Below are 72,089 nucleotides of genomic sequence, written 5' to 3' on the forward strand. Positions count from 1 at the left end.
GCATTAAATTTCATCTTACATATTGGTATGATAGGACAGCATAGGGTAATATCATTTGACTTCTTTCCTGTGGCTTGAAAACCGATTGATCATAAATTTCTTTCTGCAACTTGACTTGTATTGCATTATTTGTAGGAGTCATCTAATTTTACAAGACTGAAAAGAAATATAAAATCAAATATTTTTCGATGGTGAACTAATTGTGAAACTTAGAAGGTTTGAGAATATGATCGTGTTGTTATGGATTAATATGGTTAGACTGAAAAATGTTTTGGAAATTGAAGTTTCTTCTTCCGAAAGAGCAGAGTTCCAGAATAGACTTAGTACGTAGCAGGTTTCGGATGATTTTATGTACAATTATAAAACATGAAGTCGCCTCCCAGTTGACCTCGATGTATGTTGCTGGCCTAATAAGCCAGTCGTCGTATGTTCGAATCTCAGCTGTGAGAGGCTGTTAGAGTCAGTAAGGTCGTAGAAACTGGCCTTGCAATTGTCCTGTACTCTAACAGCTGGGTGCGAAGTCCGTCGTATAAAAACAGAAGGTCAAGTTTTGATAACGATAACTTTGCTTTGATTTTTATAAAACAAAAAATCACATATATATTTTTGTTGTAGAAGTCGAACATGATTTTAGCACAGGAAATAATTTTATTACCAGCATATTTTCAACGCTTTACGATGAGTAATTTAATAATGCAAATATCTAGTAATTCATAGTACAATTTTTAGGTTGATATCATTTCAAATCCTTCTGTGTTGTCTTAGTTCCCTTCTGCATCACGTAAACAAACTAGTGCCGTGAACTTACAGATAAAATCATTCTAAATTGAACTTTTTCCCTATCTTTTTAATAAACATCAAAGAAAAGATCACTTATGATCACTTTTAAATAACAGCTATATTTTAAACGTTGACATTGAACAGATAGAAATATAGCGATGAGCATCGATTCAATTTACGCGTATACAATCACAAAATAAAATTTATTCGTATGCTAACACTTTCTTCTTAAGTAAAAATGTTAGTCTTATTGCACTCTTATTGCGGTTTTCATGACCAATTTTAGCCACGAAAACTATCATTTTAGCCATGGATTTTATTAGAAAATTGCTTTGTTTGCTATGAGCGCACCAAAGGATCATTTTGAACCGCAGATTAAAACTATCTAGCATTAGGGTTTACGATTCGATCTGTCCGATCTGTCAAACTGCTTATATCGTTCAAAAATTTCGGGTTCAAGTTAGCACGAACACAGGTTAATTTATGAATTCGAAATAAGTTTATATCATCCAACGTAAACATTGAATTTTGTTTGATTGTTTTGCCAGCCTGTAGATTACAAAAACCTTCCAAACAAAAGGCTAAGTTTTGCAATTGGTTCACCATCGAAAAATATGTACCTAATTATATATTTTTTTCGAATTGAAAAAAAACAGGTCATAACCATGGAAGGATTTTGTTTTGCTACTGCAAAGTGTGCGATGTAGCAGTCAAAATTTCACAATTAATTTCTTCTTCCAGGAACAATAAAAATAATGCACAATTTGCCAATTGCTATCGTCTTCGGTAGGGAGAAGTTATACTACGATGCATTTATGTTCGTTTATGCCTGATGATGACCACCCCGTAACGGTGATGTTGTTCCACCCGATGGTCCCAAAGAAGACATCCATTGTTATGTAACAATAAATGGTACTTCTGCTAGTTGTAATCATTTGAAGAAATTGCAAAATTGATTATATAGGTACATCGTTTCGAAAATGAAAGATTGGTTTTCAGCTGCTTATGGTTCGGTTAATTCATGTTAATTTGAGCATCAGTTTAATTTAATTCATTATCGAGATAGCAATCGAAAGCAATTTCGTTCGCGTTTAATAGCGCTGAAATAGATGTTGCGATGAGTAGATTTGATAACAAATTGATGAGGAAAATGAAATCATCGCATGGGTACTTATTTATGGTATAAAAAGCGGGATGAATGAACCATGAAACTGGACACCCATAATTAGTTGCTTTGACTCGGGCAGTTTATAGCTTAATACTCTCTTCCTTCGTATCAATTCCACGTGTTAGGATTATTGTGCTCAGTAGAAACTAACCTTTGACGAGTTCACCATTCACCGACCAGCCATTGTTTGTAGATCAGTCTCTTAGAGAGCCAAATCTTACTTCGTTCCTGTACAACAATATAATTTACAATAGTTTATCGACTCTTTGGTAAATGTTTTTCATCCTCTCTCGTTTTGTAATTAGATGAATCGACACAGAAATGGTTCGCAATGAGATTTCTGATGATACTGGTTTTTATTTTCCCGCTTCTTATGGACTAACGGTGCACCCAGAGTACGGTTTTTCTCCCTCTATCTTCCTCCATTGCTTATATACAACTGTTCGGTCCAAAAAGTACGATCAATGTGAAGCGATTGAAATTGAACATGTTGGTAGTTTTTTAAAAATAATGCAAAATTTCATAGGACCCTCTAAGGATTCATTTAACTAACTTTACACAAAACTCTTAGACGCTCTCCATTGGCCGCGACTGGTCGACGACGTTGATCGCGTTCTCGGTTTTCACTGATCTAAGCTTTAATCATAAATATTTGCACAGTAATTCATCTAAATAACAGCTTCATCTAACATGCTTCTCATTCGAAACCCTTCCCCCGTGGGGATGATCCCGGCGGTAGACACCGTGCAAGAAATTCATAGTGCACTGAATAGCTTGCTGGAACTGATTGCCAACTGTCACATGTCCTGATCGAGCTTCAGGTTGCTGTCACTCGCCGGACAGTCCAGGAGTCGTCACTGATCGTGTCCCGCGAGTTGCTGCAATTTGCTATTCTCCATGTTACCGTTGATGTTGTGCTGCACTTCTAACCCGTTGACCATTTTTTCTATGCTCTTCAACTCGGACGGTGAATTTGAAGGCATAGTTGTGACCGTTGGTGCCGTATTAGCCGATGGTGGTGGTGGTGGTATAGCGGCGGACGTTGTTTCTGCCGAAACCGGGGACGTGGGATTCTGCGTAGGTGTTGGCGAAACCGAGATTGGCCTGGTGGGCGGCGAATTTGAGGCAGCTCGTGGATGGGGACTACTGCTAAGACTACGCGGACCTCCAGAATTGGACCCCGGTGTGACGGCATCAAATGCCGATCCTATACCTGATCCGGGTAAACTATACGGTGAAAAGCGATGGCCTTTGAGGCTGTGCAGTGGCGAGGATGGTGAGTGACCAGAGTAGTGACCGAAAAAGGCCGGATGTTGTGCCGCCAGGGCAAGTTGGGCATTGAACAGTAAGCTAGGATTCATCGCTGCCGCTGCTGCGTGGTTGTGCAGCAGTGACAGATGATGCGGGGGATACAGACCCGGCGGGTAGAGATACGGTAACAAGTGTGGAGGCGGGTGGATTGGTGGCCCGACGGAGATGTTCGGCGAAGGATATGATGTACCGGCGCTACTGGATGACTCCTTAGGACTGCCCGAAGTCGGACGAAAGGCACCTGTGCTTCCTGAAACACTGTCCGAGCAATTGGAATCACTTCCGTCGCGCTCGTTCTCGTCGGATTGAAGTCGCCTTCGCATAGCTTCCTCCGCTCGCTGCACGTCTTCAAAGTTGAACCAGCCTAGAGGGAGTTTGGTAGGAAAAAAGGCAAAAGGACAAATAATTTAGGGCAATTATTGGTTTCCGACGTTTGCTAGCGATCTTACCTGCATGATGCTGCATCTGCTGGCTGAGGGAGAGAAGTGGACTTTGCGGTGGTCCAACGACATCCAGTAGTTTGTCATCATCGTCTAGATTTGATATGCTATTCGTTCGGTGGTCCAATCCAGCTGGACCTCGCGAGGAGCTGACAGAACTCGGGCTTAGCTTGTCACCATCCCCACTCCGTTGACCTATCAGCGATTGTCGGAAAGCGGAACAGCTGGAAAGAGGGAAAGAGCCACTTGAGAGAAATTTTTTAGGAACTGTAACACCATTGAACGGGGAATGTGCATATTCTGATGGGGGACTAATTTAACCGAGAAAACCAAAATACCCGAAAATGTGTCAACAAGCTACAAATCACCGAAAATTAGCGCCCTTCGCTTCTAAGCACGAACGAATGTTTGCATGTTTTCGTTCTCGTTGGCCGTTCGTCGGCCACAGGCAAATTCACCCTTTGCCGAAGGGTGCTAATGATCGATTTCCCATGCAGATTGCCTGGGGTGAAGCAAAATAGAAACGAAATCTACACCGCGAGAGCTGAACCACCCCTCTCTGTCAGTGGCGCTATCCTGGTACACAAAAATTTCGGCAAGACACACGAGAAAAGGGTGGTGATTCATACCAAACAAATTGAAATAGTTGCCATAAATGATTATATGTATGTTACCGAAAGTACGGGTGCGAGATCTCCAGTCGCAGTAGTTAATTTATGTTGCATCTCATCATGACTCGGCGCAGTTTGACTGCGGAGAGGATTTTTCTTTAAAGTTTGTAAACAATCATGAATAAGCTATTTTAGTTCACATAATTCGTAATATATAGACCAACGACAAAGTGTCGGTAAATCGGTCGCCGATGATAAATTGTGCGGTCACGTGACCGGAAGTGGAATCACATCCTGCTCGTCAGTCGTAAGCTTTAAGTGTATCATCGCTCCTGAAAGGAATCTCGTTTCGGTCGGCCCCGGGAAAACAAGAAAGACAAGATAGAGTCATTTGCGAAGTGTCTTTGCAATTTATTTTTCATCTGAATAGAAAGAAACACATAGAATTTGTGTGGTTTTTACTTGTGGCTTGTGGCTATCATCTATAATTGAATTGAATTACATATTCTCAATGTATTTCAAAATATTGTGATAGATTTTTGTATGATTTATAGAAAAATGCTAACTCAGAGTTTTATAGTAACAAGGCACGTGATAAAGTATTCCTTATACAATACCGAAATGCGAAAGAAAAGAAGGACTTTATCGCAGTCGTCTGGATAGAAACGTTGGATGATTTGTTTCCGATTAGCAATAAATGGAAATCACATGGAAAGGGTAAATAACCAAACAACAATCCAAAAGGGTTGAACCGGCTAGAACAGCTGAATTTTGGCTTTATGGTTCCATCACTATCGGGGCCAGAAACACCGGCATAATTTATAGCAACAGTAGCACCATAAAATTTATGAAAATGTTACCGAGCTTGCAATAATGTTTTGTGTTAGAATTCGCGCGAACCGAGAACTCGGTATGAATATGCATGACGTTTTCATGCATATAAGATGAGTGGATCCGCAATAAGAACAGAACATTGATCGAATTCGATCAAACAAGTGAAGCTTGCGGTTAGTCACAACTGTTTCACTTGTACATCAAAATATGAAGGACATTTTGTGTGAAATATTCATGGTATTGATATGAACAATTTGTTGCTCAATAAAGAAATTCATGTTTTAAATGAGGTTTGTGAATAATGTTATCAAAATAAGACTAGAATAAATTTAAATTGTTCAAATGCATTTACGAAACGTACCTATTTCGCTTGTGTAAATTAATGTTGGTAGGCAATTCCGGATGTATTCCGTTATTGCCAAGAAACAATCTTGCAAAAAAGTCGTTGGTTTTGAGAAGTTGGAATTGTACTAGCTATCCATCCGGTAAACAGTGACGACAAAACCAAAAAGACCATCACGATGGAAAGTAAATTTTACTCATTTCTAACAATTTATTTGACTATCGTCTCAATTGACATTTATTTATGCAATATGATAACATTTAAAAGACAAATTTGTTTAAATATTTTTCGCATAACGAAATGCACAATAAATGTGAAGTGCAATAGGACCTGGAGTCCTATAAACTCATTTTGCCTGAAAAATTCGTACCTTAAACCCACTTTGTGCTGATGGCACTAGCCCTGCTACCGCAGTGTGCTTGCTATTTTGTCCGTCACTGTGTTTTTTTTTATTTGCGCAACATGTCACTGAGCCACCTAAACAGGTTCTTCCATTAAAGAACAATCAAGTGAATGTCCACTATCGCTCCCATTCGATGGGCAGTAAACTGTTCAACAATATTAGCTCTTTCACCTTTGCGCGGCCGTCACCGTCGTAGTTATCAAATTGCTTAATTAGAGGGTCATGCGAAAGCAACCGCCGGCGGTCCACATAAACCATCCGATCGTTAATACAAAATTAACCTGCTCTTAAAACTGTCATCAACGGCTGACTGCGCCGATCGGGCTAAATAGAGAAGCTCGAGGACAGGTGCTGACGAGCGACAATTACAAATTAATTATTTATGGAAATGTCCTGCGCGGAGGCTTTTTAGTTTAACACGGTTTGTGATAAATTTGGAACGGTTAACATCATGTATGTTACTTATCGAAAAATAAAACGTCTTAAAACGAAATTCGCATTATACATAATACATGCTGAAGCTTATCGGGAGGTCTGCGCTAAATAATTAATTTATTTCTGCCACCGACTGGCTTGTATATTTTTTGTGTCATTTTATAATGAAAGTGACATTTACATTGTACGAATACATATCAGGTGAAGCGCATTGTAAGTAAAATGCTGTCCAAAGTTTCTCGAGATAGTGCACGTTTTAGTAAGTATTCGAAGGTTATGCCGAAGACTGTTACAGTACCATCGTATATTGTATAATCCGCTGTCTTGCCCTTTGGAATCCCACAGAATTTTAATATTTTTTAGTAAGCCAATAGAAGGTTGTTAACAATGATTTGCATCAAAAGCAAAAAGCGTTTCAGTGACTCAGTCTGTTATTTTTCGGATGGTTTTGTTAAAATCTGCTCTATCTTGGGTAGCATACAGTTACCAAGCTGAATTCCCAATAAATTATTGTTCCATAATCATGATTATATAAAAATGAAATGTCCCACCAACGAGGGTGACCTGAGCAGTATTTTTTCTTCTCAAAAATTATATTAATGCTTATTGATAAGTCAAATTATTGTTACCGCGATCGTCCGCTATCGATAGGCCAGTCACTAGCATAAATCACTTTTAGCAGCACAAATAAAATAAATAGCCCAATTGGCACCAATATCCATTAGATGGGTATTCCCAGCCGATAGATACTTTTCACCGAGGCACAGAAATGTTACCCTCGACATGTGTCTACAGCAGGACCAATGTCGTAAACCCCCTTCGGCTTAACCCCGCTCCGTCGAACAGTGCTGCTCACTTTCAAGTACATGCCTGGTGTCATCCCAAGTCATTTTGGCCACGTGCCGCAATTTTATCCCACGTGCAGTTGAATCGGATCACAGCGCAAATATATCCTCGTTTGTCGCTAGCAACGACTCAATTGTCATTCGGTATCTAGTCTAGAAGAAATAAAAGCGCACGCACATACGGTCTCGATTTGTTATGGTAATCTTTTGTTATGATTATTAGTTCCACAATGCGACCACCGGCACAAGTCCGGTAGCCAAGTCCGAGGACAATCACATGACAAATTGGAATGGAATTGGTCCCTTCTGGTGTAATCATATTTTCGGTAGTGCGCACCATAGAAAAAGATAAATATTTGATTGGTATGGTTAACAATCTGTATACTCAAACAGTGGCACGCAGTCAATACTTACAAATTTGATTCTATGCGTAATGCATGGATACTTTACCGACCAAGATTTAACTAGTAAATGATAATTTTTATGATTTTTTATCCGTTACAATCGAATGCTTACATAATGCAAATAAGTAAACGAATGTAACATGTGTTGGTGCTTACGAAATTTGGGAGTGGCTCAAAAGTACAATTAGAAATAAATATAAAATGGTATACGAAACGCCTGGACAGATTTGTCTAGAATATATAACAGAACAGGATTACTCGAGAAAAGCTGTTCTAATTTTAATTTTAGAGGCTATTAGCTATAATATGAAATATTATAAAAACGGAAGTCTGTATGATTTTCCACGACGGACGGAAATTTAAGGTGGAACAACAGAAAAGCGATTAAAAAGCACTTTGGTTTTTTTCTCAATACCTTTTAATAAGGGAAAAGGTAAATAGAGAGACACGTAGGACGGACCTTTTAAATACAAATTAGTATTATAAGTACTTGTAAGTAATTTGTATTGTGATAAGATGAGAAAATTACTGTTATATTACTGTTCTACGCAACCAAATTTTGAATCAAAGTCCAAAAATTCTCAATCAAGTTGAGATCAGGACTCTGGGGTGGCCATTCCATGGGTTATATGCAGGTCAAGCGGAAGATTATTAAGTTAGTATAACGATCCTCTTTACACAAGCTAGAAGATCCGCGACTTGAACCAACCTATACCTGTTTTGCTTTTCTTCAGTATGCTCCTCCAGTACTGTCGGTCTTGGGCTACCGTTCTTCAATCCCCAACACCAACTGAACGTGCATCGTCCTCGATAGCGCACATCCATCGGGTGCGGAGTCCCTGCTCTCTCTGCTGAATATAGTTTTGGTTACTCTTTTGTCGGGCATTCTGGTCACGTGCCCTCCAGTTTCTATTTTGCCACCAAGTGAGATCACAGAATATTATGCTCAAAAACCCCAGGTACTCGTCGATCAACTTCCTTTAGCGTACATGATTTATATCCTTAAAGGGCCACCGGGAGGATTAGTGTTCTGCAGAGCGCCAGCTTTGTGCGGATTTGCAAACTACGGGACTTTAGTTCTCTACGTAATCCGAAGAAAGCCCTATTCGCAACTGCAATTCGCGTTTTAATTCGTGGCTTACATTGTTGTCAGAGCGTACCAAGGTAAATCAATTCCTCCTACTTCATATTGTTCCCCATCCAGCTCCACTTCGGCACGATTCCTGCCAGTAACCTTCATTTTGGCGGTGTTAATGGTAAGTCCCAATCACGCTGTTGCCCATTTAAAAAGCCTAAAGTCCTCTTCCACTGCTCTATGGTTGATTCAGATGTTATCAACGTCATCCGCAAAACCAAGAAGCATGTGAAATTTCAGGATGATAGTTCCATTCCATTTCTAGTTTGCTCTTCGTATTGCACCTTCCATGGCAATGTTGAATAGCAGGTTAGAGAGTGCATCCCCTTGCATCAGTCCATACAACATTATGAAAACGGCTTAGGTCTCACCCGCTATTCTGACGCATAATTTTGACCCATCTAGTGTCGCACGAATCAGCGTAATTAGTTTCGTCGAAAAACTATGTTCCAGCATTATCTGACACAGCTCATTTCATTTGATTGAATCGTACGCCGCCTTAAAGTCCATAAACTGTAACCAGTGGCCGTATGGCCACCCAACAATGTCAAGAGTAACGCGGATAGCTCATATTGAATTATAAAAAAATGCATGAAATGAGTATTCGTTGGCCAAAGGTGTCTCCTTTAGGCGACATCCATTTAGTACGTCACGCAAATTTTGACCAAAATCAACCCCCCCTCCCCCCCTTGTCACATTTCGTCACACATTCGTGACCCCCTCCTGAAAAAGTACGTCACGTCACGGCAACCCCCCCCCCCCTCCTTACTTCACTACAAAAAAAATTAAACATTCAACCTTTTTATTTAGAGCTATCAAATGAATTTCTGCAAATAAAAAAAGGAAAATTTTTGAGCTTATAAGTCATCGATTCACGGATTTTGAAGATGAGCTTCAGAAGTCGTTGATGTGTCGTCGATTAATGTTTCGCGCATATCCACGCTCTTCACATCCATCCACTCAAATTCGTCTGATCTAGTTGAAAGAATCAGGACTTCCTGCTGACGTCTTGCAGCAACACGCCTTGGAAGAACTTTTCTGACGGATTTTGTCATTTTGTGTATTCATTCAATCGTGCAACCATTCAACACTACCTTAGATGTGAGATTTAATCCGCAAGTGGCATAAAGTCTATCCTTCAGAGAGCTTTTGAGTGAGGTGCAATATAAATTATACCGAAAAACCTTAAAAGCAGTCATGGAACTTCGGTATGAGTTTTTGTTCATCGATTGAGTTCAGCACGAATATCAAGGAAAAACATTGCCATGGGTCTCTGGTAGCATCCCGTAGCCCTTCAAGAGTTTGTGCGACTGCTGTTTGCGGTTGCAAAAATCTTTTAGGCAGGACGGTACTAAAGCAGCTCTTCAGCGGTGTAGGGGAACTGTGGGTAAGACGAACAGGTTAAGAAGAACAGCTAATATAATACAGAGAACTTATGATTTATAAAACCTAAATACAGTTTACTTCAGTTCAACATATTGTTTTCAAAAGGAGCTAGTGAAATATTTAACAAAAAATGTTTTTCAATGTGTATTTTGAGTTTTAAAAATGGTCCGAAGAAGTGAACTTTTTTAGTGCTGCGGGTGAAACGGACAATGTGTGGGGGTAAGATGGACAGGTATTGTGAATCGCCCCAACTGAGCGCATATTATTATTTTTGACCCTTAACAAATTGAATACGTAAAATATGGTGGTGTAGCGTGCAAAAAATGAAGGGAGCAGTCCACCCCCTCCCACTAGAGGCAGCCAATAGAAAGTTGTTTGGCAGCGGCAATATGAACAAGCATTCCAAAAACTGTTTCATGCTTGGCCGCTGCTGATTTGTTTGAAGTTCACGTTTTTCGGTTAAATTTTCATTTATATGCTTGAGATATCACTAAGAAGCAAAATCAACAATTTTAATATAATATGTTCACTGACCATCTTACCCACACTAGCAGTTGTCCATTTCACCCCATCATTATACATTTTTTTAAAGCGTTCACAATTTTTTATACGCAAATGAAATTACGTATTATTTCAATGCAGACGTTACTTGAAAGGGTATTAAATCGAAATACTTCATGCTATGGGCAACATTTTGGAATTAAACCACTCAAAAAGCTTAATTCCGACGGAACAAAAGTTACATCCAAACGCAGAATCATGTCCAATTTTTAGTTTTTTTGTACTTTATCAAAATTGGAAAGTTTTAAATGATGATTGAAACGTTCAGACATCATGAGATAGCAAGCTGGCTGGATTCCCATCAAAACATTTACGAATTTTAATGCTTAACTGGTAGAATCAACCACCTGTCCGTCTTACCCACCCTGTTCGTCTTACCCACAGTTCCCCTACTGTATCTTCTGTAAAGCCTTAATGGAGAGTTCATACTACATAAAATAAATGAGTCCTGTTCACACATATATGTTTAAAAAAAAGCTTTCATTCAAAGAATTTAACTATTGGTTTTAAAATCCATCAGTATGTTAATTTTATAGAAGTTTTCAATAGTTGTATCCTAACATGAAGGCTAAATTATAATTTCATGAATAAATTTTCCATTCGATTTCTTTTCATGTGACGTCACATAACTTCATACCCCCCCTCCCCCCTACGTCACAAATCATCACGATTAGGTCAACCCCCTCTCCCCCCTATAAGTGTGACGTACTTTATGGATGCCGCCTTAACAAATCCCAAAAATGGTACGACGAGAAGCAACCGCAGTACTTCTACCCATCGCCAGAGGACATATGCGTGATAACGGACGGCCGAAGAAAAGTGGTGCAAATGAAGAGGAATTAATGGGTGCGCTGTTGGAGAGCGCGAAATGTTATCCGCCATCCTGAACGATCCTAGAATCCGGCTAGCCTGAAAACGAAAGGTCACAAAAGTGAAAGACTGCAAAGAAATGGATCAAAGCAATAGAGCCTCAAAGATCGATTAAATAAAAATTAAAGTGAGGAAACCATAACGCTGAAAAGTTAAAGTTGAAAGGTGAGAGTAGAGAAGAGGATCGTGCCGGATAAACTGCTCGTTCAGGACCTTCTATTATCCCGAATAATCGCTTGAGGATCACATCGATCCGGTGGCTCGGTCGCTACAATACCGGCATTTGGAGTGAGTACATGGGCTTGAGGAACGTCGTTCGACGCCCAAATACATACACCCAGCATCCAGACGGGAAAGCGACGGCGGTGTCCGGAAGAAGCTAAGCGGAAGTTTGCGGACGGAAAGGGGCCTCGAAGTATAAATAGAAAGCTAAGAGGTAAGAAAGTGGGAAGAATAGAGTGTCGACAGAGTAATAATAAAAAGGAGTTTGCTTGCGACTAATGGTAAGTATTTACTTGTCTGGTAGTCATGAACATAACCCGACCCTGAAGCACTGAGGAGAAGAGTCTTCGCATTCTGTGTGTGCTCTACCGGCTAGTTATAAAACAGATGATGGGTCTGCAAGTTGTACCTTGTCAAGTATCTGAAGCAGGATAAACCTGTGAACCGTTGTCTAGCGACCCGCGCGAAAACCAAACTATAATGGGAGCCAATTATAATCGGATTTGAACCCAACTTCTCCCCCATATAGGTGAATGGCTATATTATTGGTGAGCCTTTGAACCGCAGTGGACTGGATAAAAGGGAAACTCTACAACCCCCTTATTAAGCGTGCGGCGCATTTCAAATGTAGTTCAAAGAGGAGTCGAACGACTAAACATTTTGAAAAAATCACGATTTTTTTATCTCAGAAGTCGACTCTACAGGTTTACCGCTTATTTGGTATTAATTTTGTAATAATACGATCACGAGAAGTGGATGAAAAACAATCATACCCACAAATATTCCAGTGCCGCATGGAACAAATCGTCGTAATTAAACGCCGATTCTGCAAAAACCCGATTTTCAAACTTTAGGTACCTTTTTCTCGGAAACTAGTTAACGTAAAGGAACATTTTTTTTGTGTTGTTGGAAGAAGACTTTTATAACTTTTGAGCTTTGTATAAAAACACGGCTAGCGAAAATAGAATAAAAAGACAAAATTTAATTTAAAAATAAATGAGAAAAAAATGAACCCTTCCAGAAGTTATACGGAGAACATTATTTCGTATTTTTTTAGAAAAAATATTCGTTAAACTATATTCGTAGCCGATAATAAAATTTCATACAATTTAAAAACATTCGTAGGTTTGTTTTCAATCGCACATGTTGCTATTACGAATGTTTCGTACTTGGTACGAGAACACATTCTTAGCGGACTTTGCATCAGACCTTGATCAGAACGCATTCGATACACGGTTATCGTATGGCTTCGTTATCAACAATACGGGGCTGCGAAGGTAGTAGATAAGGAAAAAATATACTTGTGCAATTGTCAGTTGTCGTGATTCTGGGAGAGAGAGAGAGAGAGAGAGAGAGAGAGTGAGAGAGAGAGAGAGAGATGTCGCTATGTTTCGATAGGTGTCGGTATTGTACTCTTTTTATCGTGAGCTTTTTCGTACATTCGTATAATACACGAAGCATTTTGTTTGAAATACAATAATTTGTACGGATATAACTTTCTATGTATGAGACGTTCAGGACCAGGGATGGAAAAAAATCGCTTCTAGCGATCAAGATCATAGGAGCGATCAAATTCAGATTCATTGACATCACTACTTGTAAGCGACAAACACTTTGTCGCGATCCGTACAGATTATGACAAACCTCATGTCAGATCATGTTCATTGCATGATTGTGTTGAGAAATATAACAGATACAGACGATTGGTTGTGTGCATCGTATGAATCGCGATACAAACAACATGTGTGACCTTTTTTCTCACAGCTAGGTATAATGTAACACTATGATCGACTGCTGAGACTGTTTAGAGAACAAAATTTTGTGATCAACGCTAAAGATTCACTGTTTGTCATGATCTGTACGGATCGTGATCTGTGCGTGTGGCGATAACTCATAGATTTTATCAAAATCACTGATCTTCCATCCCTGTTCAGGACTGATTTTACGAATCCACTTCCGGGTAGAAAATAATTCGTAAAGCACACGTTTGTTTTCGTACTACAAAACATGCTTTATTTTTAGTGTAGTCTGGACCAATTTCGGAGAAGTCAGTTATGCCAAATTTCCTAATTAGAGGTTAGCCTTACAACCACCAAGCTTTATTCAATTCAAAGGGTTATGCCAATCTTTAATGAGTTGGCCCGGAATCCGACATTAGAATCAATAAAATCGAAGCACTAGCCCTGTAATTGTCTAACAGATCACTCTAACAGATAGCTGCTAACTCTGTTGAACAAAAACGGAATTATCTAATTAAGCATTAGCATAAGCATAAGCATAGGATACCCGTGAAAGCATAGGATACTCGTGGATACCCGTAGGAAGCCCGTGTGCTGCTACTCCGTTATTGAAAACGGAATTATCTAATTCCAGATAAAAGTTTTGAACCTATTCTTATTTCATCATTTTCCAGGGCTGATTGATTTACAGACTGGAATGTTCCTGTCGAACTAGAACCGCTAATTGTGATGATAGAAAACATTATTTTTGTGAAATTATAGAGTTTAAATATGCAGAAGATAAGACAACTCGCGTTGAAAAGGTAATAAGTGTAGAACAAATTATCCGATCACCATGTGATTTCAGTGGAATCATTCATTTGCAACCAGGAACGTCTTCTGTTAGAATACATCGAATGACTTCGTTTATCGAGTTGAAGCAATCAAACCCGTGGAAAACAGGTGAACCGTGTGCCACCAGCGAAGGCCTACGGGCGGCTATTGTGTTTTACAACGCTAAATAACATTGCAAAGCGATGCGCGTGAAAGGATTTCCAAGAATCGTTTTGCGTCTGCATGTCTTCCATAATCTTGCTGTGACTATCTTGCGTTTCTCACAGCTACACACCTACGTTTGATACGCCAAAAAGAAAACGGAACGAAGAATCGAACAAGACAATCAAATTTGACTCCCTCGGTTTGACGGAGCTCGCACACAGTATGTTCTCTTTTCAACTGATTAGTCCTGATAGTATAGTGCAAAAATGCTACAGACTATGTGTGTGCAAGCGAAATGTAGAAGGAGATACTAAAAGCGACGATCGTTAAAAGCAGGGGTGTTTATACTTTAAATGCTATGATAATACAGTAAATTATAAAAACATTCTGCAGGTCTCGACGCCTAACAGAATGATTCACGCAGCTTAGTTGCTTCACACATAGTAGACTGAAAGTCCTTAGTCTAGCTTACTTTACCCAGATCGTCACTGATACCAGCCTACTAGGACAACGTTATACGAACCCACAGCCACAGCGCAGTAGTAGGGATTCATCGTTATCAACGAATCGCTCTTGTTTCTCGCTTTAGGATCCTTTGTGCTCGTTTCAATGGTGGTGCGAGTGTAGCGAAAGTATTTACTGTTGTAGCAATAATGTAGGTGTACCTGTTTAAAATTCAAACAAGTCCTGCACACCAAAGTCCTAGTCATCCACAGTCCGACCACTCAGCCCACTCTATTGTCTTTACTGGCAACTACCGCTCGGGCGCCATGTTTGATGATAGTGGTTTTCCAATTTCGGAGGTGCTACAACCGTTTTTATGCTGCGGTTCTACCGCTTTCCAGTTCCTCTTAGATGCACATGTCGGATGGTCTCTAAATTACCACCTCACACCCGAGTAAATTCGTTGTCCTGTGGAACGGTTCTGAAGTGGTGCGCGCATACACAAACGCACGAATCCCGTGCGCTCGTATCGCTGCGGTACATAGCACCGGGTTATGATCCATGGACATTATTTATTAGAGTGACCCACGCTTTAAAGGGAAATGTTTGTTAACTGAAACTGCCTTGAGTTACGTTTTAAGATGTAATGTAATATTTTAACTTTAAAGCTTTTCAGTTGCGCTTTTGCTTGTCGCTCTCAATCCGTTATTTAAGATTTATTATTTTAAATACTATAAAATACTGGACGCCCTAACAAGAGCATGTGTGACTATCGCGTACCTTGGACGGCGGGTACATCTATCTTGTTTCAACTGAAACGTGAAAAGCGTCCGTGTGTGAGCTCTACACGGTGGAAAAGTGCCCTGAAGCTACCAAGCGGTACTGCACGGAACGATAACGTTTCGGTGCTGCCAGCAGTGGCGGCTGAAGCTGACACACGACGAACGGCCCTGATGGGGTGTCAAGAGTCACATCTCCCGATCCGGATCCGGATGGCTGTGTTTTCGGGAACCACCCGCAACCAACCGCTTCTTGGCGAGAGTACAAAATAAACCGTAGTCGTGTAGTATGCAAATTGGTGGCAAATTAAACCACACCCAATATATAAGCTTTTTACACATCATCATGATGATATCAGTTTCGAGTTTTCAACAGTGGCAGCGGCAGTCTCGTCCTCGTGTGGGTGTTAGCGTTACGTTGCATGATCTAGGCACGCTAGCGTGTTCCCTGTTCTGGAGTACTCCTGACTGAAAGTGGGTGTTTTCACGATTTTCTATGCTGATTTATGTTTTCAGCGCTCTGCATCGGGAGAATTTGTTTCCTTTTTTCACCACTTCTATTTTGCATAATGCCACGGAAAGAATTACCATCACGATAGCTGTGAACCGTTTGATGACGCCAATGCTTGGATTTTCCAGCAACGCCTAGTCGGAAAAGCATCCTTCCAACAGGCGGAAGCTTCATGCGATCTGTTGTGCGGCAACTGAAATGCTTCCTCCCATAAGCCAGCAGCGTGTATACTTCAGTGCTTGTTTATTCCAGTGATAATCGATTGTGAAAATTTCGCTTTTTTCTAAGAATAGCAAAAAACATCATTTGAGTACTTTCCTAAGTACTCCGCACTACAGCCATTCACCGAAGCATAGGTGAAAATAGTCTGTGAATATTTTAAAGTCACAAAGTTTGTTGCCTACTACAGTTAGTAAGTAACACCTAGTAATAGTCATTCTACGAGTGCTACCCTAACTTGATGACGCATTTCGTGTATTCTCGTGCCTCTACTGACTGCGTTCTACGTGTTGAAGGAGCTATTTCGCATTCTTTAGTTTCAATTCAGTTGCATTTTTTAAAAGAATGCTCATCCGAAATAGGCAACGAGACAAGGTGCAAAGGCAAAGACCTGATGTAGGCACGTTTTTATTCTAAAAAGTTTTGTTTGATCCACAACTTTTTATTTAAAAAATCTTGTACTGCACCTGAATTATGTTACTCAGATCTATTACTTTCAATATTTTGCATTTTGGTAATGTAAAGTAAAAGCAATAGATGTTAAAATGTACTTAAAAATTGAAAGAGATATATGATTGAGGAAGGCAAAAATCACGGTTCCGAAAGCTTTCAAACAAAGAAACTAGTGGTAAGGTACTAAGGTAGTACTAGTAACCAGAAATCAATTAGAAGTTTCTTTTGTTTATCAAGTAGGGATTTGTTAGTTATTTTATTATTCCTGTACAGTATGGTTTAGGCCTCAAAATGGCAACTAAACGCAATAAAATTAAAGAAGACATCAAGTTGCTGTTTTTCTTTCCAAAAATTAAATTAAACTGCACAGTTTATCTGCCACATGCGAGCATTTTGCTAGCGAGCACGCTGTAAATTACATACTACTGAAATTACAATCAATCGCCCTTGCAAAACGATTGCTGAAAACATTAAAATAATAGGAAAAAAGCAAGTGAAGATATGTTGTGATAAATTACCACCGACAGGCGTAACAGGAAACACGCCCTCGCGTACCGCTACTGCTGCTGCCGCTGTTGTTGCCAGACAAACCAGCAAGGGGCGAAACAAAAAAAAAAGAGTATTACACTTGCTGCCTTGTAATTTTCGCATTACTCCCGGTGTTTGACTTTCTATTTTCTCGTTTTCATCACCCACTAGCTGGCTGGTGATAATACGAGCTGTGCGCTCCTATAAATATTTATTTATTTATAGATTCCTTTACGATGCGTGGTTGGTTTTCCTTTTTACTTCCAATTTTCGCAGTACATACGAGTATATCCAGGAGCTAAATTGGCATTGTACCGCCTGGTAAATGGTGTTACGAAAAATAGGATAAATTAAAGTAAATTGTTTCTGATGATGATTACGATGGTTAGGTGAAAATCCTTTGCGAACAGAATATAACAGACTTTTTCGTCGAACGTGAGAGAAGAAGACAAAAAATAGTCGAGAAAAAGTGGAATCTATAATTTAGAATTGAAAAGGAGGAAGTCTAGTGAATGAGACGTGTAGCACGTGTCACAGTAAGAAGAGAGCAGGTGTAACAGTGATGTTATCAGCCAGGTGTTTGGAATCTGTAGTATGAAGGAAGTTTATTCAAGTATTTTGCAAAGACTATACGACTGACTTGAAAGCAGTTTTCGATCGAATTGACACCATGCGATACTACAACGGAAACTGTCGGTGCTTCCCATCAAATGGATAAATGGTGTTTACCAACAAGTCTGGAGTTCCTCAAAGAAATAACACTGGACCATTGCTTTTCTTGCTATCCTCAACGATATTGCGTTACTGCTGGGTGTTGGCTGCAAGTTAATGTTCATAAAATTGTTTTCTTCGATAAAAAATATAGACCACTGTAACCATCTGCAAGATTTGCTTGATTAATTTATTGACTGCTGCAGACGGAACTGGCACATTGTAAGCATAGCCAACTGTAAAGCTATGAGATTTCACCGCAATGAAAACCCGATCATCTTTGGTTACACCGTCTATGATATTGAGTCTCGCAGAGTGAATCGAGTTAGTGATCTTGGCGTCCGGCTGGACAACAAACTGACGTTTAATATCTTCAAAGCGTCTCTACAACTTGGTTCCATCTTTAAAAGTGGTTGAAACTTTAAAAATCCGCATTGCCTTAAATCATTGTATTGCACCCTAGTACGCTCACTTTCCTAAGCAGCTAACTTAGAACCTACGGAATAACCGTGTGCACCGGAGATTTGTTCGACTAGCACTGCAACTTTCCCCGATGGCATAGTTCTCTGCACGGACACAATTAAAAAGATGGTGCTGCTTCCACCTTTCGGTCACCTGACGATCGATCAACAAGATACTGCCATTCTTATCCTGAAAGGCTTCAACTCGCAGCTTTGACATTTGAGCATCTTATCTTATCTGATATGAGCATTCTGTAGACGTTGGGGCCTCAACAGTTTATGAGCAGTAGAGCGACTTCGGATGAAATACATTTTATGAGGATTTTCCAGAGCATAGGATCCAACAATTAAACTTTAGGTTGCAAATAATTGCGTTTTGATTTTTAATTAATTGGATGATTTTGCGAATCGCCGGGAAAAAGGTCAATATTATCAAGCAGTAGTATGAATAGAATGAAATAGCAAACTGCGATTTGTATTCATTGGGGACCCAAGTGCAATTGCTAAATGAGTTACTTTGGTTTTGAAAATCTCTCGTTATTTTTGTGGTGTGATGCCGTCATTTTTCATCGGAGGCCAACCGGTCATAGGCCCGGTTGTCCGGTGAACCAGTCTGGTCAAAAATAGATACTGAAGTTTTACACGACGATCCTGAGGAAGTTTGATTCCTTGGCGACAAAAACGACGCAACCTACGTTAAGGCTGACTTTAAACAGCTTTCTTGACAGAAGTTTTAAGCTGGTATGTCATTGACCGTCAGCATCCATCAGGGGGCAACGTAACGTAACGAAAGGTCAGTGATGGTCGCATGCATTTTCAATGTGTGCATTCACACGAGTGTCTTGACGTTCCGTGTTGTGATGTTCCGAATTCGAGTGAATGCACACATTGAAAATACCACTGACTGAAAATACCACCACTGACGTTCCGTTCCGTTACGTTGCCTGTTGACGATTGCTAACGACAAGCTGAGGAGGAAGGCGACAGATATTCTCAAGTATATGAAACTGTTGAAGGTTGCTAAGCATTTTCTGGTTTGGCAGGCCATGTGTAGCAGTAATTTGAAAAGTGAAATTTTCATTGCAACCGGGACCGTCAAATAGGGAATTAGCTTGGATGAGTGTTTTGAAAAATGCCCATTACCTTTCCTAATGCAGCACGATTTTTTTGCTGTTTTGGCCGTTACGAAACAAAGCCCTGAAATGGTATGAGGCCAATAAAATGAAGGGGGAGCCCAATGATAAAAATTTTACTAACACACCAGAGCTCCACTTGATCGAGAAATGTTGGAACCACCGTCAAAAGCAGTTTGGGGTCAGTCCCGGCGTAGTGGTTAGCATTCACGCCTCTCACGCCAAGGACCCGGGTTCAAATCCCAACCCTGCAAAGTCACGAATGACCCAAGCTGGTTAAAGTGACTATAGTCAAACAAACAAACAAGAAGCAGTTTAAGTCAAACTAGCGCTGTGAACAGGTTGGCTGTATAGAAATAGCCGGAAATTCCGGATTCGGCCAATCGGAAGCTTAGCTCAATTATTTTTTCTGTATTTTATACTAATTTAACTTTAAAAAGGAAAATAATTTGATTGTTTCAACAGAAAATTCTTGTCTAACCATATTTTTCCAGTGCTTAACGTTAACGCAATCAAGTCTGATTTTTAACCCTGGCCTGGAATGATTTCGTGCTTTTAAACAGTAACAAAAGAGTCTCCTGCTACAAATTACTTTTTACGGCGCAAAAAAACCTTAACCTAAACAACTTTTAAAACATTCAATCTAAGCCAAGTCTCGTTACCTGCTAGGGATAAAGTGCTGCAATTAGCGTTTTCGGCATCAGGAATTGCTGTCACAGTCGCAGCATGTGACTGATGCTCTGCGGGACTTTTTTTTTAAATAATTCCTTCACACAAATTGTCGCTTCGATCGGAAGGGTTGGAAATGTATCCCATTATTATGGAATGAAGGGTGAAGTGGTGCGTATCAAAATATTTATCGCCGAATGAGTTATGGATTTTGGTCCATCGAAGTGCGGATCAATTAGAGCGTCGACAGTGAATTAAGCGAGTTGGAATTTGATACATTTACATTCGCTGGAATTATCGATGTGAGAAACGGCCCGAGGGTAAATAGTGTCGGGGTTGTATTTATGTACTTCAATTCCGCGTAGATTTCCCGTCGCCTAAACGGGGGTTACGTGAATCACTACTGTTGATAATTGAAATCATGTTAAGTGCAGTTATACATCAGGATCAAATTTCTCGACAGTATGTGCACTTGGGCTTTAATTGATTTGACCTTCCGATCGGATAGTTGGCGGGGGGAAATCATGCTGTAGGCATAATTCTTTGTGCAAATAGAGTGCACCCACCCTAACCATTCGTTATGTACGTCTTGCATTTGGCCGCACAGTTTCCAGCTTCGAGCGATACCATGGAATACACACACATCAGTCAGTCTCGGCAATCAACACCGCTAGTACGATGGATACGACGACAGGCTGAACAAATAAATCCTCGCGCATAAACAACCTCCCCCTTCGACGACCGGGGAATCTGGCCTGTGGACAATGCCTTAGATGAATTTGCCAAATGGGGTGTTTTCTGATTTCTTAATGTCATTCACATTGACTTGTACAGTCTGTGTATCTTCATTGTAATCGTGATCCTATTTTCGATGTTTATTTGGTATCACTTTAACCAAGATTACAACCTTTAAGACCGAGATAATGCCTGTTTTAAACAGACAACGGCATGGCTAGAAACGGGGGTGCACAGGAATAACATTTGTTTAATCGAAGATTAAATAGACATTTGATCGGTCGGACGTTTCGGGATAAGATTCAATTTCAATCAGAAGTCAGGTCAGTGTAAAGCTTATGTCAGACACGCACTGTCTAGAAAATTTAAATCAAAGCTCGATTTGATCAATCAAATTGTCAAACATAAATCTGTGTACAACAAACGGTGACCAAATATCGAACATCGAAACATAATCATTCGAACATCATGCTACCCTAATGTAGGTGCAACACTCTATCCACTTGAAACAATGTTTCGTTCCGGTGGACTTCTAACAATGTTCTTCCTCCACAATTCAATCCCCTGTCCGGTACTGGTTAAATGGGGGTGAATATAAATACTTCGATATCAATTATCAGATCCTTCCTAATCCTATTTACCATCATGATACTGATGCTGACGGCAACCCATACTGCGCTGGAGAAATATACCTGCTTGGCTGGTTTCGCCTTTCTAGCTCAACTTTCGTCTTACGCAGTAGGATCCAAACGAAACGGACGGAACATGCCGGCCAACGGAGTGGAAGAAAAGCAATCAATTCCAGCATCATTGATCGCCTTTTCTTAATCCGCTCCGTCACCGTCCGTGGTCCGTCTTGGCGATGATAGCAGGCATCGGAAAACACCAAGACGCAAAACGTGCGGAGAGGGTCGAAAATTTTCCTTTGGCTGTGAAAAATCGAACTGAATTACGCAAAATTTCATCCACTGTTATGTGAAATTAAACTTGTGTACATTTTCAACGCAACACTGGTTATGCGGGAGACCCTTTGCGAGCAAACCTGAGGCCCCTTTTGTAATATTCGGACTGGATAGAGATATGGAACGATTGTATTATATTGACGTTTTCCTATTCTGGTTCTTGTTCTCTCTTTCAAGAGTGCAATTTTTTGGGTGATACAGGGATATTATCAAACTGATTGAGAGGTAAAATACATGAGGGAAGGCTACGGGAACGGGATGCGACATGCGGTGTTTGATTTCTCAAATTGGTCACATGTGGGTTCAGGTTTGAAGTGATTGTGTCTCTTTTTATTGCAAGGAGTTGACCAATGTAGTAATCATTAGGGATTGTGACAATTATATCGGTTCGTAAACATGCAATAACAGTTTGAAAAATGGTTGAAGTAAATGGACATAACTAGAGTTTTACGTTTTACTATAATTATAATTGACTCGAACTAATAAACAGCAAATGACAATGAGCGATGAAGGATCACCAACGACCAAGTCCCATGCATTGCATTCCTTCATCAGTCTTGGCAAACTTAATAATAGGTCGGAAGAAACCGAACGGAAGAAGGGAGAAAAACGCCTGCAATTACCTATACTTTCTTCGATATGCACTATTAACCGTTCTCGGTGTAGGGTTTCCGGTTCCATAGATTCTGTGATCACTCAGTTTACAAGCCAAACCGCAACCGGCAAGACAGCCAGGCGGGGTGCAGCAGACGAAGACAATTTTCCACATACCGTACCTACCATCAAAGTGGGTGCGCAGCGGTTGTCGTAACCCGTCGATAGGAACCAAATTGCTGGCTTCCTGCGACAATTTTAATTGAATTATACAAAACATCAATTGAATTAATTCCCTCATCAGTGTGCACTTCTTTGCATAGCGTATCGCCCACAGCCGCCACCGCGGTGTTGCGAAGATTCATCCGTTAGCTCAAATGCTGTAGGGCTGATGGGCGAGCTTGGAATCACGCGTTCGCGCTGACGTCTAGGGTGACAAATAGAATAGACAGCACTGACTAACTGCCTCCGCACCGGCTCAAATGGACGACCCCAGGGGCGAATCTGACGCCCAGGCAGACTCGACCGCTTATAAATAGACAATAGAGCGATAAATTATGCAACGCCTGAGTTGCAATGGAAATTTCGCCCGGTTGACAGTTTTTTTTCCTGTTCATTCCGTTGGCCAGCCGTCCCCCACGTTGACGAGGAATTGGCGAGTTGACTCGGGTTCCGGACAGAAGGGAACGACCAGATGCCAACTGTCGTCCGGAATCAGAGCTATCACAATCATGAACGCCTCGGGACTTTGGAGAGAGTCACCAGAGTTTCGTTTATTTTTTTGCGCTTCTCCTGTCTCCGGAACAATTTCTTCGACTTCCGCACGGGATGTGAACGAGCGTGACAGGGGCTCTTTCCACGAGCTGCCAAATTTGAAATGGTACGCGCCGAGCACCAGCAGCATGATTGTTTGGTTTGCCGCGTATTGGCAGAGAGGATGACCCACGGGGCCGGTAATGGTTCACCACAGATATGGTTTGTTTGTGCATTCGTAGCAGCGATGTTGCGTTGTATAGATTCCATGAACAATCTATGCACCATCGAAATAAAAAGATTGAATTTCAAATCGCAAGAAAATCGTTTTCCTATATATTTCGTTATAGTATTATTAGTGGTATTATTAGTATTATTAGTGGTGATTAGTTTGAAATAACGGTCAACGCTCAATCTTTAAAGATTCAAGAATCCTTGTTTCAAGATAAGGAAGAGTGCGCTGTTTTTTATTTCGGCAGCTCCACCACTAAAACCATAAATTCTATCAAACCTATGAACAACGTAGTTAGGGTCATATTTTGGTTTGATATCTGGTAATCAAATTAGTTTCTGTAATAAATGTAGTATGTATATTATTAACTGCTTAACTGTTAAATAATTGTAAAACTCATTTTCGTTAACGTACGAGCGTTTCAATTTAAAAAATTAATTGAATTATTTAAAGTCATTGCCGAAGTTTAATTTAGTATACTATTTTGTAAGCATAATTTGCTCCACTTCGAACTGCTTTGGTCATGGAATTTGCTTGCAATAATAAGGCGGTCATTAGGGTAGACATTGCTTGTTACAAAAATAACAAGATAAAGACTAGCAAGGCAGTAAAAGAAATTACTTTTATGGTTATTACCACAACTAGCGTATTTAAACTTTTTTGCCTCCCATTCTTTTTTGTGGCCAGGATTACTGCAAAGTGCAAATCCCGCACTTGGAGTCCAAGTGATAATTTTTAATGCCGTGCCCATTTCTTTGACACGAGCGGCTCTGACTAAAATGAGGAAAGTCTCCAAAGTTTTTCCAAAGTTCTAACACGAACGTTTAATAAAACACGTACCAATTCTAAATTTTACGGTGAAGCCACTTTTCAAAGATAGTTTCTTCCGGAAACTTTGTCAATCATAAATAAATATCGCAATAGGTGGAAAACATTTTTTTAAAGATATTTTTATCGTTATTAATATAAAAATCTTCTTGTTCGAATAAAAGGTCAATTGGTTTTCACTAGCAACACTAGAATTTACAAAAGATGATACTCTTTCTCGAACTTTCTTACTTTGCCCTACATTGCTATGCAATAAAACAATTATATTTACATTTTTCAAATATGCGTTGTGGTTTCCGTGCGTAAACCTACCAAAAAAGAAACAAAATCGAAGGCAATTTGCCTGTACTGTTTTTCGGTTATAGCATTGTTTGAACTTCCACTTTTGTTTCGTCCTAGAAGTGTTCACACGCCGTACATTAATTTTTTAACTTTTTTAGGCTTGAGGCCCCTTACCGATAAGTTTTTTTTTTTGAAAAAACCCACAATTTTTTCCTCCAAATTTCGATTCTACAGTCGATTCCGTTTATTTTTGTACAAATTTTGTAATGACCTGACCATGAGAAGAAGACGGAAAACAATCATACACGTATGTATTCCAAAGCATCGTGGAACAAATTCTGCGCAGTCCTGGAGTTCTGTTCCAGTACAATGCGGAGTGTGGTATGGTTTACACATGATCGGTCAGTACCGAATTCTGCTTGCTGACGCCGAAGAGTAGCACCGATGTTCTCTTAATTCCGGTTAAGGATTATATTGCAGAGTACGTTCAAAGTGATACAGAGCAAGGTGATGCCACACCAGTTACCGCATTCAGTTTGGTCACCCTTTTTACGGACTTTAACCAATATACCCTGTATCCAGTCCACCGGAAAAGTTGCGGTTTTCACATATTTTACTGAATAGCTGTTGCATCACCTGGCCTAATAAAGATGGGTCAGCTTAGAACGTCTCGGCTGAAATGCAGTCTCTCACAGGCGCTCTATTGGATTTCATACTTTTGATCGCTGTTTCAATCTCAACGTACAACAAACGGATTTCACGATTGGCGGCGTTGGTTTCTCCTTCTTCGGCTAGGGAATTAGTTCAGACTCTCTTATCCCCCTGTTTAACAGTCCTCAACAGTTCGGTGTATCGTTGACGGGTAGCTGTCTTAGCTACTCTGATTCACGTCCGCACAATGCCGGCTTTCACCTCTCTCCGCTCGTCAATCGTTCTCCAAGTTTTATCTGAAAGCCATTCCCACTGCTCGCTGCGCAATTTGCTGAGGGTAGGCGTTCTTCGGTCTATTGTTCTTCGACAGTTTCACTAGGTGGTAGCTCCAAGGCTTGGGATTCAAGTTGTTCGACAGCTCGGGATTCTTCAATCGGCGGATGTCGTACCGACGCTCAACTTTCTGCTCCCGTCGTTGAAGACGTGCGTTCACGTTGAACCCACGCGACCTTTTGTGCTGGTCTGTGGCGAAAGAGCGATCAACCAACGACCATGTTGTATTTATTTTCACAAAACTTTGAACAGATCTCCGTTTTCGCTCAACTCTCCGAGTAGGCCATGGCGTGCCCTGGCACGTTTAAGATCCGCGTTGCCCAAGTGGATTCGAATGTCCCTCTTCGAGATTTTCTCAACCATATTGCTCTGCTGGTTGTAGAAACTCTTTCACTCCTGCAGGCCAGCAGCATCTGTTGGCAGATGGCAGTAAGGGTTTTAACCCGTGTTCTAAGTCTGGCAATAATTATTGCCCCTGGGCTCAAAGGAATTCAATTCCTCTCTTTCGAGTAGCATTTTCAATGCGTATATTCGGTCATCGCACCACGTTCAGCCTCAGGAGTGCATGCTTCTAGCGGCTACTTACTTATTACTTATTCAGCCGAGGGCCGGGGTGGCTCTTGCCGTATCAAGAATTCCTCTCTATTGTACTCGGTCCTGGGCTACTCGTCGCCAATTCGCTGCGCGTCTCGACACACGCAAGTCGGCTTCAACCTGGTCGAGCCATCTAGCACGTTGAGCCCCGCTATTCCTGGTGCCGGTGGGGTTCTTGAAGAAAACGGATTTCACTACACAGTCGTCCGGCATCCTTGCGACGTGGCCGGCCCACCGTAGTCTCCCAACTTTCGCCAGGTGTACGATGGGAATCTCTCCAAGCAGTGCCTGTAGCTCGTGATTCATACGTCTCCGCCACTCTCCGCTTTCCGTCTGTACTCCGCCAAAAATAGTCCGCAACACCTTTCGTTCAAAAACGGCAAGTGCACGTATGTCTTCCGTAAGTAAAGATACTGTCTCAAGTCCGTAGAGGACTACCGGCCTGATTGGCGTTTTGTACATCGACAGCTTTGTGCGGCGGCGTATGCTCCTTGATTGAAACGTCTTGCGAAGGGAAAAGTAGGCTCGATTTCCAGCTTGAATGCGTCGTTGGATCTCCTTACACGTATTATTGTCGGCGGTGACCAGAGATCCCAAATATACGAACTCATCAACCACTTCCAGCTCATCGCCGTCAATAGTCACTGTCCGTGGGAGGCAAACGTTACTATCTCGGGAGCCTCTTCCTACCATTTATTTGGTTTTCGACGCATTAATTTGTAACCCTATCCTCCTAGCCTCCGTTTTTAGTCTGGCGTAGATTACCTCCGCCGTCCCACGGTTTCTAGTAATGATGTCGAGGTCGTCTGCAAAAGCTAGGAGTTGGCTACTCTTTCTGAAGATCGTTCCCCTCGTTTCAATGCCCGCTCGCCGGATCACACCTTCAATAGCGATATTGAACAACATACAGGACAGTCCATCCCCTTGCCGTAACCCTCTGCGCGATTCGAAAGGGCTTGAGAGTGTCCCCGAAACGCGCACGTAACACATCACTCGTCCCAGAGTAGCTTTGATCAGCCGCGTCAGTTTGTCCGGAAAACCGTACTCGTACATTATCTGCCATAGCTGTTCGCGTTCAACGGTATCATACGCTGCTCTGAAATCCACGAAAATATGATGCGTGGGCACGTTGTCCTCTCGACATTTCTGCAGGATTTGTCGGAGAGTAAAAATTTGATCTGTAGTAGCACGGGCCCCCATTAAGCCCGTCTGATACTGCCCTACGAATTCTCTTGCTATTGGGGATAGACGACGCAACAGAATCTGGGAGAGCACCTTGTGGGCGGCGTTGACCAGCGTAATGCCGCGATAGTTACAGCAGTCTAGCCGGTCGCCCTTTTTGTAGATGGCACAGACTACGCCTTCCATCCACTCCTCCGGTAGTTTCTTTTCTTCCCAAATCCTTGAAATCAACCAGTGAAGTGCCGTTACTAGCGGTTCTTGGCCACTTTTGAAGGGCTCTGCCGGGAGTCGGTCCTTCCCGGCAGCTCTATTATTCTTCAGCAGACCGATTTCTCGTCGGATCTCTTCTAGATCGGGAGCTGGTACGCTGTTGTCGTTTGTAGGTACTCCGAGGTTAACTTCCATTGCGTCTCCTGCTGCTATATCGCCGGTGAGGTGTTCATCGAAGAACTGCTTACACCTGTCGACCACCTCGCGCTCGTTTGTGATAAGATCCCCTTCCGCGTCCCTACACATGTCAGGATTTGGTGTGTGGGCCTTGCGAGTTTGGTTCACCTTCTCGTAAAACTTGCGGGTATCATTAGCCCGGAATAGTTGTTCAAGCTCCTCACGATCTCTGTCCTCCTTCTGGCGCTTTTTCCTTCTCAGGATCGTGGTCAACTCATTCCTCGCTCGTCGATACTTAGCCAAATTCTCTCTCGTGGATATGCTCAGATAGTTTTCCCAAGCTCTTTTTTACTCTCTATCGCTTCTTGGCATTCCCCGTTAAACCAATCATTTCGTGCACTCGAGGTTTCCACACCTAGCACCGCGGTTGCGGCCTCGTTGACGGCCGAGCGTGTCCTACTCCATCCGTTTTCGAGGGTCGAAGCATCTAGCTCCACAGAAGAAGGCAGAGCTTCATCCAGCACGCGCGCGTAGTTTTCGGCAGTTCGCGGGTTGTCTAGTTGCCGAATGTTTAGTCGAGGAGGGCGACTTTGTCGCGAGGTATAAACCGTCGATAGTTTTGAGCGCACATGTACTGCTACTAGGTAGTGGTCCGAGTCAATATCCGCACTCCGTAGGAAGCGTACGTAGGTGATGTTCGAGAAAAACCGTCCCTCGATGAGAATATGGTCGATTTGGCTCGAGGTTCGCTGGTCAGGTGATCTCCAGGTGGCCATGTGGATATCTTTGTGGGGAAAGAAGGTGCTTTTGATCACCAAGCCTCGAGAAGCCGCAAAGTTGATGCATCGCTGGCCGTTATCGTTCGAGTCGGTGTGCAGGCTATGGGGCCCGATCACCGGTCTACATTGCTTCCCTGCCGATTTGGGCGTTCATATCCCCGATAACGATCTTGATGTCCCGTGGTGAGCAGCTGTCGTACGTTGCCTCCAGCTGCGCATAGAACCCTTCCTTCTCGTCGTCGGCTCTACCTTCGTGTGGGCAATGCACGTTTATGATGGTGTAGTTGAAGAAACGGCCTTTTATCCTCAACACGCACATCCTCTCGTTGATCGCTTTCCTGCATTTTGCCCAACACTACGAATCCCGTTCCTAGCTCGTTGGTCGCTCCACCATTCTGGAAAGCGGCTACCCAAGTAACAAATTTATATTTGAGGTGCACTTGAAGAGGTTTTCATCACCTGCTTCTTAAAACCGATAATAGAATTTGTAATTCTACAAAACTGTGATAAAACGACCATAAAACTCTCATTAAACTTGAGAGCCTTACACTAAAAAAGGTTTTCAAGAATATTACCAATTACCTATTTATAGTTACTTTCAAGAGTGGCTTAAAGCTATAATGAAAACACTAAAAATGTTATTGACTTTATTGTTCTGCTTCAAAAGAGCACTTGCAGTTGCAAGATATTACAAATTGACTAATAGCGATAAATGAAAAAACCTTCCACTGGTATTTTTTTGCCATTCGAAAGTGGTTATAATTGAAAATTGAATACAAAAATTATTATAAAAGCATCCACTTTGCGGCCGCGTCAGTTTGTCAATGTTTCGTGACATAGAAGATAGAATATTTTAACGAGCCGGTTATTTTTGCTACTCTAATGTATAATTTAATTATTTAAAAAAGATCAATAAATTTTAGAAGAAGTTGATAGTTACCAAATATTAAACAAATTGTGCTAAAAAGCCATTTCTATACTCAAAATTTTATTTAGGAAGGTTGTAACTCTTATAAACAAGATTGGGGAGCACCTACCTGGATGGTGCTCCCCAATCTTGTCAAAAAGCATTAGTATAAGCAGTTAATTAACAGTTTATTACTATCTCTAGCATTTTATACCGCAGGTTGCTGTTTATCACCCTTTTGTCTGCATGGCTGTTGTAAATTGGCATCTTCAATTCTATTTAAATTCTTCTGGTCGGTAACTAGCTGCAAATAAGTATTGTCTGCACTATAAAAGGGCTAGCAGTAAAGTAGCCGCATATTTTGCCTAAATAATTTTTAAGTAGCATTTAAGGCTTATATGCTTATTGGCTTGCATTTAAATTGCATTGAAAATGCCTATTGGTTACCTGGGCATAATTATAAACGCCCATATTTTTTCATTGGTTTCACCTGAATCTTCCTTAAAATGCTAATACAATTAATATATCCTGCACAAGACATAGAAATGGTTTCTATGAGTGCATTAAGTTTATCTATACTTATTGTATTCTTGAAGAAGACAAGTCGTACTTGAATAAAACTAGTTTGAATTCCTTAAAGTAACCAAGTTGTTCGCAAGATAGCCGTAAACTATGTTTTTCTAGAATGTATCAATAAAGAAAACGTCTACGAAATGTCAAGTCCATAGGAATAATCGTTCCTGAGTTATTACAACGAAAACTTATAATTGTTTTGTGAATTCTCTAACTGTTTGGATGAAGGCATTGAAAAAAATTGCACAGATTTTTGCTTAAATGTTTCATTTAAAGTTTCTTGAGGCCACTATTCCTCCCTTCCCTGTATACGTACGACAATCAAAGTAAGTAAACCAAGGGAGTGAACATGTGCATCTTTGCCAGCCAAAACCAAAGGCAGAAGAAAATTGAAAAGTTATTGCATTGATTAATTAATTAATCATGAATAGCTAATTCGATAGGCATTATGTGTATCACGAATTAAACTACATCGTATACAAAAAAAATATATTGATAAGCCTTAAAAAATAAAAACAGTTGTCCTTAATTCTTTGTATTATTTGAAATATTCATCATTTTAAAAAATGGGCTCTATCAATTAAAAGTCTGCCAAAGAACATGTTTGTAAATATATAAATTTTGCCAGAGAACGCGGCTTCGTTGTTTTGTTTGTGACAAACAGTGTGATAGATGTTTTCCATTGATGTCTATCATTCGTTGATTATCTAATGAACAACATAGTACCTAACCGTAGGATATCGATCGAAAAATACTCATTTAAATGCGTAAATGCTCTTGCATAATGCACCGCAAAACTATTACTCGTACAGGGAATAAGCTGTTGTTATGCGTCCGGTACCGCATTTGCACGACGACGTCTGCGGTTGACGGCGTTGGTAAGTGCCTACATTGTAGGTAAACGATTTATCATCAATTCGAGTAAATTAGTCCCCCAGAGCAGAACTGCTAGTGTAGGCAGGGTAAGCCCATCGGTTAGCACAGCGAGGATACTTACTTTTTCTCCCGCTTTCCAGCGCCGGTATCACGAAATCCTTTCGCAAAAGGATTATTATCTATTTTCAATTGCGTTATCTGTAAATAGAACGAAAAGGACACAACTGTAGTGAAGAGAAATTTTTTTCACAAACTAAATTGATTCACGATCGGGAGAGTGAAACATTTCCCTGATCCGATCAAATTTAGAATTCAGACACATACTTTTTCATTTTGATATGCAGTAACGGCTATGAACTCGGTCTCCTTAAACACGTACGTCCGAAACGTAGAGTACGGTAGCTTCAGGATATCGTTTGCTCGGACTAAGTGAAATCGGGGCTGGTATTTGTGCATTGAATTAAGTATCGTCTGAAAATAAGAGAAGAGATAAACACATTAGGCATTGTTAGTGATTGGTCGTCTTACAGCTGGGGTTCTAATGAAAAGCTTTTAACATTTTTGATAATGAGCTTTCGAGAATCAATTTTGATAACGGCAAACGATACACAGAAGTCATTTATTCTTGCTTCCGACGCCCTCCCAGGTCGAAGATCGACCAATTGCCACACAAAGTGGGAGGCCAATGGCGTCATCTTTCCAGGAAACTTTCCTCTGCCTCTCTGCGACAGATGACACCGTAAAATGGGATATTTATAACCCTGCCGAGCCGTCCAAGCTCCACGAGTTTCCTGAGACACAACAACCCAGGAAAAGAGCAATTATAATCGATCGATCGTAAAACCTCAAGCGCGCAGGACCATTTAAGCGAAATAACCAAATTTTCCCAAGCAAACACCGGACCGGTATCGACCTCACACGATCGTGGATTGAGCTCTCCTCCCACTTTACATCGCACTACTTAGCTCCCACACACTCGAGGTTTCCCCAATCCGATCCGGTTCAATGCTACCCACAACGAGCATGAATGATGAAAGAAGGCGGAGGATGTCAGGTTTTACGTGATCTCAAAGCTGGCGGGCGGCGCGAAGCGCTGTTTCTGTGGACTTGGTACCAGCGGCGTACTTAGGGGTCGATCGAAATCGATACCAAAACGAAGGCCACCCGTGCAGATCTCCGATACGGTACTAGACGGACCGAATCTCGCCCTGAGTCCCTGAGGCGGTAATCTAGACGTACCTCACGACGAACATCATAATCATCGATAGTTTATGAGCGTGCCGTGAATTTTTCTCGATCTTATTTTTCCTGAAACCTCGCCGTGCTACCGCGCGAAGTCCAGACCGATTGGTTTATGTTCGCCAATTTAACGTTGTAGCTGATTAATGCACATAACAAGTGCAGTATTGATTTATCACGACTTATTTGAGCGGAGATTTTCAGTTGTGGCCCCAACAAGGCAGCTGGCAGTTTTATATTCTATGTGTTAACTAGGTAAATAGTTTTGCAGTTGCTTGCTTTTCCTAGAGAATCGCAGCGCTGATTATGTTCTATAGCAGGTATGCCTTTAAAGGCTTTCTATAGGTTTTATTGATATACATCAATGAATGTATGAAGTTTTTGCGTGATATTGAAGGTGTTATTGAAAAGGGTGCCACATTCACCAATGAACTGGGTTTAGTCAGATAGGATAGATCGATAAATAAAATCGATTGCGCTTCAAAAGGAATTTCTTTTCTATTCCAATTATCAAGCATAAGCTCTGATTTGTTCGGAGTGCGGAAACTATTTAGTTTGGTAGCTTTGTGATTTGTTTTTTTTCTATTCAACTTGTAGATTTATGTACCTAAAAGTAGATGTTCTGATTATAGATTAAATGTTTCTTACTGGTTAAACTTATTATCAGTGGTACCTACCAGAAAGCTAAATTTGTTAGGAGGCGTTCTATTAAACTTGTGTCATGAATTTCGTCCTAATTGTTGTTATTAATAAAATACGGGTGCAATGCAATTGAAAGACATATGTTGCCACAAACATTAATCTACCGGTAATCTTATACCAAATTATTTAAATATTTGACATAGATAAGATCAAATTTTACTGACAGTATTCTGACAGTATTTTGATAGATGGATAACATATAGATACAAATAGACTACTAACACTACTTCAGCCATTCGACGTCGAGTGACTTTAGCATGAATTTGTTCTCAGGTCCCTCATTTACCTTTCCTTCATGCTGAATTCTATATTTCCTCACTGAAGCCTCTTGACAGTGCAAAAGTCCCTTCTATAGTTAAGTGCACTGGTCAGAGGAACGAATGAGTCCTCGCCAGGGACGGCTTAATATGGGACAATACAGCAAGGAATAAGTGCGTAAAGTAGATCTAAGGCTTGTTCGCAACAAAATCTGAACACCTCAATTTAGCAATAAAAAAAATTTACTAGAAGTTCAATCCATGAAACAATTTTATATCATGTATGTGTGTATCGCTAATAATTATCAAACAAATTAACGTTACTTATTTGGTCTGCATGAAAAATTGGCGAACTTTGGAGTTTACCCTTGCCATGAGGGTCAGTGCAGACTTGTTGGCAACCAATTTAGCTGCGTTTGTCCAAGGTTTTCGAAATTTATTTATAGTTGTTGCTTGTTGTTTGTGCTGAGACAGCTCTCTCTTCACCAAAGCCCAATACCGCTCGATGGGGCGTAACTCTGGACAGTTAGGTAGATTCGTTTCCTTCGGTACAATATGGCCTCCATTAGCATCGTACCATTCTAATACATCTTTGGCGTAGTGACAGGATGCCAAATCAGGCCAAAACAGCAAGGATTTGTAGGAACGCTTGTGTAGGAACGGTAACAGTCGTTTCTGCAGGCATTCTTCAAGGTATATTTCCTTGTTAACCATTCCGTAATATAACTTTTGCTTGCTCGACCACAGCTGCAAATGGCCTGCCATACTAAATATTTTTTGGAGTACTTGACTTTGTTCGTTGTCCTAAAATGCTCTGCAACGCCATTCCGTTTCATGGCAGTGTAAAAAGACATACCAGGAAGCTGTTGAAAGTCTTCTAGGACATACGTTTCATCGTCCATTATAACGCATGGAAACTTCGTTAAATATTCGCGGTAAAACTTACAAGCGCGTGTTTTGGCCGTCGTATTTTGCTTATCATTACGGTTTGGCACAGTCCTCACCTTGAAAGACTTCATGCCTTGTTGTTGCTTAGAAGTGTGCACGAATATTGGCGATATTTTTATTTTACGAGCAATGGTACGTACAGAAAGATCTGGTCTCCTCCGTAATATTTGTTTTACCTTCGCATCCCTGTGGTTCCTCAGATCCGTTTTTGTTCTACTTCCCTTCTTCCTAGCTGTTGTCAAGCGACTATCGAACGATTTTAAAATACTATGAACAGTGCTTGGAGGAAATCCAAGCTTTTTGACAAGTTTTCTTGGCAAATTGCTTTTCACACTTGCTCTTCTTTCGACGCCATTTTACGCTGAGCGCTTGTAATATAAACAAGTGTTATATTTTCAGAAAGAACAGACATACGTCTACCACTTTGCAAAATATTTCACTCATTCTTAATGTATTTTCGAAGCTGTGTCCAAATTTTGTCGCGAACAAGCCTTAGCTTTGAAGGATGGGTAAACCCCAATACACACAAGCACGCATAAAATTTAATAAGCATATTGCTCATTCAATAGCGATTATAGCAAAAAGAAATGTAGTGCAGGTCATACAGTAAACACCCGGGCGATATCACAATTAGGGATGGGAGCTATCATTAAAACCGTTACTGATAGCTTTCAGTAGTTTCAGTACGTTACTGATAACTATCAGTAAATATCAGTAATTTTACCCATCACGGCATTGTAGCAAAAAAATAGGAAATTGTAATAACTGCATTATTCATTGTAACTTTACATTGTAATTTATCAGGTGGACTTCATGGGGGCTCGCGCAACTACCGACCAGATTTTTACCATCTGACAGATCTTGCAGAAATGTTGAGTGAGGGTACATCTTGTCCTTGCATCACATCTTTATTGATTTTAAAGCAACATACGATACAGTCCATCGAGACCAGCTATGGCACATAATGCACGAAACCGGTTTTCCGGATAAACTGCCGCGACTAATCAGAGCTACATTAGAACGAGTGATGTGTTTCGCATGTCTCGGGGACACACTCGAATCCCTTCGAGACGCGGCGAGGGTTGGGACAAGGTAACAGCTTATCCAGTATGCTGTTCAATATCACTCTTGAGGCGGTGTTCTGACCAGCGGGTATCGAAACGAGAGACATGATTTGCATCAAGGGTAGAAGTATATGAATCTGAGAAGTATACATCTGACGAAAGTCGGTAGGCTACGGTGGGCCGGGCACGTCGTAAGGATGCCGGACGGCGGATCAACAACAGTTCTTTTCAACAACCCCACCGGCACCGGAAATACGAAGACTCAACATGCAAGATGGCTTGACCAAGTCGAAAGTGATTTATGACTTTTGAGACGACTGGGAAATTTGTTACGAATGACCCAAGATTGAGTTGAATAGAGACGATTGCTTGAAACTGCACGAGCCACCCCTGCTCTAGGCTGCTGACGACAACGACGACATATTGTGTCACTCTCGTCGATCGTACGGAACTATCGACTATTAACTTTAATCCAATTGATTTTTCTAACGGGACGACGTAACTGTATCAGTAAGTATCAATAACTGCGAAACCTTACTGATACTTAGTGATATTATTGCTTACTGATAACTATCAGTAATTAATGATAGTTTTCCCATCCCTAATAAAAAGAATCGCTATCCAGCGCAAAGGTGCGTTTTTATTTAATTTAAAATTTGCATCTCAGCTAAGTCTTGAGTCAGCGACTAAGCGGTGAATATGCTCTAAAAGTCTCATTCAAGAAGAACAGCAAATGCGAGAATTTTTTGAAATAAACAGAAACGGTTTCATGTAGTTAAAATATGCCATGATTTGTTGTTGTGTACGCGTATGTCTTCTGAATAACGACTTCAAAAGGTTGTGTATTTTCTAAATAAAGCTTGTTTCGTGTACAATTGAAGTTGAAATTTGAAAATCAAAATAAAACGTGGACTTTTCAAAAAGTGTGTAGAAAATCTTCGCAAGTGATGGCCACTTAATTTTGGTGTTTCTATGATGTGATATGAATGGCACAACTGCTGACTGATAGTTTTCTTCCGTAAATATGAGGGGCTACATTTATTGAAATAGAACAAAAACTACTTTTTACCCGAAGATTAGTTCAGCTATTCATTCGGTGCGTAAAAGCTTAGAAATACGAATTAAACATCCATTTTCGAGTGTGAGTATCTTGAATGATACAGAGGATAACTTTAAATTACCACACAAAGATGAATCGAGCTCAGATTTTGCTGTTGATGAAAGACACCAGCAATTTTCTTAGAAAGCGCTTAATGGCTTCGTTAGAAACTTATGTCGTCATACTAAAAAGGAGTAAAATGCTGAAATAAAGACTGAAAATAAAAATGTCACATGGAACTAGCACAGAAAAAGACAGAGGAAATTAGGTCAGTTCCTCAAGCAAGATGAAGCTAAATCTCGGTTGCTGTAACGTTCAAAAGAAATGAAACGGGTGACAAAGAAAGAAAAGCGTAGGATTCTTTTAAGAATGTAGTGCATACGTTTTTGTGGTATATACTTAAGACCTTATACAATGACGAATAGTGCGTTATCTCAAGTATGCTTTTTTCATCTATCATTTTGCAATATTCATCGGTTCTGGTCAAACGGAGTAGCAAGGACAATTCATGACAAATAGGTTGTTCAAGTTGCAGCATCACAGAAGTATCATACCTAACATGAGATCACTTGCTTTCTTCACTATTTTTATATTAAAACCGTGAGATGTGCAATCGATAATCATAAAAAGCAAAAACTTAAAAGTAGTTTTGAAACTTAACTCTTCTCTAGCGACAAACTTCAGGATTAGCTCTGGCTGTTATGTAAGGCAACCAGTGTTACCAGGTCGATTGCCCATTTTCCCGCTGCCCAAAGGTCGATTTCCCGCTGAAATCCCGCTGTTTAGAGTCAGTTTCCCGCTAGAAATCCCGCTGAATCAAAAGTCATATTATTCTTTCGTTTCTGGTACAGAATAAAAAAAATATTCATTTCAGTAAGGCTTGCATTTAAATTAAAATGATCTACTGAAATTGAGAAATTGCAATTGAACATTATGCAAATTTACTGCATTCATGTTGATGAAGTTTTTGGCTTCAGGAAACAGAAAAAGAAATATCTTGTTATCCCTCATATAATGACAGTTTACTACGAAATTTTGCAAGACTTATAAGATTAAAGAGTCTAAGAACTCAGGCGAAAATTTCGAAAGAAGCTTTTAGCACAAATTCTTTTTCTGTGTCTAGCTATGATAAAAATCATGCAAAATTTCAGCAACGCTGGCAAATAGTTATGGTTTTTGGTGACAAAAGAAGATATGTTTCAATCTTCATAAGCACCCAGAAATCAAAAATATCTGTAAAGCGCATCGGCTCTTTGTTCTCGCTTATATTTTGTTTTAGCATCGATTTGTTTTGGTTTTGTTATCATACAAATATTGTGGTATATACCAAACTATGGGCCCTATTCTGTAAGTCACGCCGAGTGTAACATGTAAGTCACACGCGACCCAATTTTGTTGACTAACTCGACTGAGTCTATCGCCAAAAAGCTAGTGACTAAACGGTTAGCAAATGACGCCTGAGCTAGCTTTGTGTTGGTCGTGCATTGAGCCGCTATATTGCCCGTTCTTCTTGCACTCGACACTCGACAGTGACTGAGTCGAGCCGAGTTGCTCGACGTGACTTGCAGAATACGGCTCTATGATGTATATAGATACATAAGTGTTGTTTTGTTTCCAATTCATGAATAAGTTGGATTTTACCATCGGCAACGAATTAGTTTGTGGAAAAATTAGGAATACGAAAAACGGATTGGTTTGGTGGTCTTCTTATTCAGTAAATTCTAATGAGTATTTGTCAGAACTCATCCCATTCTAGGCAAAAACCACGGAGTTTTCTAATCCACAGAATATGCTGAACAATCTGCCAATGCATGAGCAGACATTAGAATCTCAATAAACGAAGTGTTTTGCTGTCAACCTCTCTTTCAGCACTCTTTTTGCCTACCAAATATCGCTAAATCGAGATCCCGCTAAAATCCCGCTGAGTTGTTTAAGAAAACCGCTAGATTCCTGCTAGCCGCTGTTTGGTTATTAAGTTCCGCTGTCCGACTTGAAATCCCGCTAAATCTAGCGGGAAAACCGCTGATCTGGCAACGCTGAAGGCAACACCTCCCAAATGAGGTTGAGATATAAGATAAGTATATTAATAGTCCTGCATTGTACATACTTCGAATCCTAACAGAAGGTATGTAGTGAAAGTTTGCCAATAAAATGGGCGAGCGAAAAACAGTCGAAAAAATGCAATTAAATATCAATAATTGCAGCATCATCAATTCTAATAAATTGATGAAATAGTCTGAAAAATAAACTAAAACTAAAAATACTAAAAAATCAGAGGGGTTGTGTACAAGACACGACCGCATATATAGGTGACGCAGGACTACGTAAATCTCTTTGTACTACAAAGTTTGTAGTGATAGTAGCATGTATTCATGCTTGTAATCATTCGATTCTTCATGTATACATGCTATATGCAACATATATACATGCTACATGCATTGTATGTAACATTTATCAAAGTAGTAACATTGCATACGTTCAATTCTCAAAAGATTGTGCATTTGAAAACAATTTAACAAAATCAATAACACAAACTATTACTTTCCTGCTACCTTACTGAAATTAAAGATTGTTTTTATTATCCAAGGTTTCCCACGTTGAAAGGATTTTACCAATTCAATCCTATTTTATCAACAGCACATCTTTTCACTACACTTCTAATGAAACGGCAAGCATGCGTATTCATACACAGCCGTATTATAACCGAACACTACAGCTGTAGCACATTTTTCCAACACAGATATCAAATTCGGCGAGGTTTAATCGTCACGCAGTAAAGAATTTGCGATCTGTTGGGACAACGAACTCGTGTCATTTTTTCTGGCACACTTCCCTAACACAGACATCAGATTGGACTAGGTTTCATCGCGTTCGTAAGAAATCTGTTGGTACGAGGGGGCTTTGTCACTCTCTCTGGCGTACTTCCCAAGCAAGGACATCAAAATAGTCTAGGTTGAACCGCGGTGTTAAGAAATCTTGTTGAAATGAGGAAACTTTGTCACTTGTTTTGGCTTACTTCCCAAGCACAGATATCAAATTGGTATAGGTTTAGATCATCGTAAAGAATTTTCCAACCAATCACGAAGCGAGAATTCTGGTAAAACATAGGTTCATTATTTTCAATTTTTCAATAGTTCAACATCAAGAATCCATACTTTTCTTCATTTGGGTCAATTCTTAGAAAATTTTCCGATCGATTGGTGTAAGAATATTGAAAATCGATCGGAAAACCGCTGAGCTATTAGCGCTCAAAACCTTTCATTTTTCGTGACGCTCGCATTTTTCGATTTTTTGGAATGACACCCTATCTCAAAACTTGCCGTAAGACGTAGTCCTACGTCAAAAAATACGATTGATAAAAATAAAAAACAATGAAGGTCCTATCTGAAGTTGTCATGAATATTTTGCATGGTTATGAATCCATAAGCGTTTACAGTACAGTACATTTCGTCCATTTCGTTCAAACAACGGAACTGCAAAATTAGAACGAAAAGATTAATTAAAAGACACTTGCTAATAAAGCCGTATCCTGCGGAAATAGAATGCACTGTTCGTTCCGGGCGAGTTACCAACAAAGAAACATGCAGGGCCGGTTGCCGCTAACCAAATGCCACAGCACCGCCTTATCTGCCTTTCGGATCAGCAACTTAATCGATAACCAATAAACGAGGAATCCGAATGCTCGCTCGCGTCGTCTGCATCATTCGATCGAGTGCAAATTTGGACACCGAGCCCACCGCACGTCCCTACCAGGCTGCGCGGTGTCTGCAGACTAGTGTTTCAAGGGTAAACAAAGTGGCATTCTAACATTGTAGACGGTACCCGTGGGCAAACGTTTTATGTCGCCTGGCTTTTTCGACTGCATAATGAAGCTACATCATCGGGTGCGGGCCATCCATTTAGGGAGGGTTAATTTTTCAATCTCAATTTGATTTTGGCATACCAGCCAGATGCCGGAGCAGCATCCACACGCGATTTCAAGCGCCAATGTCCAATAAGACAACGGTCGTTTGTTTCAGCTTAACATTCCGACCCCCTTGCGCGTTGATGTCAGTTCGTTGAAGTTGGGACCTAATTAATTGCTTAGAGAAACAACGAACCTCGCGATGATGGTTTGGAATTGATAAGACGTGGGTAATAAAACTGTGCGTTTAGTGTTTGAACTGTATGATAATTTTGAGCCCCGTTCGCTCGTTACCAACACAACTGTCAATCGCGCTTTAGAAAATTGAGAATGCATCGAATTGACTTTCAGATAACGGCGACTCGTAACAACAGGAAGGTCAGGGACAAATGGTGCGTGTCGCGTTCCAGTTAATCGTTACGTCCAGTTTTATAGTCAACGAAAGTGTCTTTTACGATCGGCCGATCACCGCATGCGAGAAAGTTACGCACATTAACCATTTCCAGGAAACGCGTATTCTGACCGCTTCGTTATTTAAAAATACACTTTGAGGGGTTTTCGGTGGTCTTCAATGACGAATCGATTTGTCGGCTTACAAAGCGGATGGATTGCATGGCTTACGAAATGAACTCATCATCTCATTTGACGACATCAGCTGCAACTCAATCATTCCATCAGCGGCTTAATCTGCAGTCCTTATGCGCAAGGGGCAACGATTATATAATCATCATCCGCTTCTTTAACGAAGCAAAATTTCCATCTTCCTCCAGTTTTTTTTTCATCCGCACTGCACCAGAAGGTTGATAGGGAGACTCAAACATTATCTTGTTAATTTCTTTCGTTTTCAGCTCATTCGAAACTTCCTTTTCTCGTAAAGCAGTGCCAAGCTCGCTGGGTGGGACCACGACGACCATCCGGGGATGCAGGGTCTTCGCGCGCGTCGAAATTAAATTTCTTCTGGAAGGTCGACTCGAGATGGTGGTTAATAATTTAGTCGTTTTAACATTATCCGACTCTTCTCGACCTCCACCGGCGCTCGCTGCTCGCATTCGCGGCTAAAGCCCGGTCGTTAGTCACCCAAGAAGCAACGTTTTCTTTCATTAATTGGTCAGCAGCACCGCTGAAAGGGGGTTTTCCTCGCCGGTGATGGCAGAATGGCAGAAAGTCGCGCTGAATAGAGTGCAGCAATTTGGGGATAATCTGAAAGTCACTTGTGGTATTGTGCTGCAGCAATACAAGTGATCTCAAGAAAAATGAATGCGATAGTCAATGGGCTTGCAATCATAATTTGGCCAATCAGAGCCCATCAAGCGGTCGGTCAAAAAAAAAAAGAAGAAGAAAGAAAAACGAGTAGCAGTTTCCTCGTATCGGGAATAAAAGTTCGTCTGTAAATTGGATGGAGCGGAAATTCAGTTGTTGTTTGAACTTTGATTTTTTATAATTTGTCGAGCTAAATTATTTACAATTACTGTGAAAGTTTTCATTGACTTTTTTTAATTTGCTAGATAAACTTCACGGCAATAATTAGGGAAAAACAATTAGGGTAAAACGGGGAAAGAGTGTCACCTAAGCTCAAACTGTGCTAGATTAAAAAATATCTGTATTTCTACCGCCATGTACCTAACATTTTAGAATATTTTCTAATCAATCTTGGAAATATTGAGCATTAGAATATGTTTTTTCTATTTTTCCAAGAGCTTTGAAAAAGACCCTTTTCTAGTAGTTAAACACCGGGGCAAAGTATGTCAATCAATGGGGCAAAGAGTGTCACGTTCTTAAATAGGATGGTCTAAATTTGTAGGACCCAGTAAAGTTAAAAATAGTGAAAAACAATTGTAGCTGCATGTTCAAGTCAATGTTCAAAAGTTCAAGTGGCAAGTTTTGCAGTTCTGCAACGGTGCCAAAAATTTCAATGATTCTTAAATAGGAACTCATAACTTACTGGTTATTATTTATCCCTGGTAGAAAAAGGTACTGATAAGATGTTTGAAAGAAAAATTTTTCAAACTTAAAATAATTGCCCTTATTCTGCGAGGCGAGTGACGTGACTATTTGGAGTCACCGCGAATCAGGTGACATTTGTCACCTAGGTGACTCGCTTTGTCACCCAGATGACACGGTCTGTCACTTAGGTGACAGGGGTTTCTTACCTAGGTGACTCGGCTGTCACCTAGGTGACTCGACTCGCCGTGGCGAGTCACGGCGAGTGACAATTGTCGTATTGAGTCACGTGACTCGCAGAATAAGGGCAAATGTCTTAGGATTTAGAAAGCTTCATTGACACACTTTGCCCCATCCTACCCTACTATTTTTCCGTTGTCTGTTCTTGGGTTAAATTTCTGAACAACGCAGGCATTTTCTGCCAAAATGTGGCACCAAACCTATTCGTTAATCAGTCGTTGATCGTAGTTGCTTCAATTGATCACGTCCACATACAGTCCAGTTCGTTCGGCGATGACTCGCTAAATCATAATTAATTTGAGTTCGAACGAATTTTCAACCGACGATGTTTAGACAGCAATTTTGCTCTAACTAGTGAGCTTGAAATAGAAGCAGCGAATGAGTGATCGTGATCTTGATTACTACAAACGATCCGATCACGACTCTAGGACAGACCACCGGAGTCGAACGGTTTGTTTGATTAGTATTGAATATTAATGCAAAGTTTTAAGGCGGACTTCCACGACCGGGCTGAATGATAATTAGAAAATGTTATTTGCTTTCTATTGGCACATTCTTCGACTGTTGAAATTTTATTATGATTCAAAATCGCTACTGGAAAGTATTGTTACGACCGATTTCGGGAAGACTCGAGCAGTTAAGTTTTGTCAAAATTTCACTGCATAATTTTTCCAACTAATGGCTCTCATGAGAAACATTTCTAATAAATTTTAGATTTAAAACGTGCAGAAGGTTAAAATCCCTCCTAGGAAGATTGGTGACATTTACTAATAGTCAAATTGAAAAAGACTTGTAAAACGTGTGGACTCGATTATGATGCCATTTAAAAATTCGCTGTGCGTTCTCATTGATTTTTTTTAAATATTCGGCACCTTAAACAATGATCAAATTCTCGGATTAGGAACTTTAATTTTCACTCCTCTTTTGTTTTCTTATTTCCTTCTACTAGTGTGACCCACAGTTTTATGTTCAAAATTTATTTACTGTCGATTAATGAATTCGGCACGGTTAGCCGCGAATTAGGTTCCCCGACGACGACGACGACGACGATGACGGGCCAACGTCACTAGCAAACGGAGGGGAAAAATCAATCGACTGTTGTGAGCTCCACGCTATCGCTACCTTCGGGATCTCAAATGCTGTGTAGATTTTTATTGCAGTTTGGCGGACAGTCATTGATTTCAAGGGTTTATTCCTGCTCGTGGATAACGTACCGTGAAAACGCTCCGATCATCGTTTGGGATCGTAAAAAATCAATAATGACCCAACGAAAAACGGAAAACAATAATTTTATGAAATTAATATTATTCAGTACCTGCCAGACGTCTAGGCAAAAAGGCGACATCAATGGTCGCGGCAGAAAAGTTCGAAACTCGGATTTTTATAGGTTTATTAAAATCTGGCTCCATGCTTGACAGGTTTTGCACTGCAATGCAAAGGGCACGAAATGGAAGCTCGAAGATTGGGATCACGAGCGGCTTTTAGGCGTTTTGTTCAGATAATGGCGTCAATAAGTTAAATTTATGTGACTTTTGTTGCGATCTTTGATCTTCGGCACCTTTTTGGTGGTGACAAAAAATCTTTTGAATGTGAATAACCGTGAGAAAAATGATCATTGGCTCGAAGTGTCGGTTAGCCAAGAACCGCAGCTGTCAGCATTTTGAAGTACAGCTTTAGCCAAAACTATCAAGCTGATTGAGTAGTTCTGCAAATACAAATTGGCAATTTATTTCGGGGGATTCCAAGCGAGTTGGACAGCATTAGTTGAAACGAGTTTTTCTTTCCCTGTCGTGCGTTACTGAATGCGGTTGGTGATTTATTTTGTAATCTATCCCGGCAATAAATTTTCCTCACTGATCAGCAGCCACACTAGCAGCATGTAATAGCCTCCGAAATAGTGTCGACCGGCAACTTAAGGTTCACATTTTTTCCCGAACTCACGAGCGGCACACTGATATAAAAGCCGAGAAGTCTTTCTCGGCAGCTGGTTCACAAACCAAACAGGTAAATTAAAAGGATAAAAACACAGATATCAATTTAGATAAGGAAAAGATTTTTGAAATTTATTCGAATTCATTATGCCACTTGGCTCAAACGGCCCCGTAAGTGATATCCTCCGCAGAGCATTTTCCATCTGGACTAAATAATAATGTGACATTGGCCTCCGTTCGGACCGGATGGGTCAAATTTCTTTCGTTTTGGAAATCGTCGCTTATCGAGTTGACCACCGGAGTATTTAATGACCGGCGACCGGTATCAGGCAGCGGTGAGACAGTTCAAAATTGCTATATCGAGATTAATTTATTCCCAGTGCGCAAGGTGTGGGACATAATGCCGTTGGGTTGTTATAAATTTCGAACCAGTTTAGCTAGTTCTTCTTCATTTTGGGCTTGTGTCTCCGAGTTTTGATTGATAACAAAAAAAAAAAAAAAAATAAGAGAAAACTCTCAGCAGAATTCTCACAGTTTTATTTTATATGATTTGATTTAAGAAAATATGAAAAAATAATTCTATCTAAAAGATAATACGCAAGCACGCTTTCAACTTTGTTAGTTTGCGACACCGAAAATTGATTTGAATTAATTTATATGTTACTTAACAAAAAAAGCTGTGAAAGCTAGGTATGTTTCCCTTTTTGAGGGCCGGATATACGCAAAATAGAAAGACAAAGTAACTAAAAGGAGAGTATTAATTCGCATAGCCTACACAGAATCCTCACAGAACTGACATCATGCTTACTTTGTACGTGCATGAAACAAAGTATTTTTTCATTTGCTTTCTTTGATAAGAGTGGACAGGTCCTGAGTGAAGCACAAACACGGAACAAGCTATCCTTCACTGTTTTTAGTTGATGGAAAAAATCTTATGTTGTCAACAGTTTTTCAGTTGTTAAATTTTTGTATAGCTTTTCTTCATGCAGTCGCAGTATAGTTCACTAATACATTAAATCATATGTTCTAAGAATTTTCGTATTTTTTTACTTCCAATATTTCTAACATTTTTGCGTTATTACTATAGTATTCACCATCTTGTTATAGTTGGCTTCGAGGTATGACGCTGGCCTAATAAGCCACTCGTGCCGATATGGGCAGCTGTGCCGGTAGACCCCATCCAGCACTCCTCCTGCAGCGCTGCAATATCAAACTAGGCGACCCTCAATAAGTTGGAAAGGATGCGGGTACTTCCCAGAAAATTGAGAGACTTGCTGTTCCATGTTCCAAGCTTCCAATCGTTAGTCCTCAGCGGAAACAGCGCAAAAACTGTAGGTATTTGTCAAACGCTGCTTGCGATATATAATTCGTGGCTGGTGACTTGACAATTGGTTATAGAACGAGGAGCTCCATCGTCGATGTCAGCAACAGCAGATAGCAGCAAAAAATTGAGAACGTAGCTGGAAGTGGATTGAGCATACCTTTGGCAAAGGAGCGAACGAGTTCTACTGGAAAGCACTCGTCTTAAATTCCCAAGAACAACGTAGAAGAGGTAGACCCAGAGGCTAAAGGACAGGCTTAGCAAAGACATACGAGCTGTTGATAAGGTCCTATGACAGGACTTCTATCTTGGCGACAGGTAAAAGCCATTTCGTCAGTGGAGATCTCTGGAGGGATGACCCTTTGTTCTGTCGGACTGGCGGACAAGGATCAATAAGCAAGTTAGTGAGTAAATGAATACGTCAACTGCCGCTTTTGATGTGAAGAGAGAAACCTCGCTTCAGTCACCTGAATGAGTGACTATTAGAGGTGCATTATCGTCAGATGGAATTATTGGTCCGTTTTTATTCAAAAATGAAACCCGCCAGAACCATGATCATGGTTATGGTGACCGACTTTTTTACTATACCTTCAAACGGGGTAACTTGCAACAGCGGGGTAACATGCAACAACGCTACATCGATCCAATTTACTGTACTTTTTGATCTGTTACTTCAATGTTTAATCTATATCAGTCACTGAATCTTGTTGTTAACAGTTCAAAGAAGCCTTAAATACTGTTATGTTGATTTTCTGCTGTTTTGGTGATTTTTAAAAATCCCACAAGATGGTGTCAAATTCATCGTCAATTTTTCGTCAGTAAAACGTTTGTGTCGCCCACAGGCACTTCAAGTAAAAGTAGCCTAACATACATTTTTTATAGTAAAATAAACAATAAGGAAACAAAATAATTGATTTATGATGACTAGTTTTTTTGATCTTACTTGTTACCACGTTATTCGTAAAATAAGTACTTAAACGGGGTAACTTGCAACAGCTATTAGATATAAAAAACTGTGTTCCGTTACCTTCAAGAGGCACGTTATCATTTAATTTTGCATCAAACAATACTAAAGTACACCTGAAGAGTGTAAGATACTTTCGGTAAGTCGGAAACATGCCAGTTTTTCTCTGGATATACTGAAAATGGCCATAGAAGAGGCCAAACCGAAAATAACCTTACTGAGAGAATCGACCAGCAATCTGACAGTGTCTAATTATGATATCTCGTAACGTAATGAACAGTCATATATTACGTAACCGTTGCAAGTTACCCCGTTTAAGGGGTTGCTAGTAACAAATTAGTTAAAAATGTCTACAACAGCCAATTATGATCACAAATTTTTTCTCAGTATGTGAAATTGTTCTATGATAGACCTAATAACTTTGTATTAATTAAATGTTCTCAAATGTACTACAGATAAGTTTTCACCTGCACTCATAGTTGAGAACTGTTGCAAGTTACCCCGTTTGACGGTAATTAAGTAGCAGTAGTATAAATGGGGAGAAGCTCAATGCGGTGTACCATGGCACAACACGCGTGCAAAAAGTGTTGAGCTTAGGACTAACACTTTACTATTTATATACTACAAAAGAAAAGGTACATTTGTTTTAGAACCCGACGAAGACGATATTTTAGAATTGCTCGAGATAGGTTAAACTCAAACAAAAAAACGTGACACATGCTACTGAGAGGTTCATTACTACCATAGTTAGTACGTAAGACGGGTAGAATAGAAAAAGGTATAGGATCGAAGAGTTCTACGACGAATGTTTATGTTTAGGAGTACACAATACTTGGTCAAAAGAGGATTTCAATTGTTGGTCCAAAAGAGTATAACGCATTGCCCATTGAACTTAAACAAATTAGTAATCGCGGTATATTCAAATATAAGCTTAAAATATTTGTAAAAGGTAATCTAGCCGACATTCTTGGTTGAGTGAACTACAATCTACTAGAAACAACTAAATTTCACCCTTATCAAATAATTTATTATGGGTCATTCCATCTCAAACGCACGCAAGGTTTGGATTCGACCATCAGCGATTTCAACCAAAGTTGGCATAATCGTTCATTCCGACCCCACAACCAATTTTTCGAAGTTTTACGCCGATTGATCAATCTCCTTAGCAGTGGCGCTACTTCCTTTTTTACAGATTTTCAAAAAGTCATTTTTCTGATTTAAATATCTCTGAAACAGTTTGATGTGAAGACATGCCAATATACTTTTTTTTATGGGTTTCTATCTCTATCTCTATATCTCGAAACACCCCCAATTTTATTTTCAAATAAGTATGCTTAAAATGTTCGCCAGAAAATTCTACATAAGAATCACTTAACTAGAAAAAACAATATTGGTAGTTTGGAAGATACGGCGTTTTGAATATCTGGGGCATGCGTAATTCTATCTGAATTGTTGGTGAAAGTATGTTTAAACACGTCTACCTGAAGCTTCCGGACATTTTCATGACTAAATAATGTATTTTAATGGAAAAGATGCATTTTCAACATAGAATCAACATAATAAATTTTGATGTTCTGGATACTTTTGTATATATTTAAATAAAAGTAATAAATTCGTACAAATTTTTATAGTTTTATTATTTAATTGTGCTAGTTATTTGTGCAATATAATGCATGGTTATGTCGACTAATGTGGTATTTCACTCTTGAGATTGTTGTTGGATGTTGGAGTAGGTCTACTGCTTATAGAAAAACTCAGTTTTTTCCGGAGTTCAGTCCGGAGGCTCGGTGAACTCGGTAACAATTGTTGCAAAAATTAAGATAACCCTATAAAAAATAGTCTTTGCAAGACTATTGTAGCTCTTCTGGAAACGGAACAACTCATGTGAGTACACGTTCCTCAACGATGCGCGATGGTCTTTCTCCATGGCTGTTTACGCTTGGATACTTCCGGTGGATGTTAATATGGTTACGAATAGAATGTGTTAACACTACACTTAAATTTCTTATTTTGTGTTACGAACCGAAGGTTGATGCACACTACTTGAAAAAGTACGCTAGAGTATGGAGAAATATCCTTCAACATAAGGCTAGACGAGCAGAAGTTATCATACATTGCAGAGTGTACGCAAAGCTCACCGTCCTGTAAAGGTCATAGTTTATTTTACCTGCCTCCATAGAGTATGAAACGATGCATTGGCAGACACGGAACCAGAGTATAGTTTAATCACAATACGGTTTACTTTATAGTAGAAATATCTACTCGTAAATCATTCATCAAACCGAGATGTTTATAGGAGTAAAAAAATATCACTGCTATTCTAAAGTAAAATTAAATACTAGAAATAATTAGAATAGGATTTTTAGATTTGTTTTTGGAATAGAAATAATAGACACTTTTTTATGTTCATTTAAGTTCGGGACCAATAGACGTATAACTGGTTTCGGTGTCATCGCCCGTGTCGCCATGGGGCTAACAGTAGCCACCGTCTAGCAATACATCACTCACGGTACCAGCTAATTAGAGTGATTGAAAATCGATAGTCTCGCTAATGATAAAGGTTCGGTCGCCGGTAGGTGCTTCGAAGGCCGATCATGTAAATTAAGCGAAAAAAGTTGTAGGTGGTGGACGTACATAATGGTATCGACACACGCAGTTTTTTCTGCTAAACTATTCATGTGGATGTTCAATAATTCACTCACTCACTCCTGGCACAAGCAATTTCAGCCACTACAAAGCAAATCAATTTTGTTCATATCACATTTTATTAAAATTAAAATAAATTGAAACGTACGGGGACCTATACGTGGGAAACTACGGGAGAGATCCGTAAATGTTTTATGAGCAATTTCAATGAAAAATCGTTCGGAGCGCTCCAAACTCAACGGCATTTTTTTTGTTCCTACTGCAGGCCCAGGAAGTGCATTTGGTCAGCTCTATATTGCGCTATATTGACCCCCAAACCAGTGGTTAGATAGGTTGGGCACAGACAAGTGAAATAAAAACTACTGGATCTACTATCATCGCCATCATCACCCATCATCGCCATCACCATCAACACCAGCCGTTCTCTAGTATCGACGGAATGATGATTTTTTTCAACTGGACTCAATTTCATACACTTTCCGCGTGAATAAACCGATGCGTTATAAAATTTAATATTTTATTTTTCCCATTTCAGCCGTTTTTTATGCGACTGTGTGTGTGTATGTGAGCTTATGCGCTTCGCTCGGTTTATGTAATCGGTTCCCTTTTTATGATGCTATGGGTACTCTAATCTTGGGCTTTGTTTACAATTTTTACGACATTTCAACCGATTGGAAGGCAGTTTTTCATGGTGATTTCGTTGAAACGACCTTTGACAGTACGTTTTTCCACAGTCACAGTACAAAAGATCATTGACATTAACTTTTAAACTATGATCAGTTCAAATCTGCATGTGTTCTTCAGATGAAAGATATTACAATAAATTGTAAGGTTCTGATTACTGCAATAATTATCTACCCGGGAGGCCAACATCAATCAAGTAAAGATAGTTTCACCTTTTAAAGTTTTCTCATGGTCGATATCTTTTCGGAGACCTCAATTTAGGATTGAAAACGTCTAACAAGCGACGAACCCGACGTTCACACCAAACTACAAAACTGTTTTGAAAACAAACATCGAAAAGGCTCGGGCAATGTTACGTTGCTGGTAGTCATTTTTTTTATAATAGAGCTATCGTTTTATCATCGCCGAAAGCACTTTGATTTTTTCTATTAATTAATTCACTCCCCATTAGTTCGGACTGGAGTCTGTTCTATCAAAGAGTGTCGCCTGTCAGTTGTTTTTTTTTTCTTCATCGAGCAACGAATTCTCCTCATTAACGGTTGTTCAAGCCCATAAGTTGTGCAGAGGGGCAATAAAAGTTAAAAACCAAGAATTCTTAACATTTCTCATATCGCCGGTGGCTAAGGTTCGTCGACGAGGACCACCAAGCGACAGCAAAGCAACTCTGCAGGATGGTCGTAATCCACCTTGGCAAAGCGCAGAGATAATAAATAAATTGTCCAATCAACACCAGCTTCGTGCGAGTCTCCAAAGTTGGCCCCCCGGCACACCATTGCTCATCTTGTCGCGATCCGGTCTGCCAGCCAAGGAGAGGAAATGCGATGTTCGCCAGACACCATTCGATCGATCGATCGATCGATCGTAGCCATCCATGAGTGAGCGTAGATTATTCTCACCGTTTCAGTCTGCCCTGATAACCCGTTTCTACCGTTGCCGCCTGTGCCTCCGTGATACGTCCAGTTTTGTTTTAATATTGAGTTTATTTATATTTTTATCCGTTCGCTTTTATACCAATAAAAGTCATATATTAACCCACCGGCTACCTAATATAAAAATGTTATGATCGTGGATGCAAATGAGCATCGCTGCATTTCTTTCCCTCTACGCAGGTCCACACTTCCGCTGACCTGCACTGGCAAGATTTACTGAATTTCAAAGAATTGTACCGAAATGACAGAAATGAAACTGATAATTATTTTTCCCCACGTAAGGATAATTCTGCGTATTAACGACACGCTAAAAGTACCTGTGTTATTAATTGTAGTATTTAATTTCTGCCCGGATGATTTGTGTTACGGTGACTGACATGTGAAGAATGATGAAACAACCTATTAGGTATTTCCTGATTGAAAATGCGCAGATTGCTTTAACATGAAAACGACAATTTTAAAATCAAATTCCCTAAAGCTGCAGAGAAATGGGACGAAAACCATTCCCGTTTGAAGGTTTTTAGAATTTACGATCAAACTATGTTCTACTTAACCACATGTACCGTATTTTTCATATTTCCTAAATTATGATTCCACCACCCATGATGAAACAAAAGCTCCACCTTTCATTTTCCGGGGATCGAACCTCGTCGCGAAGAATGCCAAAAGCCTCAAAAGACTTCATTAGCTTCTCGCGAGTGTTGCTATGAATGAATCTAACCACGCCGCCAACCAATAGAGTGTCTATGTGAGAGAGAGAGACAGCTTAAGCACGAAAAAAAAAAACAGCTAGCTAAAGGTAAACAAATGAAATCTTCTTACCCGACGAAGAATCTGCTGAATGAAAATTGACTGAATGAAACGGAACGAAACCGTCGCGCGGGCGGCCGGCATGCATGATGCCGGTGTTAGTGTGGCATTCGGTAAGCCATCCCAGTTAGGCCTAAGAAAAACTCGTACCTTAAACGATGGCGGAAAACGGCGGAGCTCTGTTAGAGCTCATTAATTCAATTATTTGATTAATTAGATTCATTCGTTTTTATTGCCCTTTGTCTACTTCACTTATAACTGCCTGGCCGAAGTTCGGTTAGTTTTTACTTCTAACTATTTAACCGTTTTGCCTCGGTCGGATTTCGAGCGAGTAAACCAGTCTGGTAATGAATGGATTTGCTTTATGAATATAATAATATTACTATTGCGCTGCACCGAAAGAAGTCAGAGAGCTGTTCAATCTGAACGATTGTGACATTTAAATGCAATTTAAGTCATACAGGCACGATTGAATTTTTAGATCATATTAAAAATATAATGACACGTCGGTCTCGAGCAATCAATAAGTAATGGGTATTGCTTCCAATCGTAACGACTGAAATATAGTTGTGTAAATATCTAATTGGAGTTTAACTATTTGCCATTGCGTACTGAGTATGTTGTGTGTTTGGTTTCCACTCTAGGCAACAAATAAACAATTAATTATAACGAAAGAATATGATTCAGCAATGACTTAAATGAATGCAGCCAAAGGGAATATGTTTTAATTAAGTTAAACTTCTTAGCCAGAGTGACGTGGTTGACAGGAAACTTTCTGCTATAAATGTCCATTCGGAAATTGCAGGAAAGTGTAGCATCTAAACGGAACACTTCACCTTGCCAGTCAGTCACTGCACTGGAGGTTGCTGCAGTTCCAGTTTGCTGCCTTTTATGATTTTTCTTGGTTCAACTTAAAACGACGCGTAAGTGCGAACGCGTTTGCAACTAGATATCGTAATTCTCACAGCTGGAAAAGCCAATCGATGCGGTAGAGCAGACCATGCAGAGAAGCGAGAATCCTTCACTGCACGGAAAATTTCTCAAGGGAGCTGCTGCTGATGGTGCGTAAAGCGGCAAGTGAAGATGTTTAATTAGCAATATATGCTTTTTTACTTTCTTTCTACTCGGATGGCTAACGCGTTTCAGCCCACTTAGGAGCTGGACTTTAATGACATGTGACACGTGATTAATTTCGTGCTGTACCTAGTAGAGAGAAAATAAAAAAGTAGAGTTTCCAACGTAAAGTGCCTCAGGCTGGCAATTTGTGCGGTTATCCATGAAGTTTTTTTTCTGTTGACATTTAAAATTGAAGCGAACCGAAAAAAAATCAATCAGTAATAGGGTTGGAAAGGTTGTAAATAAATTGTATAACGTATAGATGCAAGTATAAATTAATATAAAAATTTCAAACAGGGATGGCCAATTAATTGTGTGACACTTTTTTCATGTGTGGACTCGTCACTGCGACCAGTGCTATTTATTTCTTGTGATATCACCTGAGTATTTGCTGTAGCCTGTACGGCATTTCTTTTTGCTAAAATCGCTAATGAGTGAGCGATATCCTCTTTTTTACTATCAATCTTTTATGCGTGCTTGTGTGTATTGGGTTTTACCCTTCCTGCCATGCTTACTCTACTTTACCCACCTTTATCTCTCACCCCAGTGCTGTCTCCAGTTATATTCGGCCGTAAGAGTTGCTTTAGCACTGTTAAGAGGCGTCATCGGTGTAATGTAGAGAGTTCTGAACGTAGGAAGGACAATGAGGGGCATACAAATAAACCCATGCTAAAAGACATTGAATGGCCTGATTTTCCAAATTTAAATTCGAATCCACATATTTAGGGTTTTATTTTACTCTTATAACGGCTCTAACGACAAAATCGGCAATAAAAATCGTATTAAGTTGCGTAACGTTTAACTTGAGGCTCCATCTTGTATAATAGATATTGGGACACTAACAACCCAGCGAAGATCGGGTACCAATCAGGCTAAAAACTTTGGTCTGAAGTGGAATGGACTGAATTGCGGGAAGCGGCACGGGGCGTGTTCTAGTGAGACAGCATTCTGAAGCTGGTTGACTGCGGAAAATAAAGTGAATAGAACGGAGTGGAATAATCGCTTTTTACCAAAACCAGACAGACCAAACCAATGCAGGCATTTTTATCTAGTGTCAGCTAGTGAGAATCCTAGTCATTGCACGAAAGCATATCGCTGACCAGTTATACAGTAGTCACAACTAGATATCCAACAAGGAACTCCATCGTCGTTGTCACCAACGGCCGATAGCAACCGAAATTCGTGAATGTTAGTGAAAGTGGATCAGACACACCTTGAGAAAAAGAGTGAACGAGACCTGTAGAGAAGCACTCGACTGGAATCCACAAGACAACTAAGAAGTGGCATACCCAGAATCTCATGGCAACGTAGCTAAGTCAACGATATCCGGGCTGTTGATGGGGATGGGTTCTCACATCCTGGCGACAGGTGAAAGCCATGGCAGATAACCGTCGGCAGTAAAATTCTTTAATTTCGTCCCTGTGTTCTGCCGGATCGGTGGATCCATAAGTTACGGCTATTACAGGACCACCATGTCTTAATAGACTACAAGACAGCGTATGATCCCATCACGCGAAATCGCAGTTTTTACGATAGTTTGAAGTGCGTTGACTGGTTGTCAATGCTACACAGAGTGCAAAGAAACGGTACCATTGTCACAAAGTCTCTGTTACGACACAAATCCGCATTATGGTTGCGTTGACCTTCACATCTAGCAGACAATGGTCAGTACGCTTGGGTTAAGATCTAGACAAAGTGTTATTGTTGTTCTTGCCAGATACACTAACAATAGGCTATTAACGGTGACGTTCTAGTTCGTGGTAGATGGGTAGATTGGGATTGCTGGTGATCACGGACAACAACACTAGTTAGAAAATCCAGGAACGTATTCAAATGGGAAATAGGGCCTACTTTGCCCATCGTAAAGCTCTATGATCAAGAAACACATGGCACTGTACGAAACTGACGATTTACAAAATTCTTATTATTGATTCTTTATGGACTGGAAGCTGTGGCGCTGCTCACGGGGAACATACGCGCCCTTGTCGTGTTCGAGCGGAAGGTGCTATGGACGGTATTTGGTGGAGTACCAACTAAAAACGAAGAGTGGCTGACGCATATCAATCCCGAGCTACATGCACTACTTGGAGCTACAAGCACTGCTTTCCATCGTACATCTGGCAAGTCGGTAGGCTACGGTGGACCGAACACGTCGTATGGATGCCGGACGACAGTGCGACGAAAATGGCACTCTTCAAAAACCCACGAGTTGGCTTGACCAGACCGGAAGCGTATTGTGATTTCTGAGATGCCTTGAGAATTTGACGTGGCCCAAGATCGAATTGAATGGAGACGACTGCTAGGAACAGCTCTAGCTAGCCCAGCTCTATGCTGACGAAGACAGCGAGATATATTGAATGAATTATTTGCTAAAAGTTCCTAAAACAACACTCAGCATGATAAAAAAAACTAGTCAATGCGGGACACTTCCTGGGACATGGTTGTACGAATAGAAGTACTCACTCACACAGATGCATCTAGGGACTACCTTGACCGGTAGAGCGAGCTACCATCAGTGTCTCCCGAATATTGGCAGAGCTGCCAGTCTTCTTGTTATAGAGGTATTCGATAAAACCCTTATTAGATCGGTAGTTCTTTATAGACTTGAAGCTGTGACGCTGCTCAAGGAGGATATACGCGCTCTTGTCGACTGAAAGCAGAGAGTGGTGTGGGCGTGTGAATCACGAGCTACCCATCGTATATATTTCGAAAGTCGATAAGTTGCAATGGGCCGGGCACGTCGTAAGAATGCCGGAAGACAGTGTTGCGAAAACGGTTGTCTTCAACAACACCTTCGACACCAGAAACACCGACCAGACCAGGGGCGACTTGCAACTTTTGAGAAGCCTGGGCAGTTTGTTGACGAGTGGCTCGTGATCGAGTTGAATGGAGACGATTGCTTGAAACAACATGTAGCACTCCGGTTCTATGCTGAATACGATGACGACGATGTCACTATCGAGTGTCGAGTATGGGGAGAACGGGCAGCATAGCGGATCAATGCATGTTCAGAATAAAACAAACACGATCGTCATTTGCTGACAGTTGTGTCAGCAATCATTTAGCGTTCGACGCAGTCGAGTTAGTCGACAAAATCATGTCGCGTGTGACTTACATAATACCAAAAGTAGTACAGTCGAGCAAAGTGACGCTCAACGTAACGTACATAATAAGGCCCATAATAGAATTTCGATCAGAATACCATAAGGGAAATTTTTTGGAAACTCAGTTGGAAAGAATCATGTACTGCAACGATAGTTTTACACTCTTTCTAGAATTTCCAGGTAATGATTTTGGTGCAGTGTGGCAAAATCAACATGTCAAAACTTCTGTAGCTGTCCGATTGTCAAATTGTAAACAAAATCGAAAGAAGTTCGATGAATAAAATAAAAATTCTAGAGTAATTTAAGAGTTCCCGTACAATACTTTTGCTTTGTTCAAAAACTGAGAAGGCATTAAATGTACACACTTAAAAAAAAGTGCCGAAGTTAGCAAAATTTTGCCGAGATTTGAACAGCCGAGCGTTCGGTAAAATTTTTTATAATGCCAAACGTTAGTAAGGATCCGTAAACGTCGATTTGCAAAACTGAAATTTTTACCGAACGCTCGGCTGTCCAAATCTCGGCAAATTTTGCTGAGTTCTTTAAGTGCGTAGGTCTGTATTAAATTTTTCTATGTTCTTTGATCTGCAACGCATGTGCCTCACCATGTTTTTCCTTCGTCACGGGCGGTGTTACTCTCTGTGCCAGGACCTGACCAGGAGAGCAAAATAAAAGAAAGAAAAAAAAATTGGAACCGCTGATATGCGATACTCGGTCCATCCGGGTCCCTTAGCGATCTGTTCGCAGCGTTGCGTTGTGGCTATGGCTGTGTTTGAATACGAAACGGGTGTGTGGGAGGAATTCGGGAATGCCGAGCGTTGACTTCATCGTTTCGGCAAAGTTAAGAAGCATCATTCAGTAGCCGGTTAACATGCCTCTCTGGTGGCATCAGGACTGTTCGAGTCGACTCAATCTGAATAAATTGAAATAAACAGTAGCTGTCCGAGAGGTGATAAAAGCACTAATGAAACGGCTTTTTTATTTCAGGTTCCTTTCGTTAAATGACCTGTTTCTCGGGCGGACGATTGTGTGCGTTTGGATGCTCCGTGGCGGTTCTTTTGCTTTGAGCATTTTAGCGGGATCGAATTGTAAGCCGTTTGTTTCGTAGCACCCCAATGTCATTGAAAGTGATGTCATTGAAACTCAAGAAAACAACCCTGACTTTTTGTAGGTAAACGAGTTATAGAACATAACATTGTAGGTACTAGAAATTAAAAATAAACTCATCAATGCACAAATGAGTGGTAGCCACGCTGCGAAAAAGTCACTGGTAAATATTATCATTATTTCACTATCAGTCATTGCGAATCTAAATTGTCAACCGGAAACGATGCAACGACAGGTGTGTGTGATGCAGAACCGCGTTGCACATCGCCGGCGCCGTTGCATGGCAATTTTCGAGCGGGAAACAATACCAAACGACAGGATCATTAGCTTTTCTTTATCTCATGGTCAGATAAGCGTACAATCAGGGTAGGCGGCAACCGGGCAAACCGTTCTGTCGGAAGACAGTTAATGATTGTGAAAATCGTTTGCGAGAAATGAATCTTCATGTAGCGCTCTTATAGGCACGATTAAATAATAATAATGATTGTTAACAATGTTAATCTAGATCGTCATCGCGTTGTTAAACATGATCACGATCACCCTGGAACAAACCACAGCCAAACAACCAACCAGCATAGAGAACAAGTTGATTTTCGCTACGATTGGACGCTTTCCCCTCCGCGGTTGGTACGAAACAGGCATATCGTGATGTGCGTTGTTGTTGCTGCTTACGTTAGGCTAAAAAAACGGGGAATTACAATCCTACATCATTTAGTAGGTCATAGTTTTCCTGGGAGATGCTCCCTCGCAAAAAAGGGCTCTGTTGACGAAAGGCACTCCACTCATCGTAATGATTAATAACATTAAATTACTATCATTAATAAAAATTGAACACAGTAGGAGGGAACCACGCGATAATCGTGTTTTGGAGCGTTTATTTTGCTAGCTGTTGTTTGTTTTTTAATGCAATGTATGGCCACCGAGCCACGGCATTATGGGTTGTTGAATAGGCATCGGACCTTCCTGCGGAGGCGCGTATGTATAAACATCTGGTAGACACTAGATAATAAACGAACGCATTCACGCATGTATGCACGCAAGCGATAACGAGAATTTCATTACGGATACCAGCCATCAGGGACTTATGGGCGAGTGATGTGATACCTACATCCGATACGAAAGCAATGGTCAGCACAATGTACATTGGAGTTGTCACTTTGGTTGGGCCTATGTGATATGTTTGGCGGCCACCGAGCATAATGTTAGTAATGATGCCTATTGTTTGTTTTCGAAATGACAACTAGAAAGCCCGGTACTTGGTTGGTCGAATACACCAATCCGTGTTTTGTTTACGAAATGCAAATAAATTCCACATCTCACTTCAAGACCTATTTGTTCAGATTCTGCTGATATTTGAGATGATACAGCTCAATGAGCGCTCAAATGGTAAAAAATGCAGAGAAAACAATCAAGCAACCGCAACCAACGGAATTTAGAAATAATTATGAAAAACAATCATTCCTATTTGCCCTATAACGAAAATCATATAACTGTCATATACCCAATTCACTTTCATAGTGCATCAATTTTAGACGCGCCTCTGTTAGGTATTATCATTCCAGATAAATTAGAGCTTTTTTTAATTTTTTTGACGTAGGACTACGTCTTACCTATTGATTTCAAAGTCCGCACTATTGAAAAATTGAAATTGAAATTAATGAAGTCCACCAATAATTTCCGCTCTCTTTGGACTGGCAAAAAAGTAAGATCAAGTTAATAATTTCTCCCGCTCTTTGACGTGGATACAACCAGATAAACAATACGTAATCAGTTGGACATCGGGATCGTCCTGATGATAGGCTTAGAATGCCGGTCGACGCGTAGGTTTATCCTTATATTTTGAAAGAGTGATACGTGTTTGTGTCTTGTCCATCAATTTTCGTATTGTGGTGGCACGAAAGCAAGAAAAAGCATTGTCCAACTAACAATCCTCGCTTCGTGATTGGTTGCAACATATTTTTAGAAAAAAAAAGTGACAAAATTTCCCCATCCCAACAGGTCGGAGATCATTTGCGACGATTGCACTTAGACCAATTTGATATCTGTGCTTAGGAAGTACGCCAGAAAGAGTGACAAAGTCTCCTCGTCCCAACAAAATTTCTTACGAAGGCGCTTAAACCTAGTCCAATTTGATATCTGTGCTTGGGAAGAATGCCAGAGTGCCAAACCACCCCTCTTCTTCAACCGGTGTTTTCGTTTAAATATTAAACTTAGTTCAATTTGATGTCCTGGACGTAAATTTTTATTCAACCAATATCACCTTTAAACATTAAATCTGGTGTAATTTGATGTCCTGAAAGTGAAACTTCATAGAAAAGTGAGCGGCCACCCTTTCCTTCACCTCCTGGTGACGCATCTTCTTCTGGAAGGGTCGAGTTTGTTGCTTCCGCTTCTATTTGTATCGCTCAATATTTTGTTGAGTGGCTCTACGCAGTTGCGTATTTCTCATCCAGCTCATCCTCTTCCGTCAGCGCGGTTTCAAGAGATAACGCGTGGCTTTCGGCGACATCCGGTTAATTCAGTCGCGGTAGATTATACCGTGGCAGGTGCCGGTATCGTGTGTTGTTCACAACAGACAGTTTTTGACGTATCTTTACCATCACTTGCTAGTGATCCGAATCAATTGAAATTCTGCTAAAATGCTCAAACAGTGTAGTTTTGATTATTTGAAGCATTTGCTAATGTTGGTGGACCGGTATAATTTTTATAATTTTTTGCTACCTAAATCTGCTAAACCTCTACTAACGCAAGAGATTTTTCGAGATGTTCTAATCGTCATCGTCAGCATAGAGCAGGGGTGGTTCGTGTTGTTTCAAGTAGTCACCTCCATTCAACCCGAACTTGAATGTCTACTTGTAACCACTTTCACAGGCGTCTCAGAAGTCGTAAGTTGCCATCGACCTGCTTGAGTCATCTTACACTCTGGGCTTTTCTGTTCCTAGTATTGGTGGCATTTGTGAAGAGAACCGTTTTTGCCGCACTGTTATCCGATAGTTTTCCCGATTATTTGCAGACCATGTTACAACACTCCGCATCCTAGTGATGCAGATTAACGATATCCTTTCCGTTATCGGTGTTCGTAGACTTTACAGAAGCGTCTGACCGACTCAATCATGAAAATATCCAGAGCGTACTTAGGCGTAGGGCAGTTCCATCTCATCGAGGTCTAGTGCGAGGCGATCTCGTGCAAAGTACTGCATAATGGCGTCTTATTCAACTCCATAAGGGTTACTGTTTGTGTGAGACAGGGCTGCATCTTTTAATTTTTTGATTTTCGGTAGTTTTTGTTAATGTTCGATATTTGTAACTTTGTGTTTAGTGTTCTGTATTGACCTTTGTTTCTCCAGACGAAAAGATATTGGGTTTTTATGCCGGCTTGAAAACTGCTGTGTATGCATTTCAAGGCGGCTTTTCCCAATCATGAACATATTCATTAAGACATTCCTGTCGGATGAAGTTCTCAATAATAAATAAATAAATAAATAAATAAATATCATCACCGCACTTGGGTCTCATAGTAATGGATGGGCTACTAGTTGGGGCTAGTGACAGTAGTGTAAATCGAGGATTAACCTGAAGTCTCCTAACGATGGAGCAACTCAACCTTGACCTAGCCGACGATATTGTCTTACTCGTCCAACGCCGTATTGATATGAGGAAGCTCCGTGGTCTCACAGTCAATGTAGCATAAACTAAGTCAATAGTAGTGAATACTAAAAATGCCGCCAACTAGCCAACGCCAGTGGCGGAACAATGGGTTCAGCAGATGGAAGACTTTCAATATCTTGGAAGCTAAACAATGCCGAATAGTGGTATCCAGGCAGATATAGTTCCATGGATCAGGAAGGTTCAAACCAGATCACTATTAAATCCGAATTGCTGTATACCTGCGAAACGTTGTGCGTTCTAGCGGAGACAACGCAAAAGTTGCAGATATTTATTAGTCGCTTCCTGCGACATATCATCCGTGCCTATATCATGAATTATTATTCATGATTTTGTCAAATCAACCATTAGATTCTTGAGAGTCTGGTATGCCAGTTCAGTCATGATTTTATCGCATTTCAAACTTCATGCTAAAATGCATTTATTTCTTTTACTGGACGGCAACATATAACATGGCCGATTCAGGGTTTTCACACATTAGAACGTACATCTATTCGCTATGACGGCACCGCACGATCTCTTTTCCACTTACAGAACTGCCCGTAGCTGAATGCGTGAACATTATTTCCGACATATTTCTGTCTTTTGCACTCTTAAACAAATCGCTATTCTGCTTCACGCAAACTGGAAACTAATGTAGGTGTCTCCACTGCGGCGCCGTCATAGCGAATTCGCATCTTAAATCTAAGTCTTTTTGCGTAAAACTCATGCTTACAATGCCTCGCTAGTTTATGTTTGTTTTTAATATGTATAAGTTAACCACAGACAAACAGACGAGACACTCGAGTTAGTTCCATCGTCCAATAAAAAACCACTCATTTTTCAAAAAAGCATGTTTCGCAACATGACCACACCGCGGCGCGCGAGTCTTGCTTCGAGTTTTCAGTATAAAACCATACAAATGTAAAAATCCTACAGCATAAAACCCTGTAAATGCAAGCTACTCCGCAACATGCATAACAGAGGGTGCTGGTGTGCGAGCAAAATGTGTAGGACGATGGTTTTTAAAGGATTTTCTTCTAGGTGTCTTGTCAGTTCTTCAGTGAGTAAACTTCCAATATACGGTAAACAAATAATAGGGAAAGTTTAATGTTATGACCATCGATATTTTCAGCAGTGACTGAAAGAACTAGTCGTCAAGATCTAAATTGCTTGCGGTGGACAAAGTGTATGGGAATTTGCATGGTACTGTAGTGTCTAGGATTATTTAAAATTCAACTTCATTCAACCATACCTTCAAACTTCAAGTGACCACATTAAATTCATTCACTCATATAAAAAAGGTTTGTAAAAGAATTTTTTAGCTAGAATCACAAAACAATTATTTGCGCATAGCCGGCTATCACGCAAGTACCACCTGAACTAAATAAACACGGAAACGATACCTTCTTCGCTTGGAAGTTATCACTAACAAATCATCCTGGGACAATTACGGTGATGAACATTAGTGTCCCGGGAAGGTTCGAAAGGAAGCGGAAAGCCAGTCACAGGTTATGCATCATTTGATTGATGACACGCAAGGACAATATTTTTCCGAGAAACAGTACAAACAGATAGATGAGACTCGGGAACGTCGTAAAGCAAGGGAACACTTGGAATAGGGCTTATGCCGATTTTCGAGGAAAATGTTATCAATTGGAATAGATGGACGAAAACCGATTTGGTGACGTTCAGTGGGGTGTGAGTAAATGAGAATCATTGCGTAATCGGTCGTATTTTTTCATTGATTTATTGATGGGATAATGCTTGCTGGGTGATTTTACGACCATGGTTCTGGTTTGCTTTCATATTTAAAGCGTGGAAATAGCTTTTCAATTATACTAATTGATTTCCGTTAAGGATTTTTTTTTACCAAACGACCTATGATAAAGATAGCTAAAAATGTAGCATTCTAAATTTAGAAACCCTCGCGACAGCTATTCGTTTCGACACCATATTGGCACTTAATTACCACACCATGTTTTTTCTTCAGCTTAGAATACTCATACACTTGAAACGGCTGAATCTGAATAAATGCATTATTGGCTCTGTCATTTTACATATCCACGCAGTGAAACATGATACTGGGGCACTGCCGTCGCCGCGCCGCTGCCGCTGTCGCTTCTGGGTCGCCGGTTTGCTGCCCATTCGTCGATCCATTTTGCGAACAAGAGGTGCAACGAATATTAATACATAAAGATTTCTGTGCTGCAGGCCACGCCAGTCGGCGGCTCTCGTAAAAAAGTGCATTCAAATCGTACGAACTAGCTGAAGGCCCACACACACTTTTACTCTCGTTCCGTCGCAGGCGGCCATCATAATCGGCACAAAAGAACGCCGGATTGCACGTGGAAAGACGGAACCATAATGTCTCCGTTTGGCGATGGAATCCATTTTTCACTCCCGGACGGTTCCGACCCTGCCAGGTATCACGTTGAGGCTCACGAGAGAGCTTGCAGCAAAAAAAGTGGATCGAAATGCATTTTATATGAGTGCATGCATAAATTTATGAGTTGGCTGGTAGGAAAACGGAAGGTCGGAGGAATGTGAAAACAAAGAATACAAGCGTGACAAAAACATAACCCTTTCTGTCGGTGTAAGAGAAAGAGAAGCGGCAAGCTATTTGGCGCATACGATTGTGTACGTGTGGTCATGCTCATGGTAAACCACGCTGGGATTAATGGGAGAACAAACATGGAGGTCGTCGCAAAGGTTGACGTCTACGATAAAATATGGCAGAAATTTTGTGTTGATAGCACGCAGTCTCACGCACGATACTGCTTGCGTTGTTGCCAGTCACAGTTTAAGATGGGCGCGGAATCCATCATCGGCCTCAAACAGAAGCCGTTGTCTGACTAATGACCGCGGAATCTAAGCTATTAATCTATGTTATCTACGTGACTTTGGTCCGTGCGGTATCGGTCAATCTCTTTGATCTTTTTACCGAGTGTGCATGAGCCCCAAGTTGCAAACACACGGTAGTGGACGGATAAATATAAAGTGATGAACTTTAGGCGGCTTTCCAAACTGAGAAATATTTACACGATCCAATGAGCTGTTGTTGTCTTCCCACCAGTACTAGTTTATACACAAAGCTGGGTTAATCACACTTGTTGTAAAGCAGCAAAAGCTCGAAAAGCTGCTCTTTTATAAATAAACAAAACGACAATTAAAATCAATTGACGAGGTCTAGCCGAATGTACCAGATGGAATCGGAATGTGATCAGTGGAATAACACAACAGCACGAAAGTACAATGAAACCCAAGTTTTGACTTTAATTTGTCAATCAATTAAAACAAACAAACTAGATTGAGTCTAATGCCGTTACAGCGGATGGATGGGGTAATCCAATTATCAGGGTGATATTTTGCTTTCAAACAGTTAACATAGCTCCAATATGTCGCAGAACGGGATAACATTTGATGAGTAGTTAATGTCTCGACGATCACCCAAACTATAGGCTTTCGGAGTGCCATTTCTGTTCGGCGATGTTGTGCAAATCATAGCCCGCCAAGTTCTGTAGTTTTCCTCGAACCGCCACGCCAACTTCCGCACGCTTCCCAAGGCAGGCAGGAACATTAAACTTCACTTGTTTTGATCGCCCCTGCAATTCTCCAATCATCCTCATTCTTTACGACGAACGAGTTGCCTGTCTGTAAGTGTCTCCGCCAGCCGTTAGTGCAGTACGACATACAGTTGTATTAAATCTTCTGTTGTTTGCTTTTGATCTTATTCAAATGAAGCAGCAAATAAAGCGAGCTTAATCAAAGGCAAGCGAGCACAAAACAACTCGGTAGACAAACCGCAACAGCAAAAAACGCCAAGCCGGAGAGACAAAAATTGAATGATTAAATTACGTCTATTTAATTTGCTAATACAAGATCAGCGCGGTCTTCTTCCCTGTCGTTTTGTTTGCCTGTGCCGCCAAGTCCCATGAAGAGACAGATTTTGGCGTTTGCTGCCCACGGAGCCGACAGTCCGAAAGCAAGAGAGAAAAGGACAACACAAAGAACGCGGTCGCTCCTTTTGTGGTTTCTTGTTGGTGAACCTTCCGACGGGCCGGTGTTTTCTTGGTTTCAGGGATCAAAGCCGTATGGCGCTACTGTTAGTGGATCGCGGTCCACACGATGGACGCTGCGAGTTAAAAGGGAGAAAAATAGTTCAATTGTTGTGCCCTTTACCTGCACAAGGACGGGGGTGGAAACGAATGTCCTGAATGCTCTGATTCCGTCGTGCATGTCTCCTTCTTCGTTTTGTGGGTTCGCTGCAATTTATTTACGTATTCCTTTTAATTAATCGGATAATACCGAGAGTTACTGGCGTGGGGCTGGTGGTTGTCTTGCCGGAGTCAGTACAGCGGCACCGATCACATAAATTTACATCCCAGCAGCCCGGGCAGGCAGGTATTAAAATTTCCTGCGCGGGAAACAGACGCGGATTTGCACCCCAGTAGTCAGCGGTGACTGTGGGGAGAGGCTTCGTAGTTGCTTCGAAACCAGGGAGTAATGAGCTTCGTGTAGCGAGTGAAAAAAAAAAACTTTATTAGGGTCTATGTGCGGTTTCCCCGGTCGCTGGCTGGCTGGAGTCGCTGTGCGGTAGCGCTATTGGCAGGATTAAGAAGATACTTTTAATTGGTGCTTTTTAACGATTGCCGGCAGTTTCTGTTTGCGATCTAAGGGTGAATTGTGCACGGTAAAAATAATCTTCAAGGTGCATTTCCAAAGTTGTCGAGGTTGTTTCGAAGTATTAAGTGCGCAACTGGAAAACTTTGCTCGAATTTTGCCTTAATAAAAATCTTTTTTTTGTGTTGATTGTCACATTGATTGTTATTGTAATAGTCCAAATGTTCATTCGTTGATATTTTTGCAAAGACAAATGGAAATCTGGTATAAAAAGTTATGACTAAATTAAAACATTGATCGAATTATTTCATTACAAACGTCTACTGTACTGCCGTGAATCGCATAACAGCCCCATTTTCTATGGAGCGGTAGCCATTAAGCGGTGGCCTGAACAATATTCAGGAATTACGTTGAAACTATATTTATTCGAGACGAGATTTTTATACCAATTGATAGAATAACATTTACAGAATATCGGAGTGCATTTTGGTCTTAATGAAACGCTACTGAATTTGAGTTATAGTCGCGAGAAATGATGAAGTTGCTGCGGCTATTTTAGGACCATTTTCTATAGCGTCTGTGTTAACATAATAACATACCAAACGAGTTGACTATCCGAATGTAATAGTATAATCCATATGATTCTAGTATTACCTTCTGGCGGGGCTTGCTGAATAGAAAATGATTCCGGAATGCGCTGCAAGTATTCAGTCATTCTTCATGGGTCTTTGGATAGTCAGTAGAGCTAACACCATCTATAACCCGAAACTAAGATAATTGCATAGACTAACCATCAATGCAGTTAGCTTTTTTTTTCATAATATCACTGCCGGACAGTGGGAGATAGATAGGTTATACACACACATACACACATTTTCTATAGTTTCTGTGTTGTTTAAATAAACCGGCAGGACGAAAAAGCCTGCATGGTACAAACCATAACAGTTAAAAAACAACCGAATAACTACTGCGCGTGCGCCCACCATAATTTCTTAGTTGCGCAATTAACAATAAAGCTGATTTTTGGCATAGTGTTGGGGCTTTTCAAAGTCTACCAAAAACAAGCTGATCTGTTTGAAATTTACAATGAGCAAATAGCACCATCCAAGGGCCTATTCGGGGAATTACTGTCCTTCAAAAACAGATCAAAAGAGAGACAGATGGTTAACGTGAGAACGGATAACGGATAACGTGTCGGTATTGCCTACCTACCGGCTCCTTAGAGGTAACTAGTTTTGCAGCGACAACAGCTTGCTCCGGGCGCTAGTGTCCATTAAATCGTTCATATACACTAGCACCAGAAGCAAGTGGTGTATCACTCAAAAACTAGCTATGTCAACACGATAGAATAGTTTCAGGCGCATCTGCCTCGCATATTTGAAGTGGTGTAAATAGAGCACCATAGGCTGAAATTAAAAACAAAATGCTGCACATTGCTAGTGAATGAAAATTGATTTATATTTTCATATCAGTGGGGAATTTTTGTGTTTCTCCGTGAAAAAAAGAAATAGAATTGTTCTGTAATACCGTATTTACAGCTGTTTAGTTTCTAGAATAAGTAACCGTGATCTTAATTGTATGTTTTCCAAATCATCATCAAGAGCGGATACACGTCAGCGAAAAGCAAAGCCTAGGTGCTACCTTGCGTTATCGAAACTTTACCTTCTGTTTTTATACGACAGACTTCGCAGCCAGCTGTTAGAGTGCAGGACAATTGCAGGGCCAGTTGCTACGATCCTATTGACTATAACAGCCTCTTCCAGTTGAGTTTCGAACATACGACGACAGCGTATAAATAAATAGCTCGTGCAAAATCAAAATTCAAATTGTTCTCACATCGACTTGGGAAAATTTCTGGAGGCGGCCAAATAAACTTTGGCAAATGTTATTCGAGTGTTCGAGGAACGTCTGACGACTGTTAGGGAGAAAACCGAAACCAGAATGTTACAACAACTGGAAGAAGAGTGACCAACGTTTTCAAACGTACTCCCAACCCTTCTATCAAAGATTTTGCACTCAATTCGGGAACATCACAAGCGACAGTGCAAAAGACGAAAAATTGAGCCGGCCTATCAAGTTACAGTGGCACCCAATAGAGATGATAAACAAAACTTCACGGCCAAGCAAGAATGTGTAATTTATACACGACATTGTTGACCAAGTTTGATTATATTATAATGGACGATATAACATACGTGAAGGTTTGAAGCAGTTCCTAGGTCAAGCGATTAACTTGGTTACTGGAAATTGAAAGCTTAATTTAGACAGAAACAGTTGTCAAATTTCCCGAAAAAATACTTGGCTTGGCAGATTCAATGCCTTTGCAAAGAAATTCAAGTCTCCGTGCTGTTTTGGCCAGATATCGCTTCCTGTCGGCATGGGAAAATATTTTATAAATGGCTGTGCAAGTCGCACCAGTTCAAATTAAACTGACGTTCTTTATCAATTATTATTATTATGATTATTGAAATGCTTAAAATCTAATACTATAAGCGACTTATTATGTGTGTAATGAAGACTAAACCTCAGGCAGGACGTCATGTTTTCGCAGTAAAAAGGCTTTTAATACACAAAGCTGTAACTAATACTTGGGCACCTTAACAATTGGTACGGGGCGAAGTTTGCTGTGGACCCGAAAAAGACATTGGTATTATTGCGCAAAATTCACCTTCTTAGAGTCCTTCGCGAAAATTGTTAGCGTGGTTTTTTCTATGTCTCACACACACATTTGCAATTTAACAATTTGACGTGTCTATTTACATCCAATTAAGGGGTGTACAGCCTGGGTTTGGCAAGCATATATCTTCAATGTGTTGTTGAGTGCAGCATAATTAATGTTCAAATATGAATTTGCGTACAACTCGTAAAAATGCTGCAAAGCACAATACAAATGTAACAAAATGTAACAACGTGATAGAACCATGTACAGATGTCAGTGCCCTGGTTAAATGTCTAGTACCACATTTACATGGGCAAATTATTATTGGTATATAAATGTAAGCGAAACCACACACAAATTATGTTAAATTGCAGTCAAGACAAGCATCAGTAACGTAATTGCATCTCATAGAGTAACATAGCGTCAGAGGTCCATTTAAGCGGCATACATTCCGGTTACAGTGCCGTTATAGTGGATCTAGGTTATCGCAACAAGAAAGTGTTTTTTCGTCGAAATTATAGAAAATCTAACCTAATTTTCCACCTCACATCTAAAACAACCAATTGGATACAAGGTGTCAATTATCCTGCGAAAATAAAATTCCAGGTTTTTGCAGGTGTATTTCGAAAAAAAAACCTGATGCAAAATTTCTCGTTAATTTTTCTTTTTAAAGTATTTATTTGACTAAATTAGAGTAACGGCGCCAGTTGTCACCAGGGAAGCAGAGCAGTGCAAAATAATAGCTGTGAAAACCTCATATTTTCAAAAAATCCGTTATATTTTCTTTATCATGTACAGGAACACCACCTATGTATACTAATAGCATACAATCGCTAACTAAATGTACTCGACTGTTGTACTGCCATTATTGAGCATATAGATCGTTTTGTTTGTCTACCTGTTTTTCCTGTGTTGTGCTAAAATAATTGCAGTTCTCACAATTCTATTAGAATTTTCAAAGGACTTATAAAATAACCGTTAAAACAAATCATTTATTGTTTAAATATTATCGGGAGTTTTTCCGACTGTGATGATAATAGGTTGGAGAATTGGCTGTTCAGTCTTTAAATTCAGTGGACGATTTGTTTTATTTACGCCAACGTTTCGATCTTTGGTTTAGATCTTCTTCAGGGCTTAAAGTTTAAACCGTCTTTGTCTAGTCAGTTTAGGCTATAGGCTATAGGCTAAATGTTACTAGACAAAGACGGTTTAAACTTTAAGCCCTGAAGAAGATCTAAACCAAAGATCGAAACGTTGGCGTAAATAAAACAAATCGTCCACTGAATTTAAAGACTGAACAGCCAATTCTCCAACCTTTTAAATATTATCTATTTTCATTTAATAAAAGTATGTTCATTTTTGGTAAATACGTATAGCAGCCAAAATCGGTCGTCTAAACGTTGCTCAAAAGAATTTCGGACTAAAACATATTAATTAAACAAGAAATGATTATCAAATATATGAATTTCCAAATTGCCTTTTTTATAAACTCTAATGCTAAACTCATCACTGCTATTATTTTGCACACAGGTTTAGTTATGTACTAAACCAATGTAATACGACTCCAAACCCTCAATGGTTATATAACTAAAATTGTCATTATTTTTAGTAGGTGTCGTCAGATTGACATGATTTGAACGTGATCCACTTTTCGCCATTGGCGAATTTCAATGGACCATTCCTGAGTACATCACGGGAACCAGTAATACGGTTGTTTCTCAACGGAAATCTATTCTATTTTCATTGTTCAACTATAAAAATTAATGCTTTTTTTTCGGTAAAATAAAAATATAAATGGCATCTCAGCCTAGAAAAAGATGCAAACGATACTTTTGAGGGTGGTGAAACTTGGAGCATAAAAATGGCGTAAATTGGGTCTTGGGGGTCGAAAACTGGTGCCTTAACATGCATCACACATTTTACATTAACGACTTTTTCAAATATTTGGTCTTAATTTTTATGCCGAAAACGTAGCAAAAACGTTTATGTTTAATGTAGGCTAAACATTGCTCAACGATGTGGAGCTATATGCCAATAAACCTCAGTTTTCTTGTTTGCTGTCTGAAAAAGAGCCGTTACCCTAGTTGTTTATTCTCAAATTATTATTTCTTAATGAACCACAATAGATCAAATGACTGGTCGTGGACGGAAAATGTGCTCAACAATGTAATGAATGCCTTTTCAAATCATCAAATTCAAATTCATCTTTTTATGCGAACTCTCTGTGTATAAAACTAAAACTTATTCGATGGTAAAAGCATCAACAAGCACAAGCAAGAATGGTTCGATCGCTTTGAATCAATTATAATTCATTTGCCAGTACCGTCTCAGCCAAGCAAAATTTGAAAAAGTTATATATGGGACTTTTGTAGAAATAGTTATTGTCTACAATATTGCTGAACAAAGATTTGTTGTATCTTTTGTATTTATGGTGCACAATACTGCTACCCCAATGGTAGCCAAGTGAACGTTCATTTGGTTACTAAAGGGGTAACACCCGTAAAGCATCGTAACTATAAAATATACAACCTAGCTTTATTCAGAGAATTTATTGATTTATTTTATTTATTACATTTACTTACAGTGTCTGAATAATGATCACATACACTTTTAAAAAGCATCAGATCTTGGTAATCTTTGAATAAAAATTCGAGTAGCCTCTCAAACTCGAACAGTTCTTCATCCCGAGTGAATATCCGGATGCATGGTGCCCAAACGTAATTTCGTGAAATTCCTTGTGTAATAAAGTCATAGTTTGTATCCGCAGAGTTCTTTGCGATACTCGAAAATTCACTTTAAAAAGCAGCGTCGGCGAATGAATGTTGCTGGTTCGAATGTTTGCTACAAGTGTTGCTTGTTAAACTTTTCCGCGCCGTTTCGGTGTGCCTAAATCAAGCAGAAGACAACGTTCATGATGAGGGGGAAGATTCTCTGGGTCTCTCCAAGGCAAATCTCTAAGGGCAATACGGATAAATCGTCCTTGGATGTGTTCAATTCTTAGAGTCAAGGTGATCTGGTGTGGTTGCAAAATCACACAGGCGTTTACAAGCAAATGGTGGGCTAATGCTTAGGAAAAATATTTCAAGTTGTGAGAATCGCTTAAGGCTTTATTTACAACTTTACGAACAGGCAACAACGCCCTAATGTCCCTTAACACCTAATACGGTAAACATCGAAACATTGAGATAACTTTAGAACGTAACACTTGCTGACACAGATGAAAGTCGAACACTGCCGAAATTAGGTTGAATGCACGTTGCAGATCAGTGATGGCGCTGTTGGTACCGTAGTTGGTGCGACGAAAAGGTAGATTAAGTAAAGAAATGCTCCGATTAATGGTGCGTTTAGGTTGATCTGGCGAAGAAAGTCAGGACAATCGATGTAGGAAGTCAGTATATCAGAAACCACCATGGCGCGCGCTGTTTCTCGGCGTAATTTAAGGGTTTCTATTCCAATGAGCTGATAACGATCCTCGTATTATGTATTCCTCATCGGCTGAGTCCAAAGAAGCATTCGAAGCGCGTAGCGCTGGCTGCTTTCGATGTGGTGAAAGGCGTTGTTGTAGTGAGGAATCCATACAGCAGACCAATATTTTAATGAAGACTGAACAAGCGATCCGTAAGGCATTATTAAGCATTCGATACTGTTGAAGTCGCGAGTTATACGTAAGCCTAACTGTCTAGAAGCTTTGGCACAATGAACTATATAAGCTGCTTGGAGGTTAATTTGACATCTAGTAACACACCGAGATCTTTGACATGGTTGACTCGTTGCATTGAAATTCATGGTTGGGTCAAGTAGCATACGATTCGCCTCGCACCAGTTATTAAACATATCAAGTTGTTGTTGAAGAAATAATGCGTCGGTAGTACTCTGGATTCTGTTGAATTGCTTCAAATTATCCGCAAAGGCGAGTTTTGGACATTTTAGTGAACCAGCGGACCCAGAAGTAGCGGGTAGCGTGAGCCTTGCACAATCCCAGAAGTAGCGCGGAACGAATCAGAGATCTCGTCACTAATTTTTACACTCAGGGTTCGTCCAGTTGAATAATATTCTAGCCAGCTTAACAGCTTACCACTTAACCCGTACCGATCAAATTTAGCGTTAGCAATGCGGTG

General features: G+C 40.3%; 1 protein-coding gene across 1 annotated transcript; it reads right to left on the reverse strand.

Annotated features, from left to right (window-relative positions):
- Positions 1–2,802: 2,802 nt before the first annotated feature.
- Positions 2,803–58,242, reverse strand: LOC128735793 (optomotor-blind protein-like). Its single transcript, XM_053830279.1, has 6 exons — positions 58,153–58,242; positions 31,366–31,512; positions 31,163–31,239; positions 7,731–7,745; positions 3,709–3,944; positions 2,803–3,623 (listed from the first exon to the last, which is right to left on the reverse strand). Exons 1-6 carry the CDS (start codon positions 58,240–58,242, stop codon positions 2,803–2,805), a joined length of 1,386 nt encoding a protein of 461 aa, XP_053686254.1.
- Between the last annotated feature and the right edge of the window lie 13,847 nt (positions 58,243–72,089).

Source organism: Sabethes cyaneus, chromosome 2 (genome assembly GCF_943734655.1).
Source record: "Sabethes cyaneus chromosome 2, idSabCyanKW18_F2, whole genome shotgun sequence".
NCBI classification, from domain to species: Eukaryota; Metazoa; Arthropoda; class Insecta; order Diptera; family Culicidae; genus Sabethes; species Sabethes cyaneus.

Bases quoted from the DNA above. Each gene is read 5' to 3' on its own strand.
- LOC128735793 (XM_053830279.1), bottom strand. From the start codon at position 58,242: ATGCTCGGTGGCCGCCAAACATATCACATAGGCCCAACCAAAGTGACA. The intron at 31,513-58,152 runs GTAGGTATCACA...TCTTATTTTCAG, and splicing joins CCATTGCTTTCGTATCGGAT to ACGATACTTAATTCAATGCA. The intron at 31,240-31,365 runs GTATGTGTCTGA...TTCTATTTACAG, and splicing joins CTGCATATCAAAATGAAAAA to ATAACGCAATTGAAAATAGA.